General features: G+C 45.0%; 4 protein-coding genes across 6 annotated transcripts in view; 3 read left to right on the top strand and 1 right to left on the bottom strand.

Moving 5' to 3' along the window:
* Positions 1 to 12237: 12237 nt before the first annotated feature.
* On the top strand, positions 12238 to 39702 carry FOXJ2 (forkhead box J2). Of its 2 annotated transcripts, none has more exons than XM_066175531.1 (12): positions 12238 to 12631; positions 13580 to 13701; positions 28336 to 28688; positions 29206 to 29280; positions 31180 to 31248; positions 31597 to 31737; positions 32151 to 32349; positions 34223 to 34543; positions 34935 to 35036; positions 35504 to 35704; positions 36444 to 36542; positions 37105 to 39702. In XM_066175531.1, the coding sequence occupies exons 3-12, from the start codon at positions 28356 to 28358 to the stop codon at positions 37191 to 37193; spliced, it is 1629 nt and encodes a 542-aa protein (XP_066031628.1). In that variant the 5' UTR covers positions 12238 to 12631; positions 13580 to 13701; positions 28336 to 28355; the 3' UTR covers positions 37194 to 39702. The 2 variants fall into 2 exon arrangements, with proteins under 2 accessions (XP_066031628.1, XP_066031627.1); XM_066175530.1 differs by having other exon boundaries at positions 13577 to 13701.
* Positions 39703 to 40084: 382 nt separating this feature from the next.
* On the bottom strand, positions 40085 to 47131 carry C3AR1 (complement C3a receptor 1). Its single transcript, XM_066177377.1, has 2 exons — positions 47091 to 47131; positions 40085 to 42948 (listed from the first exon to the last, which is right to left on the bottom strand). The coding sequence occupies exon 2, from the start codon at positions 42939 to 42941 to the stop codon at positions 41823 to 41825; it is 1119 nt and encodes a 372-aa protein (XP_066033474.1). The 5' UTR covers positions 42942 to 42948; positions 47091 to 47131; the 3' UTR covers positions 40085 to 41822.
* A 2760-nt stretch (positions 47132 to 49891) lies between these two features.
* NECAP1 (NECAP endocytosis associated 1) lies at positions 49892 to 56637 on the top strand. Its single transcript, XM_066175529.1, has 8 exons — positions 49892 to 50070; positions 51373 to 51473; positions 51625 to 51729; positions 52132 to 52213; positions 52601 to 52709; positions 52815 to 52998; positions 54140 to 54233; positions 54350 to 56637. Exons 1-8 carry the CDS (start codon positions 49973 to 49975, stop codon positions 54396 to 54398), a joined length of 822 nt encoding a protein of 273 aa, XP_066031626.1. The 5' UTR covers positions 49892 to 49972; the 3' UTR covers positions 54399 to 56637.
* Positions 56638 to 67082: 10445 nt separating this feature from the next.
* Positions 67083 to 69948, top strand: part of LOC136285868 (C-type lectin domain family 4 member A-like) — a 7651-nt gene continuing 4785 nt past the window's right edge. For both annotated transcript variants that reach the window (XM_066177376.1, XM_066177375.1), the window contains exon 1: positions 67083 to 67379. In XM_066177376.1, coding sequence (XP_066033473.1) covers positions 67313 to 67379 — 67 coding nt within the window. In that variant the 5' untranslated portion in view covers positions 67083 to 67312. The remainder of the gene's footprint in view (positions 67380 to 69948) is intronic.

The following is a 69948-nucleotide window of genomic DNA, read 5'->3' as shown; positions in this document are numbered from 1 at the left end:
TTCACTAGCCACATCTCAGAGCTGAACCTTCCCTTGCCACACAAAACTTACGATAGCCACTGATGTTGTTTTGGTGCCGTTAGTCTTTCTCATAGGTTGGTTTTGATCCAGTCTCCTGTCTGTGCTCTTGCTTGCCAGACACAGGATGTGGGTGACGGCCCAAACAAGCCTTCCCCCGCAGAAGGTGAGGCATTGCTTTTAATCCTCTATTTAGATCCCAGAAAAGAGCAGTGAGCAGAAGCAGCACTTACAATATTAAACCAAAAGCAGAAGGACTCAGTGGTATCTGGCAGTACTGTGACCCTCACCATGATCCCAGAAAGGAATTCTGCAATGAAGCCACCCCACTTTCAACAGGGGCTGATTGGAAAAGCCCTGGTGCAGCTGTAAACATCCTTGTCTTTCGTTAGTTTATTTTTTTATTCTCTACATCAGTTCTGACATCCATTTTCAAGACAGGAAGGCTGAGTGTCTTTCTAGTGGTGATTTTCTCATCCAGTTCTCTACCAGCTTCATGTTTCATCTTCATGTTCAGTGCATTCACAACTGTCACCTCAGGCCACAGAGCAGAGACAGGCACTAGGGAGTCACACCACAGACACAGGCAGCCCAACCGACCTGTCAGTCCACCACTCTGCTCCAAAATGAGGAAACCTCATCCCACCACCATATGGTGGCAGTGAATCACATGGGTCTGAAAGTCAAATAAGCCTCTACAAACTTCATAGACACAGGATTTTATTGAGAATGTGAATGGTTTTTTACAATTTAGGCCAGGAAGAGATCCTCAGTCACTGTATGCTATTTTGTGAAAGAGATTAGTTGCTTACACAACAGCACTAGTAAATGAAAAGGTGGCTGGGAGTGTTCCCCACTAAAACTTGATGATTAAAGTTAGTTAGCAGCCCACTAGAAATTGTCCTTACAGTTCTGTACACAGTTTCGAAGTCAGTACATAGGAATGTTCCAGAAGGAAGTCTGCCTGCAGCCAGACTGTTATAGAAGGTAAGAGTTTAACACTATGGCCACTCCATGCCCAGTAGCCTTAAACCCAAAGAAATTTAATCTGTTGCCAGAGTGAGCCTTACTCTCTGAGTGGGCATTGAGTCAATTTCTCAACACTTCATTCACTTTTCATGTGGCCCAATTACTTTAGGCTCTCTGCATGGTACCAAAATAATTTGGGTCAAGAGACTAACGCAGTTTAGGTTCAAAGTCATCTTTCACTAACGTGTCTCTGCATGTAATGTTTGATTCACTATGATGACAGAGTCAAGTTGATTTATTCTTTTTTTTTTTTTTTTTTTTTTTTTTTTTTCCTTTAGAAAATTAGAGTTTGTTGCTGGTTTTGAGGATCTAAGTTACTGGAAACACTGGTTAAGAGGTCAAGTGTATTGCTCTACCACATTTGTGCTCTTCCCCACAATTCCCACTGCTTTGATCCCAGACATGAAGTCTCCCTAAAAGAACCAAAGCAAACGCTGATTTGAAACAAAAACAGGTTACTCTAAATGCTTAACATAGGGTTCCTTGTTCCCAGAGCTTCATCTACAGATATCCACATTCTTTCACAGCTAGAAAGGAGACCTTCCTTAAATCTTGTGCTGCCTACCAAGAACTGAAGAGGAAATACTGGAAAATACCTCTTGCATTGCATCCCTGACCTATTTGCTTGCATATGGCAAAAATCACTACAAAGCTGGAGTCAGGAAAGCATAGTTGTTCTAAATCCAGTAGGACACAAATAGTGAACAAGTCTTCCAGGCCAGAACTGGTCATTTTGGGTATATGGCTACTCATCTTGTTGACAGTAACTTTTCCAGAAACTGCAGACTAACTTACCTCTGAATATTTTGCATCATCCCCAACTGCATGCCACAACCTCAGCGATGCCATTTTAAGCAACCCAGAGCAAAACTATAGGCTCCTAACAATTTTTAAGAAGGACTAAGAATGATTCACACTAAGATTTCAAAGGAACACAGTTGTCCCAACTCCTAATTTCTTGGACAGAAGGACATCTGATCCTGGTTATTCCAAAAAACCAACAATTAGAACATAATTCACAATACTGCCAAAAAACCCTGCAACTAATTAGGATCACATCTGGCTAATGGTAAACACCACTTGAAGGAATATGTTATGCTTTCAAATGTGGACTGATCAGAAAGCTTGAATAGTTCAGACAAGAAACTAAATTAAGTTAGAGTTCAATGGCAGTTTCCTTTTCCTGTTTCCACCTCAGGCTGAGTGAAAGAATAGGACAGCAGATGACTGTCCATGAAAGGAAACATTTATCAGTCCCCTTCTTGAGCTCTGGATCTTCATTTTAAATTTGGTTATATTTCAGTGTGACTCACACATCCTTAGGACATTCTTTGCTATCATCTCTTCTCCTGGGCATCAGTCACCTAACAAATAATTTGGCATCTGTAGCCAGGATTTTGCCCCTCAGAACCTCTCAAGAGCTCATAGGGACACAACCCTAACAAATACTCCTGCCCCAATTCCATTGTCACTGATTACCGCACTAGACACCGATGAGAGCTATATTTCAGTCCTTTCTGAAAGCTAGTGAAGCATTTGGCTCAGCCACTTCCTTCAGTGATAAATTCTCCAGTGTAATCTCATGATGTGGAAAAGTGATCCCCAGTTTTCACCTACCAACTTCACTGAATGGTCCTTTTATTCTCATGTATAGGATACAGGCAGAACAGAAGCTAAGTCCACTTCTCCTATCCTAGCAATTATTTTATAAATTAGCTTGTCTGCTTTTATATCTTTCCTTTTCAAAGTAGCAATCTCAGTTTTTCCAAGGTCTCACATGCCTTAGCTGCCCATGTCACCATTTCCTGACATGAGCAACTAAGTCTCCTATTTGAAGGCAGACTTCTGTGTTGTCTCCAGAGCATTCATACAACATTGTCCACAATGGTAATGAAATCTCATGCCTATAGTTATTACAGAGCTAATTTAAACCCCACAAGGGTAACATCAGCCCTTGCAATTGCACTGTTGAGACTGAATTTCAAATTCTGTTGTGTTGTCCAATCACCTTCCCGGTAGAGGTCATTTTAGGGAAAGACATTTCAGAAAGTCCTTCATCAATACTGGAATTTTTTTCCTAGTGTTCACCCTCATTTTGGGATGTATTTGTTCTTAAATCTGTAGCATGCTCATGATTAAAAGCTCCTTTTCTTATCTGTTGATTACCATCAAGATTTCCATCTTGATGGAAAACCATCAGAGCCTTTCCCAGCCTTCACTTTACTAGGCAAAGTTTTTAAGCCAAAGTTCTGGGGGAAGAATCTTCATTCTCCAGAAGCCCCTAAAAGCTATTCTCACACCTGTTTTCATTTGCATGAATCTTTATTGAGAATCAATTATCAGAATTATTCACAATATTCTCTATGAGACTTCTTATATTCTCTTGATACTTTTCTGTATACCATCTACCTTTTAGCAGTTCATGGTGTGTGACCACCTAATACTCAAAGACCATTTTTTCTCCTTCTCTCTCATTTCCAGTTGGTGAGTTCTCAGGAACAAAAGTTATTAGTCCCTGTATTCATGGTAGTAGATTTTGCATACTCGAATCTCATCCAAGATTTCATTTCATCCATCTTTCAGTATTCATTTATAACATCCTGATCATTCTGTTCTTGTGCCATCAGCAAATTTCATCCAAATGCTCTTTTTATTTATGCCAAGGCCATGAATTCAAATATGAAACAAGATAAGGCCCCACAGTGACCTCCATTAGTAATCCCTTTTCCCTATCAAGATTCTGCCTTTGTGGAGCAGCCTCAAAGGCCTTTTAAAAATCTAAACATATCAGATTAAATGTTTCTCTTTTATTAACTTCTTTGTTGACGCATCCCCCAAAACTGAGCAGAGGATTTATGAGATATTCTTTGCTTAAAAAATTAATCTCAGTTATCAGAATCTTCCAGGTGTTTCGACATATTTTTAATTACCATTCCTACCAGCTTTCAAGAAACAGATAAAAGCTTCACTATTCTACTTCCCTGATTCATCCCTAGCACCTTTTTCAAAATTGTGGGTACAGTCTGTGTTGTGTTCCCTGAAGCTCTGGTAGCATGGCAGATTTCCATGACAGACCATATATTTTCCTAACCCAAGAAGCCAAGAAGCCCCACTACTACTCACCTGAAGTTCTCTGGAATTCTTGGAGGTATACCATATTATGTTTTAAAATTATCAGTCTGCTCCAACATTTCTCATTATGAACTCTCAGTCTTTGAAAGCTGCTTCATTGTAAAAAACAGAATGCATGCAGGACAGGAATACAAAAGTCTCAAAACTGAAAGAGTATGTGAAAACACAAGTTTTTTCTTGATTGTTCTCTTTAACTACACTTGATCCAACATATCCACTAATTGTTTCACAGGCTTCCTGGTTCTCACACCTAGGAAAATTCTCATTTATCCTTTCATTAATTTCATTGTTTGCTCTATAACTCCCTGTTCTATCTTCCCTCCTAATTATTAAATGCTGCAAATTCAAGCTTCTCCCCACTGTAAATTTTGAAGAACCTCTTGCATGACTCTCAAATTATAAGTTAAGTCACACAGGTATCCTATTTTCCTTTTGATCCACGGGAATGCTTGTCATCCAAGACTATTATTATTGCTGATATCATAGGTATCCGCCAGCACTTCTAAGGATTTTAATCTTTTACTATTAACTCTGATGTCTGCTTCTCAGTCAGAATGCAATGGCATGAACTGCTCATTAGTTTGAGTTATTGCGATCAAACTTTATATCCTGTCTGCATTTTCACACCATCTGCTTTTGAAGTGGCAGATAGGCTGTTAATCAGACACACTGTGCTTCAGTGCCTGTGAAGTGTACTGGCTCTTTGAAAAGTGACTTCAGGTGGTTCTTCATTTACTGTTTCAAGCAACTTCTGTCCACACTTACAGGCAGCCAGAGCTTTCCTAGCTGCCAGTCCTGGGAATGTGTCTACAGCTTTCCTTTCCTGGCAGTATTGCCCAATACGAAGACCCAAATACTGATGCACAAAACAGGGTTTTCCTTTAAGGACAGCTACCAGTTGATCTTTCCGTTTGTTCTATACGCATCTGAAACTTAAAATACAATTTTGTCAATTCAAAAGGAAGGAGCAGTATCCAGCTTCCTCTCTCAGAGCTATTTTTATTTGGCAGAGCTAACAAGCAAGAAAACCAGTAAAAATTACTTCAGTCTATGAAGTCAAATTAGCCAAAATGCACCTAAGCATCTTTACTGCTGTGTAAGAAGGTACCTTTTCATGTAGGCATTTCAGAGGAGAATCACTTTATAACTTCGCTGTACTTTGCCTTCATTAAGCCTGTGGAAATACCACATGTAACAGGACCTCTGTGAGCTTTGGGGCCCTAGAGTCTGACCTTCAGTATCAATTTATCTGTCTGACCCACAACTGAAATGTTTCCCTTGTGAGTTCTTCACAATCCTTATCGTAGTCACACTATGCAAATCTTTGAGTCAGGAAAGTGCAATTATCATGGAAATATTTTTTTCATGGAAAACTCTTTAGATGTTTGACACTGAAGGAAAAACAGCATGACTTGAAAATGTATGCAAAACAAATTCATTCACTGACACTCCTTTCTCTTCCTAAAAAAGTGCCTTTGTCTCACCCAAGTCTTCTAGAATAGAGCACAGCAGACCCTAAGCCACTGGAAACACTTGTGAAAACCTTGACACCCTTGGTCTGCTGGACCATGATGGCCAGGAGTGCCCTCCCCAGGGGTCCCCTGCTCTCTATCCTTATAAGCACTGAGATCACACAGGAGTTTGCATTTAAGTACTACTTAGAATTGTGTTGGCTCGTGCAGACTCTGACAGCTCCAACTTCACCCTCCAGGTTTTCCAGTTTGAACAGAAGTTCCAGAACAAGACTCCTGCATATGATCTTCCTCCACCAACCTTTCCAGATGATGTTGTTTGCAGCACAACTTGGCCACAGGGAACCTATAGGAAGGGCTGGGGCAGACCAGGAACATCATGGTTAAAATATTCTCCCCCGTTTGTGTTAGATCTGTATCCTGACTCCTGTCTCACTGCACTGCTTTCTGTCGGAGATATCACAATCTGAACACGCAGTTGAGCATAGTGAGGCAAATATTTGCCATTTTGTATCTCCCTGGTATCTCCCATGTACTGCCAGAATGTCCTAAAGATTGGGGTTTATAATCCAGCTATTTCTGTTTCCTTGAATATTTAATCGATCATTCACTCAAAGAGGATAAGCTTCAAGAGGGGAAAAAAAGGCATTAAAAAACAATTACCTCCAACTATCCAAAGCTGGATAACAAGAGCATTTCCCTAGGATATGCTGGCAACATCTCTCTTTCAAACAGGGCATTTAACCTGGGGACACAGAAAGCGTAGTCTCCCTCTGCTCATGATCCTTGGGAATGAGCCCTACTCTTTTCCCGTGCCTACCTACAGCCACTGTGCCTGTCTAAAAGATCAAGGCAAAAGCGGGTGAGCCAGGTTTAAACCTCTGTTAAAAAGCTATGAGAAGAATGAAGGTCCCTTGCAGAGATCTAAAAAACCAAGAACTCATGTAGGGTTCATGAAAATAAGAGACCAAATACAGGAGACAGACTTTATTTTTGTCCTTGCAGAGGGAAAGGTCACAGTACAAACTAAAGATTTAAAAGGCTTAAGAGAACCAGAATGAAAAGAGACATTACAAATGCACCAATTAGGGGAAAAGCTTCAGTTAGAACTTGTGCCTTGTCACTCATCAAAGAATCCAATTACGAGACCAAAACCAGGCTTTGTTAGTTCTGCAATTCACAGAACTACCTGCTTCAAAGCACATTAAAGTGCAGCTGCAGCCTGAAAAGTGACTGTCACAGCTACGTGGGATGGCATGGAGCCTGCAGTGAGTCTTGGAGGAAACAAAGACCCAACCTTCAGTCCCTAAGGAATGAACACAGGGACTTTCCTCGTTTCAACAAAGCCTCCTTGTATTGGAAGCACAGCCAATGTCCCCGTCTTGGACTTCTGAGGATTTCAGGGATAGTCTGTACTGTTGAAGGTCCTATTTGAAAGCAGAGGTGGGCCTGGAAGAGACAGGACAGTCCATGTGGAAACCAATTTTGTGGGTAGCGAGAGACACAGGGGCTTCTGTCCACCTAAAATATTCCACTGCCTTTCCCAGTGACTAAACCTCTGAAGCATGGCTGGTTTGGGTTTGGCTGGTTTGGGTTTGGCTGGCACTCCTCAGGCAGGGAATGTCAGAAAGACAAAACACACCCCACCGCTGGGAGCCCAAGGGCAGTGTGTGGTAAGGGGACATATTTCACCTTGGGAATTCTGTCCTACCCACTGTGCAAGTGATTTAAAGGCTTCCAGGATGAGAGGAAATAGTATCAAGACGTGCCAGGGGAAGTTCAAGTTGGGCGAATTTAGGTTGGAGGAATTACTTCACCAAAACAGTGATTAGACATTGGAATGGGCTGCCCTCGGAGGTGGTGGAGTCGCCATCCCTGGAGGCGTTTACAGAACACTGGACGTGGCACTTAGTTGGTGCTCATTGCTATGGTGGTGCTCGGTCACAGGACGGGCTCGGACATCTCGGAGGTCCTTTCCAGCACCACGGACTCCGTGCCTCGCCCCGCAGCCGCAGCGGCGCGGGGGCGCTGCCCTCACACACAACATGGACCCCCCGCTGCCATTTCGCGGGCGCCGCTGCCCACGTGCCCCGGACACGGGGACGGCCCCGCCCGCGCCCTGACGTCACGCAAGGCGCATGCGCGGAGCGGAGGCGGGAGGGGGCGCCTCAGCTCGAGGCCGCGGGGCGGGTCAGCCGGAAGGCGCCGAGCCCCGCGCAGGAAGTGGCCCCCGCGCGCACGCCGCGACCAGCGGCCCCCGGCTGCGGCCGCCCGCGCGCCCCTTTGTGACTCATGTGACTGACGCGCGCGGCGCTGACCAATGGCAGCGACTCCTCCCTCGCCCGCCTGGCCCCGCCTCCTCCCGGGCCTCACGGCCAATCGGGAGGGCAAGTTCCCCTCCGTCGCCATCTCCTCCTCGATGGATGGGTGCGAAAGCCAATGAGATCGCTAGCCCCGCCCCCGCCCCGCCAATGGGCGCCGGGCAATGCGGCGCTCGCGGGCAGGGGGCAGCCAGGGAGGGCCTGACCAGACGCCCCCGCCCCGGCGGAGTTGCTGTCGTCGCCGCCGCCAGCCGCGCTCGTGCGCCGGGGGTAGCCGTCCCGCACTCCCCGTCCTCCCCGCCGCCACCGTGAGGGGCTCCGGCCAGCCCCGGCCCCGGGCAGCCCCGCCGGCCGCCACACGTTCCCTGGCTGGATGCGACACGGGGCGGGGAGGAGCCGCCCGGCCGCTGCGTGCGGGGGCTCTGCGCGCTCTTAAGGTGGCCCGAGAGCCCGACGGGAGCGGGACTGGGATAGCCGGGGGTGTCCCCGGTGGGGGCGGAGGAGGGGCGCGGCAGCGGCGGGAGCTGCCTGGTGTGGGGGCGGCTGCTGGAGAATTCCCGCTTGGCCGCCAGGGTGAGGGAGCCGGGTGGGGATTTGTACCGGGAGATAAGAGCCTGTCACATGAGGATTCCTGCTGCAGAGACGGGGAGCGGCGGCTGGAGACAGTGTGTGCTTTCCTGTGTGTCCGAGGTTGGGCCAGCAAACACGTCCCTCGACGATTGTCCAACCTTTGAAACTTTGGAGCTCCCGGCAGGTGCGGTTGGCACTGGTGGAGATATCAGGTACACTGGTTTTCTTGTAGTTAGGATCCTAAACGTGTAGTTGAAGCGCTGAGTTTTAAACCACCAGTTTTGGTTTCTTGATTGTGTAAGATGCATCATTACACGCATGGGGTATGTCATTTACGTATGGTATAACAAGGAATTATTCAAGATACACAACGTGAGTAACCAGTAAATTTTTATGTACATATCTACAGAATCAGTGAATCTGTGAGGTGGCAAAAGACCTCTGAGAATATCGAGTCGAACCTTTGACTGAAAGCACCGTAGCAACTAGACCATGGCAGTGAGTGCCAAATCCCGTCTTTCCTTAAACACGTCCAGGGTCATTGGCTGCACCACCTCACTGGGCAGCCCATTGCAAAGTCTAATCACTGTTTCCTGTGAAGAAATTCCTCCTGAAGTCCAACCTACACCTCCCCTGACACAGCCTGAGGCTATGTCCTCCTGTCCTGTCACTTGTTACCTGGGAGAAGAGGCCGGCCCCCACCTGGCTGCCCCCTCCTTTCTGGTGGTTGTGGAGTGAGAGGGTTACCGCTGAGCCCCTTCAACAGGATAAAAAACCCCTGCTCCTTCAGTCGTTCTTGTACTTGTGTGCAAGTACATAAACAAAGATTTTCCTGGCTAAGAATAGTTTTTTTTTAAAAAAACCCAAGCCAAACACCAAACTCTGCCCAGGGAGAAAAACATGTTAGGATACCTGCATGGTACACAGGATTGTTGAGATGCCTGTTTATTACTGCGAAATTGAAGGAACAGTCCTTCAGCCAGGATGTGGAAGAGAATTCCTTCCCAAATACTGAGACTTTCAGTGTCCCAACTGCCAAAAACCAAAGCCACCTCCTACACCTTCCTGGATGTGAGAAGCCCCAATGCCCGCTACCCATCTGTCAAAATTTATAGATCTCCTTAGACAAATATTAACAATTCAGTCATGCACAAAGCCTGTGGCATATTGAAAAAATTGGGAGAAGGATAAAATACATTGAATGTAATGTAAAAATAAGCTACGTGGTGACTAGTTTACTCTTTTTCCCCGTGTCTCCATCTGCTCTCCTCAGTCTTCTACTTAGCTTTGAAAGGCTTTGGGATTTGTCTTTGTTCTCTGAATGCTGAATATGATGATGGATCACAATACATTTATCTCTGTGCATTTCTGCCACACTGATCCTTTGCCCTGCCTCCCCAGGGCACTTTTTGTGTTGGATGGTAATTTTTGCATTTACATTCTTACAAGCAGTCGAACAAGTTAGTTACATCATACCTTTTAATTGTCTATAAAAAGCAGGCAGTACTTCAGATATTCGTTCGGGGAGAGGATCCTGAAAACCAAAAAGAAGAATAAGTAGGGAACACACATCGGATGCCTGGCACACGTCGAGTCAAACCGCAGCTTTTTAACACCTCTGCAGTTGGCTACAGATCAAACAATTTGCAGATACCACCCATCTGCCTCCCAGCACAATGATGCTTCTGCCTTGTCTCTCAGTAAAGAGAAGTCTGAGCACTCTATGGACACAAGTCCTGGCTAGAGGGCGACTGGGGAACTTGGAGTAGTGGACACACCCAAAGACCACCTAGGCCAAACAGAAGTCAAAAGTGAGGCAGAAGAACAAGGGAACTGAAGCTAAGCTGTTCACACAGGACTTGAGTGAGGCTGGGAGAAAAGATACAATAGGACAGAACTCTGCTGTGGAGGTGGGAGGGAAAGAGGTGGTTGTTGGCCCTTGGTAATGATGAACACCACCATAATGGGGGTCTGTAGTGAGATAATGCGAATAGTATGGGGAAAAAGGCAGGAAACCCATCTTGACAGAACAGGTAGTAGCATAGAGAGGAAAGTTGTGTCTAGAGCTGCTGGCATAGGTGAAGAAGAAAGGGATAGTGTGGGAGAAGGAGGACACAGGGAATCATGAGAGGATGGAGGATGATGGCTGACTTCCTGAAATGAAGGCGTGGAACTATGGCACAGGTTTTGACCTGTTGAAGGAATGCGAGGAGTCATTGCAGGTGCAATGATAAACTCAGCCCTGCAAAAGCAGCAAGTCTTAAAACACCCCCTCTAGTATCTTAATTTCCATATTACAGTTTCCAGAAGGAAAAAAAAAAAAAAAAGGGTTTTCTCAGAAAATGCCATTTCCTCTCAGTATTTGTGCTGTCCTCTATTTGGAGCCTTACAGCAGTGCTGCCATTTGGAAAGATGCAGATGTGAAACCACACACAAAAAGATGAGATGATCATATGCAGGGCAACTTTCAGCTAACTGGGATAGGGGCCCCAGGGGGGCTGTTTCGGTCGTGCTTTTCACATTGACACATCGAAATGATCTGCCTACATCACTGGCCGCAGGTGTATGGGATGCCAGGCAGCACCTGCTCCTCCTCTCACATGCATTTCAGAGTATTAGCTCTTATTTAGCGTGCTTTACTGCACAGTCCCCTCTAATGTTATAATGTCCTTATGCCTTGGTCTGCATCCCTGAGACACACCAACCACAGACTCCTAGTTTTTGGCCAGCTGGTTGAAAGCAGGACAGCACTGTGAGAGTCACAGAATGAGTTAGGTTGAAAGGGACCACAGTGGGTCGTCTGGTCCAGCCTCTTTTTTTTTTTAGCAGGGTCATTCCAGAGCACATTTTACAGGATTGTGTCCAGATGGTTCTTGAGTATCTCCAATGAGGGAGACTCCACAACCTCTCTGGGCAGCCTGTTCCAGTTGACAGTCTATACAGTGCAGTTTACCTGCACAGTAAAGAAATTCTTCCCCATATTCAGATGGAACTTTCTGTACATAAGCTTCTGCCTCTTCATCCTAGACATTGGCACCATTGAAAAAAGCCTTGTTGCATCTTCTTGGGACCCCTTCTTTAGATGTTTATACACATTAAATTAATTAAATGGGGTTTCCTATATGGTTCTAGCTGGATGTAATACACAGGAGAGATAGCAATGAGACTTTTAACAGGGTTGTGATAGAAACACCTTTTAAGATCTGGTGATGGCTCTGCATCTGCCATAGGTTGTGGACACACACAAGGCTTGAGGGTAGAGTGTTAGGGACGGAGAGCTGCATTGTTTTGGGGTGGGAGTTGTCTCGGAGCACTCGGGGCTGAGGCAGGGCACCACCACTGCATGGCCGGTGTGAGCAACGCGGGTCACCCAGGGCGCAGACCCCGACCTGGGGTGGCCATTTGTGGCCCCCGTGCCGGGGCTGTGACTGGCTCTCGCACGTCCCCGCTTAGAGCGGCGAAAGGCGGCAGCGGCCTGGGGGCGAGGGCCCCACGGCCACCTCCGCGGTGAGCCGAGCCCCAGCGCCGGGGATGGCCGCGGCCGGTCTTGGCGGGCGGGCAGCTCCTCCCCTCCGCTTGGCAGAGCGGGCGGGCGGCCGTAGCTCCCCCGGCCCGGCGCCTCCTTAACCCGGGGAGGCGGGGGCGGCCGCGGCCGGGGGGAGCCGGGGGAGGCGGAGCGGCGGCCGGGGAGGAGCCGGGGCCTGCAGTGGAGCCGCAGCCCGGAGCAGCAGCCGCGGGGGCGGCGGGGCCTGGAGAGAGTCAGCGCCGCCCGAGTCGGGTCCCCCGCACCGGAGCCCGGGGAGCCCCCGGGGACGAAGTCGCGGCCCGGCGGAAGGCGGCGGAGGCGCCGCGCAGGCCCGCGAGCCGCCGCGGCCTCCCGTGGTAGCCGAGCCCGGGCAGGAGGAGCTGGGGCCTGGGGGGAAGCCGGGGACAGCGGCCGGGGTGGGGGGACACCCCCGTAGCCTGCCGGGGTGGGGGAGAGACCCTGCCCGCCGCCCCCCGCCCCGTCCGCAGCCCCGTTAGGCAGCCCCGCGCCCGGTGTCGGGACACCCCGGCGGCCCCCCCTGCCAGGCCCCTTCCCCGCAGCTGGTGAGGGAGCTTAACACTTGTCCCCTTCCCCACTAACGAGCCAAGGGTGTGCAGAGGCCCCCGGCACCCAGCCCTAGTAACTATCTAGAAGCAGGTCTGCTCTTCCTTGCTGTGGAACAGCCTTCTGGAGCTCCCTCGATACTTGTTACGGGGGGAGGTGTCCTCAGACCCCAGTTCCTGAGGACTGTGAAAATAACCTTTACTGCCTACTCCCTCCTGCTGCTCAGGAAAGTCTTCTCTCAAGCAGAGCAGACAGCCCTTTCCCAGACCAGGTAGTAGTGGGAGTCTTTACAGAAGAAAGCCTGTATGCCCAGGAGAGGCAGTTCCGGAGACAGAAATAAGCAGGAGCTCCAGATACTTACCTAGTAATTTTAAGTATTTACATCTGCTCAGCAGGCAATAGAGCAAAACAAGGGAAAGAAAGCAGAGAGAGATTTAGCTATTCTTTCCTTTACCAGTTGCTGTTAACTGGAGATAAAGGTAATTTCCAGTACTGATCTCATCCTGCTTCATCCCAAGGAAGATCCCTCATCCCCTAATCCCAAGAGGGTTTTCTTCAAATACCCCGTGCAAGGAGAGAAGACACACCTCCTAGTTACAAGGAGAGGAAAAGGCAGATTTCACTGATAATATCCACAGAGATAGCAAGAATTGTTTTAGAGAAAGAGATTTTTTCCTCCTTACGGGCAAGGTGTACCCAGAGAAAAGAGATTTCTAGGTAGGAGGATTGGGGAAATTGATTTCTGAAATAATCTGACCATCAGCGAAAAGGCTGTTTCCCCGGGGAACACCCCTTTAGTAGTTAGCTGCCAAAAGGGAGAGAGGATCTCCATCCTGGGATAAAACCAGCAATTTTAGGAGACTGACAGTTCCAACCAGATTGTTTTAATACTCAAGATCCTGATTTCATCCACAATCCTTTCGCCCTTGAAATATTTTTCGAAGAAGCTCTTGGAATAGCTGACAGCAACGATCTGAGTATGGGTCTCAGAGAAGGAGTGTGAAGGGCAGCACCCCAGCAACCGGCACTGAAGATAATCCACCTCCCTCCAGAAAATCTTCCAGACAGAGTGAGTGACCACATTATATCACCTCTCTATTCCTAGCTGTCCTCTCTCCCCTTCTGTCCTTGTTTTCTGTGTCTCTTCTCTCACTGTGTCTGCTTGCTTTTAATCTTTTAGCTCTTTCTGTTTCTGAAGCTCTTCCCACCTTCTTTCTCTGTGTGTGTTTCTCAGTCATTTAGCTCCCCTATATGCTATATGGAATTGACCTGATTCTTTTCCTCACTATTTAGCTTATGGGAGACCTTAGCTCTATTTAATTGTAAGAAGCCTTTCTGTCCTTTTCCTTCTACTTTCTTCCCTGGTTTATTTATCCTAGACTCAGCTTTAATCATCACTGGTGTGAAATAATTTCTGTCATTTAGGGGTCATTGAGAACGGTAATAGTGACCAAAAAAACAAACAAAAAAAAGCTTTGAGGAGACATGAGCAGTGATTTGTAGTGCCAGTGTCCAAGGATGCACCCGTGGGGTGAAGTGTCAATGTGGGTCCTACTATGCTTGCAACTGTGGGAATAAAATCATTGTGCGGTGCAGACCTCACTGTGCTTGGGGTCTGAATCTACAGATCCCCATGCAAATACTCTGAGATGTATGTCCTAATGTACCTGCGCTACTGTGGGATGTATTCTGGAAAGAGTGCCCTTGAGACTGAGTCCTGTGGTGCTCAGGGGCCTGGGAATGGAAGCTGTGGAAGTGCTGGTGGAACCTGCTTTAAAAGCCAAAAGGAGCCGTTTCGGTTGCCACCAGTGTTCATCTGTGTTTTATGCTGCGTTCAGGGTCTGGGAATGTGAATCCTAGTGCTTTTGCTGCATGAGCCAAGCTACTGCTTTTTGTAAATGAGGCAGTTAATTCCCAGCCACAAATGAGTATTCTGACACCAACATAGTGATTTCCTGAGAAATCAAGTCTGAGGGAGACTTAGTCTCAAATACAGCCAAAGCAGATTCCGGTAGCAGAAGAATCTTGAATATCTCACCTGAGATATTACAGTTTCTGGTGAGATAGCAGGGAGGAAATCCAAGATCAAAGGGCCAGGCCAGGGAGCCCTTTTGGAGAGCAATGGTTAAACAGGGAGTCCCTGAAGAAGGAACTCCTTAGTGTAATGTGCTTGCAAGATCAGACAAAAGATGCCTAAGTGATTCCCCATTTTGGTAGAGAATTTTGTCAGTTATCCATAGCTTCAGAAGGTGGCTCTGTCTAAGGGAAGGCTGAACCACCAAGCATACATATGTTCTGGGGGTACTGTGAGATGCCCTCCTACCTGTTGCCCTATAGTTATGCAATCAGCCTGTTTTGAGTAGAGCTGTGTTATCTAGCACAAGGGAAGAGATAACTGAGGCATTTTGGCCTTTGTACATTCAAGGGGATAAACTGACTTTTCATGCTCTTGAGGTTAATTTACCTCACGCTGCCCCCTTCCTCACAGTAATGACTTGACATTTTTCAAGTGTTTTTGCCTCTGATGGATGCCAGGGCACTTTACAGATTATATATGCCAGCCTTAACAAAATTCTGCTCTTCCACAACAATTACCTTTCTGCATATGAAACATTTTTTTTTCTTCCATTAATGATAAAGATTCTGTATTTGCTGCCTGAGCTTTAAATGTTCATTACAGACATAAAAGGCTGGAAGTGGTGTGCTATAGACTAATTGTTATTTATTTGTTAATTGCTGACAAGGCATTCAGTACTGACTTGGACACCAGATTAAGACAATCTCTGCCCTAAAGATCTCGTAATCTAAAACACAGCAATATGAAAGCTGGGACACACTCATAAATTTTAGGGGATAATTTTTCGAGAGCACAGCTCTTCAGTGTGATCATGGTGTTCACATCAAATGTTTATCACAGGTGAAAATGCAGCTTCCTCTGAGGTGGAATACTGCAGCTGCTCTGCACCATTTATTTTATACAAAAGTATCTATACAAGAAAAATAGAGAGTATTATTTATCTTCATGAAAGTGCAGGGTATTTTATAGACGTGTTTGAATGCAAGTGTTATGTCTATAAGAGTTTACATGAAGAATGTTAAACCTGACCACCTAAAATTAGACTTTAAAAACCACATTAATGTACCTAAGTAAAGAGCCTAATTCTTCTAAGTGCCCAGGAACATAGAGTTGGCTTCAACAGAAGCAATGAAGCCTTCTACATTTGAGGAAAAAGACACTTAGTTGTGCATATATGGGTTTGTAAATTTAAATTTGGACATTCATGCTTCCAAAACTCGGAAGCTGACTTTTTTAGTTGAGGTAGTCTGGTCCTGTCCTATGGGCACCGAGCTCCCATCTGAGAACTGACAGTGTGGCATTTCTCAGGTCAAGCCCTTAAGCAAAATGAAATGAGACGGTCTAAAGAGTTATGGGAAAAGGATTATGTTACTGAAAGATCATGAGGTTATAATACTGTTTAAGTATGTGTCCTGTAACTTTTTCAGTTTTATCTTGAAATGTGGTTTTGCAGGCAAGTTTCTAGGATGGAGTAAAGAGTCCAAAAAGTTGGAATGAAAGAACGAAACAGTTTGAGGAGTTAGGATCTAAGTTTTCAGTCTGAAGAGGGTTGTAACTGCTGTAGTCCTTTGGGTTTGGGGTTTTTTTGCTGGGTTTTTTTTTTTCCTCTAAAAATAGAACTGAATGTTGGTGTCTCTGAAAAAGTTTATTCTTATCACAGAGGTACCGGTTACAGGTTAGTGCCTCTAACCCTAAAATTCAGCTGACCTTCCTGTAGTGGGAGATTCAATCTGCATCCTGGTTTGGATCTTTGGCCCTTTACTTCAAGTGTCAGAAAGTAGGTGTGGTTAATGGCAACTGTGATATGGACAGCTGTCCCTCAAGAGCAGGACTGAGCTGATTATCTCATTTTACACAGCTGTCAGACAGGAATTGGATCTCGGTCATTAGCAACCAAAAGATGAAAAATGCTTCTGGACTAATTTTTCCATTTGCTTCTCCCAACCTTGGGTAGAGTAGTAACCAGTGATTTTCACACAGAATGTTCTATGTGTTGTACTCCATTTGCAGAATCTGTTTCCGAGTGATGTTCAGGACTGAAACTTTGAAGGATACTGGTTTTGGTCTGGGAGGCGTCTTAAAGAAGATGAGTGGTCCCTACATTAATGGGTAGCCTAATGTGATAGCTAACATGTTTGAGCTCTCCAGTTGTCTTAACTCTGAAGCCTAAAGAAAACCCTTACTTTGCTGTGTTGTTGGCAGTTGCACATGTTATTTTAGCACGAATATCCAGTTGATGTGTTCAACCTCCAAATGCTTACTGTCTTTGTAGCAGGCAGTATTGCTGCTTGCTATCTGTTCTGCTGGTTTTGTTTCCTTCTTTCTTCTAAGGGATATATGATGAACGTAAAAATCTATAACATATTTATGCCCTCTGCTCATGTTTTTCACTTCTAAAGGCCATCTGTGTATGTGTATTACTGAGAGAATGCAAGCATGCTGCAGTATGTTTTAACAATTAATTAATTGCAAATTTTCATCTGAAATCTGAAGTGCAAACGCGAAATACTGTGAATGTTTCAAAATTTGGAGATCTCAAAGCCAACTTTTAAGACCAATGTAATGTTTTCTGTAGTGCTTTGCCAAGATTTGGACTAGATTGTTGTTTTATCCATCTGTCTTTGACCTGTCCAGTCTTCCTATTATAAACTTGATACTTACTTAGGTAAGCTGCACAGATTTAAAGGTAGACAGCAGATATTTTGGTAGTACCTGGCCTTTCCTGAATCCCTGGGCTCCACAGCATCATGTGGCACTCCTGTTCCTCTCCTGCACCTTTAAGGCCCAGCATGTTTCCAGCCTGCCTACTTCTTGACTTGCATTTCCTCCTACACCCACTCCTCCTCTCAGTTGTTCCTGCTCTTTGCATCTCTTTTCTCTTGTGGTCCCCTTTGGCATTCTGTCCTGTGGTCCTGGAAGCCTAAAATGCTGGTTTTCTCTTCATCAAGCAAGCATCCCTCATCTCTTCACTAGGATTCTTCACTGGCAGGAGTCTTGCTGCATCTCACAGGCTCTGGTCTTACTTCCACACCTGCATTTTGACTTGTTCCTGGTTTGCCTTTCATTAGATTATATGCCTGAGGACACAGGATTTGTTTGTCTGAGTTTATCTCAAGAAACTTCTTTGTCACTGAAAATATCCAGTTCTGCTTGACTGAGGAATGGCACTTGGTCTCCATAGTCCAACTCAGTTTGTTCTCCCACTCTCTTCCTTCTCTCCTGGGCCCTCTCCTTCCTCGGGAATAGCTAGATTTTAGTTAGTCAGGGTGAAAAACCCTTCCATTACATCCTCCGGTTGCCTCTAGCACTTGAGGATCTTGGTTTTCAGAACTGGGCTGAGCATTTTGTGCAAGGCCCAGTACCTTGTTCCTCATCTTTATGAGCTGGTCAGTTTATTTGATGTAAAATCAAGAACTGAGGGAGTGTGTGTTCTTTTTTAGGCCTTTTTTATGTATAAGAGAGACTGAGTAATGAGGGGCAGGGTGAGATGATGAGTGAGAGCTTTTGTACCTCGAGGAAAAAATATTTGCTTTTTTGTTTTTTACCATTAGCAATTCAAATTTTGTTTATGCTCTCTGCTCTATAAAGACTGTGGCTGATTATAGAAGAAATATGTAATTACTGTTAAAAGTTCAAATCTGAATAATTGGGAAAGAATCTGAGCACTTTGTGGTCACAAATTAAAGGAGAAAAGTTTCTGAATTCTCAGTTTCCCCTAAAAAAACTATTGTTAAGTAAAACCGAGACAAATTCTCCCTCCCCATAAGAAAATTGCAGAGAAAAATAAACAAGCTGCTAAAATAATTATATCTTAAATTCTTTTTACCTCTACCTGAACAAAGCTTTACAAGGTTTAAATGTAGGGAACTGGTCTGGGTTTTGGGAGAGCAATGTTCTCTGCATGCTTCTGCTATTCCTTTGCTGGCTGACCTTGGACTGCATGGTTCTCCATGCATGGCTTCCCATTTATCCTGGAATAGGTTATTGATCCTTTATAAGGATTCCAAAGTATAAAGATGAAAACCACTTTTTAATGGCTGCCTGCTCTTGCTGCTGATTGCCTTAATTACAATGTGATACTAAACTCAGAATCTCTCTGTGCTGGTTTTTGTGGCGTTAGGAAACAGTGAAAGCCCCAAAGCACTTGTGTTTCATTGAAGGACCAGTCACTCCAAAATTGAAAGATTCTCTATGATTGTGTGCAATCTAGAACTGTTTTGTAAGTTGACTTCAGTATAGATATTCTCACTCCCTTGAAGCTTCTCCTGAGATCTCTAATGACCTTTTCTTGGCCAAGTCTCAGGGTCTCTATTCCATCTTCATCCTTCTTGGCTTCCCTGCTGTTTTTGACACTTGATCATGCCCACTCTTGAAATCTTGTCCTCCCTTGACTTTTGTGACAGTATTTTCCTGGTTTCCTCCGTAACCATTCTAGTCATTCATTCAGTAGCTTCTGCACTAAGCTATTTATCTCCCTCCTTTTTTTTAATAAGTTAGACACAATGACCCACTTCTAGTATCCTCTCTTTGCTTTTCTTTACCTCCTTCATGCCAGGGATATTAAATTACACAACTTTGCATACTACCTTAACATGGTTTTTTTTTAATTAATTGCTTCAAGTTTAAGACCCCTGAGGCCAATATGGAACTCGAGAAAGCTCCTTTGAGATTTGCCTTTGTTTCCTGCTTTCCTCTGCCTCAAGCTTCCATAGTTGGGCCTATAACACGTTCTTGCTCTGAACATAGAGTGTAGGACTCATCTTCCTGTTCATGGCCTGAATCTTTTGCTGCTTCTTTCTGAGTCTCTTTGGGTAACCCTTATGCTTCCTCCTTCATTTGCCACCTCTGTTACTGTTGTCCTCTGACAACCATGTTACCTTCTCCTCTTCTCAGTGACACTCTTGCTGAAGCTGTCCTCCTCCTGGCGTGTTTTCTCAACACCTTGCCATCTCCTCCTTGACAAGCCTATGCTTTGGCTAGCATCCACCACAGAAGGTTCCAGCTTGTTGTGCTCATTCTGTGTGAAGGGGCCTTCACATTTCTGTTTCTCCCCTGTCTGTCTCTGTCCCTGACTGCATTGTCCTTTGCTCTATCAGCAGCATAAGCGTGACATTGTGCTTTTCCATTTTTTGCATGGACGTCTCTTTGCATTCTTCCTCAGCTGACTCATACCTTGATACACACAGGAATATTGCCAGCCAATAGAGGACAGACATACTGGAGAGTACTTATTTCATAGAACCCTAGAATCATTAAGGTTGGAAAAGGCCTCTGAGATCATTGGGTCCCACTGTTAATTGCATATTTGCAATTAGCTATTTTCAAATATGCAAATAGCCATTATTTGCATTTTTGAAAATTATTCAAAGGTCTAACTGATACTCAAATGTAGTCATCTTGCTGTATGTATTCCACTCTCCCTGTATCCTTTTGTGAAGAGGGATGATTGCAAAAGATATAAAGATTGTCATAAGCAAAGACACGACGTCTTAGAGTCTGGAATGTTCAAGGTTAAAGAAGAATAATATTTACTTGCAGCTGCAAGGTGACAACTGGCAAGCGTGTGTGGAAGAAAGAGACTTCTTTCAGTGTCTGTAAGGAAATGAACAGAAGATTTAGTTTCAGGATGATACATGAAATGGAGCATTTTGTGAGTAGGATGCAGAAAGCCAAGCAGCAGCACTAGTGTTTTAAGCAAGGAGAAACCATTAATGGGCGTGTGTACTGTGGCAGTGTGGTTCTGAATCCACTTGACCTTCAAGCTTGGTACAAATCTTTTCAAGTTGTGAGCCAGGCCAAGGATTGTCAGGTGTTTTGTCTGCTGGAAGAGAGTTCTTCTGTCAGTTTGAGAATAACAGCTAACAGAATAGTAAAAAGGAATTATGTTAAAACAGTGGTTGAGACTTAATTTATGAACCTCACGCAGTATTATTTGATTCTTCTGATCATTCTCCAACTTCCGTTTCAGCTGTGCTTTGCTCTCAGACTCCTCTTGAACAGGCTTCTCTGCAGTGCTTTGGTAGTCTCAACCCTGGGAGCATGTGCTCTCTGTACATTTTGGCATGTGGTATACAACTAATCTGCACTTGATACTGATTTCCTTTTTTCCTATGAATTTGGTACAGAGTTCTTGCTACTGCTTGATACTCGTTTCCACAAATGGGTTGTGGTTTGTTTCAGCAACTATTGCAGAGTTCATATTGACTAATCTGTTTTCAGTGGTTCAGCCTTTGGTGAACAAGTTCTGACCACTTGCAGTCAGATTTTCATTTTCCCTGTACATGGCTGACATTCCTTTCTCTGCCATAAAAGCTTTTCATTATTGTTGTCATTAAAATGCAAGGCTAAGAGTAATTTTTCACCAAGGGACGCATTTTTTAATGTGAATAAGAGTATGGTTTTCATTTATAAGCATGTTACATTCTTTTTACCTGGGTTTCTGTATATGTCTTTGCAATGCTGTGCAGATCTCCTGAGCAAGATAGTCTGCATGCTGATCTACTTCTCATGTTGTCTCTAATTTCAGAGACAATCTGGGTATTAAATCAGTGTTTGCATATCTTGTGCTGGAGGTTTATAACTGGATGTGATTCTGATAGGCAGGTAAAATTGAAATCCTTCAGCTTAGGGGCTCTCATAGGTCTAGGGGAAATACCTGCTCTTACATATTGTTTCTCTACCACAGACTTCCCAGTTTCCAAGGGAAAATTTCATTTCAGATATGTGCTCATAAATTTGACTTATTCCAAAGCCAGTTCCCTATACCTTTCTCAGTGTAAGAGTAATTGTTCCGTTAATATTCTTAAAGCAAATGTCAAAGATTTCTCTCCTGCCTTGGCATATGCTTAGAATTACAGCTCCTACTTCCAACAGTGAAATATTGCGTAGTGGTAGTGAGGGTGGAGGGATGCTGCAGAGACACTTCTGCTGTGGTGATGTATTTTCATTGCATTTCTTCAAAGTGCTTGGTTTACTTTTTTCTTCAAATCTGTTATTGGGAGGGTTGTCATGGGACATTTGGCTTATTATTAGAATAAATCTTTTCTAGTAGTCTTATTACAAAGGAAATAATTTCCAGCTCAAAAGTATTTTATGTATACCAATATTCTCAGTATCATTTACTTTTTCTTTTGACAGGTGTTACATATTCCCCACTTTACCTTACACAGCATCATAAATAAACAAACTGGTCCTAACTTTGAACACATATTTTCAGACTGTCTAAGGGGTGTCTGCAATGTGTGTGTAGTATTTCTCAATGTGGTTTTTTCCCTGTATGTTTATATAGCAGACAACAAAAATATTTGATTAGTTGGTCTTATTAAAATCTGGCAAGGCCCTAGCCATGTTCAATCCTAGCCTGTTGTGCCCATAAAGATACTGCCTCCCTTGACATGAGCATATTTCAGACTTTGGCTATAATGCCATCTGTTGATAAGTTTAAATAAGCAGGTCAGGTTTTGTAAACTATACCATTTGTCAGTTTCAAACAAAGCTAGGACATAATTGCCTTTGGAATTGAATCCTGATGCACTTCCAGCATGAGGGTTTGGGTGACTTTATACTTCTCACAAGACTTCATGCTTCATTAGTACCAAAAATGCCTGCACAGTCAGTGCTGTTCATTTACTAAATTCAAAATACAAATTTATAGCCTGCTTGTGCACCTTTTCACAAAATGGAGGGAATCGAGAGGTCCTATGAGAAATGTGCTATCATGATATTTATCTAATCTCCAATGACAGTGAAAACGAATTTGTTTTCTTTTTATTTTTCTTTGAAATTTAATATGAACCTTTTTTTTGGTTGAGATTTCTATTTATTAAAGGAAAATCATATCCGTATGACATTTTAATTATAACAAAACAATTAGTCCAGTGATTTATATTAAGCTATACATGGTCTAAAAGTTTTCATCTTCCTGTAACTGGTAATTTTCAGTACCATCTCAGTGTTTTGTGTAACTTTGAGCAAATTTTCCATTCAGGATACTGTAATCACAGTATTCCATGAAATTCCTGGAGCATTCAGAGCCATGTCCAGTGTGTTCCATGAAATAGCACTGAGCATTCAGGGCCATGCTGTCTTGCACACGCAGTAGTTTTGAGCAGGGCTGTAGGGTCAGAACTTGACACGTGGACAGGTGCACACTGTGACAGCTCATGCTCACAGGCGATACCACCCCTGTGCTCTTAGGTGACAGCAGCTTCCTTTGGTTGGATCCCTTTTCCCTTTGTGACTCATGACTAGTGAGAACCATGTGCCTCCTGTTACCACATCTGCCAGCCTATAGTTAATTGGGAAGACATTTTTTGGCTTGTTCTGCTGCTCCCCAAAAAGGGAAGCATGCTTCTAGGGTATGAGAATTTCTCTTACCTCCTTGCCCCAGGGACGGGCTTTCTTCCTTTCATATGGCACTGCAGACAGAAGGGTGCTGTCAAACTGCAGTGCCTTTCTTTTGTCACTAGCATGACACCTGTTATTCCTTCCAGGTTAAGTTTCGTTTTATGAACAGCACCCAGCAACCTCTCTTCCTTCTTCATTTGATTCCAGAAATATAATCATTTCCTTAAGGCTTCTCACAAGCAGTTACCAAAGTGATGGATAGCAATTTCAGTCTGGGCAGATAATCAGCATCCTCTTTTCTTATTTCTTACATGAAACAAGTATTTCTGTGAGAATGTTTGCTTAGAGAAGATCAGATTTTTAAGTGTTTTATTCCTACCGTCTTAGTTCGCACCACCTTCTTTATGAGGGAAAGCACATACCTTAAAATGGCAAATTTCTCTTCCTTCTAGACTCAGCAAAATTGATTATTTTCCCCTTTTTGTATTGCATGAGGACATGAGGTTTTTTGAGTGTGTAATTGACATGAGTACATCAGAACTGCCTTTTTTTCACCGAAGTAGAGGCTCTCCATTTCTTCATGCATGTGGTATTCTTGTTTTACTTTTACTCCTTACATTGTAACACTGTTTCAGAAAGGTTGCAATCAAATAGTCCTTTTTTGCCAGGTTTTTTACTTGCTAAATACCTTCAAGACTAGGGGTGTCTCTGAGTATATTAGATGGATATTATTAGTTAGATCACTGGATCTGTGTTTAAGGCACCCAGATGGAAGTGGTTGTATATTCACAGGTGAGGTGTTTTACAGCAATGTCTGTCATTGCTTGGTAGTCTGTTTTGCTTTTTTTGTCTCAACGTTCTCTCAATGTTGAGAAACTTGAGTCCCCTTTAAATCTTTTTGTCGTAGTGCTTTGTTGGGTCAGAATACTAGCAGATAAAGCAACAGTGAAAGTAAACACAGAAAAATGTAAATGTAGAGATTTATTCTAGAATAGACATCTTCTGTAGGCAGTGCACAGCACGGTGCCGTTTGTTGTATGGCTTCAGTCCTAACTGATTCTGCCTGACCACCCTTTGAATCCAGCCTTAGAGAATGCTTCAGGCTATAAATGTTTATTAACTGCATTCAGTGTGACACTTAGAGTGTTGTTCCCTACATATCATATGTTTTTCTGTCCTGATGTACAAGTAGCAGTGATCCTGGATAAGATCTGAGTGGCTCAGAGTGAGCATTTGCAAAGTACAGATTTCTTCAGCACCACTAAGGGATGGCCCTTACTGTCCCATCGACAGAAGCCTGGCTTGCATTTGCAGCAGGAGCTTCCATTTGCTGCTTGCAAAGGTTCAAAGTAAGGCAGTAGTTTCCCTGGAAAGCTGTAGGGAAGTATTTATTACTAGTCCCAAGCAAATTAGTGGTTATTAGAAGGTATTCAATGCAGGGTTTTTCTTTAATACATTTTTTTTTTACAAATTGAACGGATTCTTGTCTAACTGTAGTTCGGGATCAGTGCTTGGCTGGACTTTTTGCATCTCTCTGACCTGTCTGACTTTGGATTGTACTGTAACTATTTAGTGCTTGAGAAATGAAGACTCTGCAGTCACCTTCCAGCTGTTGATGGTGGTTATGACATTGGGTACCCTACCCTTGCTTTTTAAATTCAGCCAAATACATAAACAGATAGCATTTACCTTGTAAAGTGGGAGATTATGAGTTCTGATCTTTGACTTTCTTTTTATTTCTTGAAAATTAATTCTGACTTACTAAGGTGGTAGGATTTTTAAAGCACCCTTGATTTCAGTTCAACGTGTTTATTAGTTATTACTGTTTTTTTTCTTTGTTTGAGTGGGATCATAAGAGAAGAGTTCAAAAGATTTGCCAGGCAATAAGCTGGGAAAAGAAAGTTGGAAGGATTATCAGCTGCTCTGGTTTGGCTACAGTCTTGTTTTATCCTACCATTAAGTAGTGTCTAGCTGATACACCAAACACTTGGGTCAGGTGAATGAGAAATGCAACATAAATTAACAGTAATATTTACTGTGTAGCAAGTATTCTTTTAAATAATTTAGTAGCCAATTACACTGAATTATTGTTGCCCTGAAAGTGTTCTGGAATTGCCACCTTACCTAATGTTTGACTATGCCTGATTATTATAGATCCCAAATTGCCATCAAATCCTGTAACATGATCAAGTGCAAACTTGGAAACAAAGATTTTCTTCCACAGCTTTGAAATTTCCCATGTGATTGCTATTTGGTCTGAGTCTTCACTTTCTGTTCTAAATTACTGTCTAGCGTATACGTTCTTAAAAAGCTGCTGTGCTTTAGTGAAAAGTTGTTGTTTCAGTACTGGGTGACAATTGCATATATAGACACAGGGCTTGGTTTGGTTTTTTTTAACAGATTTTTGGATTTTGTTTACTTGTCAAAGATTTTTATAAGCCAATGGATGAAAATATTAAATTTCTTAGTGTGGGTGTAATCTGACCCAATTCTAATTTTGCTTGTCTCCCTGACAAGTGCATTTTATACAAATGCACAAAAGCTTATATATTTGATGATGAGGATGTTGCATATCAGCCTTATATTTTACTGCATAGCCAGTCATCCCAGATGCTCCACTGACATAACCTGGGCAAATCTTAAGCTCTGTGAAAACAACAGTGCTTTCTTCTGTTTCTTGAATTTCTGCTGTTTCAGATTGGTATCTTAATCTGCCATAGGCTTTTATAACCTAATATCCTCCTTGATTTCTGTGCTTGTCTTTTAAAAAATACAAATGAAAAAGGGGGGAGGGGGAGGAACAGAGATAATTTTATTTATTTTACTTTGGAGTTACATTGTTAGTGCAACTGGTATTTCATAATGGTTTAACAAGAAGAAATATTTTTTTTATGCTTGCACCACAGAAATTAAAATTTATATGAGACACACTTATAAAATGGAGCATTCAACTTAACATTTAGTTCGTGTTTGTTTTCTTCCAAGTGCGATACAACTTTTAATGAGGGCTTTACCTGTGAAGTTGCCACTTCAGTGTGGCTGTGTTTGGATTACGAGGTGTTCTGTCCATCCCCAGTGGATAAAAATATACTGTTGCTTTTCCCTTGTATTATTCAGGAAGGAATAGTCCTGCTATTTTTTTTTTTTAATTTGTGTAAATTTCAAATGTTTGATACCAGATTAAATCAGTCAAAACAAGTTATTCAATAAAGCACAACTTGAGGGGGCTGGATAATGGAAAGCCTTTTGCAGCTTGGATCAATTAGCTGTGCAGCAAGGAGTCACGCTAAGTGATAGTGTGGCAGATGAGTAGATAGGTAAGTTGGTAGCTGATGGGCTTTTCCTTTCCTCCGCAGACTAAAAAATGTTTCCACTCTCCATAGGGGCTGTGGCGCTGCAATTGTACTTCTCAGTCTGTGGGTGCCCAAGAGTGTGAGTGAGGATGTTTGCTGTGCAATTAGGATGTGTTTCCTGAGGCCAGGGCTGTGCAGCCACTGCCTGTGGGGGCCGAGGGATGGATTTTGTTGGGGTATTGTGTAGGTGTTTGAGCCCTCAGAGGTGTGGTGAGCACATGCATGGAAATGAAAGGTTTAGTGCATATGAATGCGTTGGAGTGTGGACTTCATTGCTTTCTGCTGTGAGAGTACTGGAGTGCAGAAGTGAAAGGTGTAATGCATATGGGTGTGGGGGAAGAACGGGTAGCTTCAGTGTCAAAATGCTGGGTGCATCTGTCTCTGGATCTGTGCATCCACACTGTGTTATTGTCAAATGCCTATTTTTAGAACAAGTATCTAATTGGTATTCATGCAGATGGGTGTCTCCCTGTCTCATCTGATCCACTCATTTGAGTGATGCACTCAGTGGGAGGTGTCTGCTGATGAATCGTTCCTAAGCACTGTGTTCGTGTCAGTCTCTTCTCTCTTATATGTATGCAAGTGTTTAATTTGCTATACATACATAAGTGTGTTTGTGTGTTTGCTTTGTGTATGCTCCAGCATGCTCAAAGACAGTACCATTTAATCTTCTGGAAAGACTAATTTCAGAATTGAAAGGTGTAGAGCTCGCATGCCTTCAAGACACAATTCTTCTCTCTATGCAAAGAGCAGTGCAAGTCGTGGCCTTGGAAACTGAGCTACCTCAGTCCAGACTTCAAGGGATTGCTCCCAGTATAGTAATGCAGCCAGTTTTGAGTAGGAATGATGAACTTTCTGCTGCCTTGTCTACTGCAAAAGACTACAGAAAAGTTAGTGTGCTAATTTAATACAAGTTAATGCTGCTAAATGTTTTCTTCTTATAAAATAATCACTACATAGAAATCCCTGTATACAACTGCTCACCAGGTGTGTTTTATTTTTATGAAGGGAAGTATATAACATTTATGAGATTAAAGATCCCGAGTCTCTTCCTGCAGCAAACTTGTCTGATTTCAGACAAGTAAGTTTCTTCTGTGTCTCAGAATTGGATAAAGTACTTGCCTGCTATATTGTAAATTAGCAGGATTTAAATCAATCAATCAATCAATCAATAAATAAATAAATAAATAAATATGAAAAACTGGTTATGGTAGGCAAAGCTTTAACTATTACGAGCTTAATATAGTCTGTTCCAACTCGACATGGTAGATGTAATTATCTATATATAGTATTATGCATGATCTTGGTGTTTTAAAATGAGATATGTAATCCTAGCTCTAAGGAATAGGATTCATTATAATGTCACCTAATGCAAAAAGAGAGGCTAAGCCTCAGAGAGAAATTAATTTCCCCTCAAATTAAGATAGTCCTGACTTTTCAGATGATTTAATTAAATTGTGGTTTGTATATGGCATGAATGAGTATTCCTTTTTAGCTGTGATTTTCCTCTTACCTGGCACTGTAAACTTACTGGATTACAGGTAATCTTGGTGAGGAGTACCAAGGTTATATGGATTATGTAGTAAAGGAATGAATGTGATATACCTGCTGAAAGGGCTCCACTTCCCTTAAACAGATCTTGGTTTTTTTACTTGGGAACAGTGCCCTGGGTAAGACAGCCCTAGCAATGTAACCCCATCAGTGTTAAAAAGCACTGTCCCAGCTGCTCTCAGTATGGCTGGTGCTCCCTGGGGCAGTCATAGGCCTTTTGGAATGGTTCTGGCTAGTTGTGAATAAGATGCATGAAGTAGGATGATTTTCATACAGGTATTTGTGACAGCAGAAGAATGCAAATGGGTGTTTCCATTCTTAGGCTTTACCTTGTTTGTGTCTCAAGGGTTTCCTTTCCTCTCTTTTCTCCTCACAGATATTCCTGCTTCCAGCACCATGGCCTCTGACCTGGAAAGCAGCCTCACTTCCATAGACTGGCTCCCACAGCTTACTTTAAGGGCTACTATTGAAAAATTAGGGGGTTCCTCACAAGCAGGACCTCCAGGGTCTGCCCGAAAGTGTCCCCCAGGCTCACCAACAGATCCCAATGCCACGCTGAGTAAGGATGAGGCAGCAGTGCACCAAGATGGGAAGCCACGTTACAGCTATGCCACTCTGATCACATATGCCATCAACTCATCACCTGCCAAGAAGATGACGCTTAGTGAGATCTACCGTTGGATCTGTGACAACTTTCCTTACTACAAAAATGCTGGTATTGGTTGGAAGGTGAGGGCTTGCATCACTGAAGTACCCTTTTTTGCCTAATTATAAGGCTTACTTTCTTAATTCTATGCAAAATAGCCTCACTGATTAAAGTAAGACTGATGTAAAACTAAGTTGACCAACTGGAGAAAATGCAGAGCCAGAAGTCCCATTTTCTCTGAGAATTTTTTGAAGGTATGTGGTGGTGCATTAAGGAGTGTGCACAAAATCCACCACCACCACCACCAAGAAAAACAAACAAAAACCCCCCCCCCACAAAACCCACGTCACTATCATCCTCTGCATCACACTGACACTATTTTCATTGCACCTTCTATGGGTGTAGAGGTGGTTCAGCCCCATATTATGATCTTAATCTATCCCTTCCCACAGCTGCTGTTCTGCCCCATTTCAGCAATATGTAGTGAGCTTTGGCTTTTAAGTATGTACCATCCTCTTCTCCCTACTTGCTCCAGGGCATACTCAGAAGACTGTATGTTTTTGTTGTAGCACTTACCTGTATCTCTTACTCTTTCATCAGAACTCTATTCGTCATAACCTCTCTCTGAATAAATGTTTTCGAAAGGTGCCTCGACCAAGAGATGATCCTGGGAAGGTAAGAAATCTGCATGCTTCTGGGCAAGCAATTTAAAACTGCAGGGAAATAAGCTGGGGTTGCCCTTTCTAACTCATGGCTGGAATTTGAAACCTAAAGTGTAGGCAAAAATGGAAGCAGTAGTAAGATTTACTGCAGTCCTTTGGCTACAGAATCATTTACTTAAAGGGAACCTGTAAAGGAACTTGAAGCGTTTTAGTAATTATTTTTTTCTGTGATCTTCAGTTGACTTTAAAGATACTTATAGAAGTCAAAAGTGTGATTGAATGTACTTTATTAATATTGTTTCTTTTTCTTCCTTATCTTTGTGTGTAAAATGTGGGTATAGTCCTTTATGTTCTGAGAGAGCATAGTGGCTGCTGATGAACAGTTGGACTGTGATGTGATATCATGGATTTTACGGAGGCAAGATCCATGGAAATGAGAGCAGAATTGCCACCTATATAGATTGCAAAGTATTTGGTGTTGGGAAAAAATGTCATCATCACTTAGTTTAAATCTGTAGAAATTATTTATGAGTAAACTCAAGAATTTAGGAATATGCTGGCTAACTGGGGACTGGTAAAGCTCTGATAGTATGTACAGATTGTAAAGGGGAATTGCTAGCAAAACCAAGACTTGGCATCTTGGCATGCAGATATTATTGTCTAAAAAAATCGGAAACCAGACAAGCAGGAGGATTTGGTAGGGGCAAGAAGCTATGTATTTAGACAGAAAGATTGTCTCCTTCCCCTCATCTTGAAGTTACAAGAAAGGACTGTTTCTTAACTTTATTCAGGTTATATTTAAAGGACTGTGTGGTGCTCAGTTGGCATCTCTAAATGGAAACAGTAGATCTTTGAGGATCACAGTTCAAAAATACCATTAATTATGTGGCTTATTCCAGGAAACCCTAACTGACTTAAGGGTATATGTTTGCAGGTACTCATTGGCATGTTGGGCTGGGTTTATAATGAAACCTGTGCTTGTTACTTATTCAGATCTCAATGGGAGGTTAAAACAAGCTAAATCCACTTTAGCGTTCTTTTTATACTTAGAAGAGAAAATGCATAATTATAGGCCATTTTATGTTGAAAGGGAGCTCTGGGAGTGAAGATGTACCCCTGTCCTCTCCCGGACAGGAACAGTCATGTTAAGCTGATGACATCTGTCAAATTTTGAATATCTCCAGGGATGGAGGTAGCAAAACTGGGCACTTGTTCTAGTGCTGCACCACCATCATTGTGAAGAAGTTTTTGTTTATATCTGACTGTACTGTCCCTTGCTGTAACTTGTATTTGTTGCCTCTTCTTGTGCTGTACATTTTTGAGAAGAATTTGATTCTGTTGTCTTTTATAATATCCTTATGGAGTTGATGACAGTGATTTGATCCCCTTAGCTTTTTCTTGTCCAAACTAAACAGGCCTCTCTGAACATCATTTGTTTTAGTTCATAACCATGGTTTATTTCTTAGCCATCATGAGGCCTCTGTGAATGCTTGGAGTCTCCCAGCCATGAAAAAAAGAGCAATCCTCTGGCTGTCTCTGCCAAATACCAACGTTGAGTTGGTTCTCATCAGTTAATAATAAATTCAAGTTGTGAGGAAGCCGCTGAAAGGAGTATGCAGGCCCAAAAGAGTTCTTAGCTTGGATCAAACCACCCTTTTGTGTCCTGTCTCAAGAGTGATAGAAAGTAGAGGATTCTGCCATCCACCAGTAGCATTGTACCTCATAGTTCAATGCAGCCCAGCGCAAGAGAGGAATCTCTTGGCAACACCCGAGTCTTGGTTGTCTAAGGTTCTAGAGGATGGTCCTTGTGATCCTAATGTTTAGTTGATGTTGCATTCCTTGAGTCAGCAGCCCCCTACTTCAGGAAGCTCTGTGATTTCATCATTCATTCACCAGTGGATCTTCTTTCCAGGGCTCATATTGGACAATAGATACATGTCCAGATATATCTCGCAAGAGGCGGCATCCTCCAGATGATGACGTGAGTGTTTTTCTTTCCACACGACATGGGGTGGGCTGGGAATTCCCTTCCAGCACCAGATCATGATAATGTTCTGGGTTCAGAGTGTATAGTGGGCAGACAAAGGCCAGGACTGAACGAACTAGTGTGTATGTCCTGCTGATTGCCTGTTGTGGCTGCTATTCAGTAGCAAAGTTAATCTTGTTTGAAGTCCTTTATCCTGACTTTTCAGTGACTAAGGCCCAGTCCTCCTCTTTTTTAAGCCATGAACTTCTACAGCGGGGGAGCTGGCTTCCCATCTGCAGTTTCACTTCTCCATCTGTTTTTGATTTTTGCTTCTTTCTTTTTCTCTTTCTTCCCCATCCACAGATACCACAAGACTCCCCAGAGCAAGAGGCAAGTAAAAGCCCCCGAGGGGCTGTTCCAGTCAGCACAGAAGCCTCTTTGCCACCTGAGGCCACCCCTCAGATGTCAATCCAGAGCACCACCCCCATTGCTAACTACAGTCAGGTGAGCCGCAGGGAAAGGGATAGAAGTGGGAGGAAAAGGAGAGTGGGAGGAGTGCATGAATGGAAAAGCGAAGTGGTGAGGAGAGGGAATTGTGAAAATTGTGATATGGAGGCAAAAATAAAAAGAAGGGAAGGAGCTGAAATTGCAGAGATAGAAAATAAGGAGGAAGTGATTTTAGCAAAGGGTTGGATGGGGATAAGGGTAAACGCATAATGGTGTTAGCTGAAGAAAAGGCTGGAGCCATTGTGCTGTGGTAGGTGTTCCTCAAGAAAAATGGCACTTGGGAGGATTTGTTGGAAGATGGGTTAAGTGATATGGGATATCAGTGCGTGTTATATGTGTATCTAGTCTGATCTCTGTCTCAAGCTGCAAATCCTAGTACAGGCTAAAGGCCTTACTTCTCTGTCCCTTAGCAGGGAGCAGGGCCTGTGGATGTTGCCTCTACTGTAGCGGGAGGGCAGGGCCGTGAAGGGGCCGATGTGCCACCCCCACTGTACAGTGCCAACCATGACTTCAAGTTCTCCTACTCCGAGATCAACTTCCAGGATCTTAGCTGGTCCTTCCGAAATCTCTACAAATCCATGCTGGAGAAATCATCTTCCTCTCAGCACGGTGAGTAACTCCATGCGTCATGTGGGGTGGGCAGGTATCTGCCCACACAGTCTTGTCCATTTGGCATCTCTCAGATCTTCCCTCGTTTAGGAGCCTGTGCAAACAGACTTTCCTTCTTTGGCATGCTGTAATTACTTCTGCCAGGAGCTGATAAGAAATCTGCACGTCCTTTATGCATTGCTCCCCCTAGTTCTCTCAGAATAAAAAAGCACAATGATTTGGAAATGCCTTGTTTTGATACAAATGCAAATACTAAAATGGCAGAAGCTGAGAAAAATGAAGTCCTGAAGAAAAGCATGTCGGAGAAACATTCACAGTCTGTCAGGCTAGGAACCATAAGAGGGAGGGGGTTGTTGCATCTGGAATTTTTCAGAAGGAGAGTGCAAAATCATCATTGCTCAGATCTGTTAAAAGTAGGATTGTACAAGGCCTTGGAGAATTGAGCTTTGTGGATTGAGAGCCGAGAAGAGAGGGCCTCTAACTCCACTCATATCTTGCATTTCTGGGATTGAATAAGCAGCCAGAAGAGGGCAGAATCACTTCAGGGATGAGATGTCCATGGAAAACACTTCAGAAAAACTTAAAGCTCTTTCTGCCTTTAAACACTCTTCTAAATATTAATCTGGTGTGGAAAGGAATATGTTGTTACATGAGCTTCTTGCCTGTGCTGTCAGCCATCACACAGTGCAGGCAAAGTTTGCTACACCAGAAAGGGCCTCCTGAACTTGAAGCTCCAGTGAAATAAAAATGTATATACTTTTACTACTTTCATCATGCTGGCACTCCTAGTAGAAGCCTGTTGTGTGAGATGTTGTAGTATGAGCAAGCCAGAAAAATGCAGAGAAGAGCCTTGACTTGGTGTGTTCCTCTGATTTTACAAACTTAGCAGCTGTCTCTTGGGGTTTTTTTTCCCTCCAAGTTGTAGGCTGCAAGGCAGTGTAGGAAAACGTGCAGTTTTTTTAAAAAAAATTTGTTGGCAACTTTTGAGTCAGGATGGCAGTATTCATCCTTTTGCCTCAGGACAGTAGTAGGATACTTGAAGGGTTGATGTTGAATCTAATGAAAATGTGAGACTTGTTTGCAGATGGTCAAGTAAGGGTACTCAAAGGAAGAAGTGAGTAGCTCAGGTTAATAGCATGCAGTGGCCCTGACTGTGGTTTTCTACAGTGGTTCCCCAGTGTGTGGGGAGAATGAAGAGGGAGAGCAGACATAGGGATATGCTGAACTCCTGGTGCTGGGAAAGTATGGAAAATACCTGATGCTCTCACGTGTAGGGGGTGCTTGAAATATAGGAGGATAGAAATGACACACCCAGTGAGTCAGGAGGAATGAAAGTAATAAAGGAGCCCTGATGTGTGCAGTGTGCTCTTTGTACAAAAGCAGAGTCTTTTATGACCTCTTATGATCAGTGTGAGAAAAACCTGAAGATTCCTGACCAAACCCAAACTGCTTGTAAGAAGGGAACTGAAAGGAGTCTTTGGAAACAGCAAGTCAGGTGTATTGAGTTACCTATTTTCTAAATGTTCTACCGTTTAAGTATGCTTAATGGTCATTTATAGGAAAACAACACACGCTTGACATTTCAGGAGAGGTTGGGTTACTTTTGGTAAGTCTAGGAAAAAATCCAGGGAGGAACTTAAGTGCCTAACGCTGTACTAAAATCCTTCTGGGTCTTTGTTGTAGAGCCTTTTGTTTTTAACAGTTTGGAGCACAGCAAGGGCATAACTGCACAGGTGATGGTTGTTGGCAGCCTATAGAGGGCACTCCAAAAATTTCATAAATAGCGGGATGAACACTGTGAAATTAGAGCTGGATAATGTGAGGTCTGATCCAGGCTCTCTTAAAGCTCCCTCCCCTTTCATTTACTTGGCAGGTTTCTCTTCACTCCTTGGTGACATGCAGCCCTCCAACCACAATTACTACATGTACCAGCAGCAGCAGCAGCAAGGCCCCTCCTCAGTGGGTGCTGCTCCCCCACTCCACACTCCAACCCCAGAGGGTTGCCCATCCCAAGGAGGAAAGCAGCAGGGTGGTGAAGGTTATGGCCCTCCACCAGTGATGTCCATGCACCCACCCCCGATGCAGCATGGAGGTTACCACCAGCATCAACAGCATCACCCGCACTCCCACCCACAGCAGCAGCCACACCAGCAGCAGCAGCAGTCACAGGCTTCAATCAACAATGCTGGCTTTGGTGAGTCTGGGGTGATGGAAAGCACGGCTGGGGAGCAGTGAGGAGCCCCCAGACAGAAATCCCACAAGTGAGCTTTCCCTAAGTAGTGCCTACTTGTGTGTAGAAAATGGGAAGAAAGCCAGATACGGTTGAAATCTGAGAAGGAAATTGCTTTCTTACTGGAGAATGGAGGATATATCCACCCTGGGTTTGAGATGCTGTTAAGGGATGCAGCATAAAGTCAGGGCCTAAGTGAAAAAGGAGATACCACCCCTGGTTTTCCAAGGGAGAAAGGATTTCTAGCTGCTGTAGTGTCAGGCTCTTTGGTGAAGAGGGGCCAATCTTTTTATATTAAGGGGTGGAGGAAAAGGCTGGTCTGTATTGTATTAATTTTGTCCCTGTTTTGTTCCAGCGTTTCCCCCTGATTGGTGCTCCAACATTGATTCCCTGAAGGAAAGCTTCAAGATGGTAAACCGGCTGAACTGGTCTAGTATTGAGCACTCCCAATTCTCAGGTCAGTGTTGGCCTAGTGACTGAGGCGACTGACTCAATGGCTAGGGCTGTAGTCTGGAACATGAGAGTGCAAGTGCAAGATTTTTTTTTCAATGTAACAGTGGCAAGTGCATGGATCTCTCAGTGATTCACCTCATTTTTAAAAAGAGATGTCCTACTTCATGGGTTCTGTTAAAGATCCTGAAGTACTTGAATGAACACTGCAGGATTTGGGGCAGGGAGAATTAAATCATAAAAGTGTGTCAGAAAGCTACCTGAGATTTTTCCTTCCAACTCTTCCTTGCCCTACCTGAGTCAGTGTGACAGTATCCTAGATGTGGAGCTCTTCAGGAATCTGGTGGCAGATTTGAAATGATAAAGTTTGGTTTGTGAGGAGGGGGTAGGATTTAGGAACAGAAGACAGAAATTCTTTGCAGCAAAGATCACAGTGTGACTACAGTCTTCGACACTCTCCTCTGTCCCTTGCAGAGCTCATGGAGAGTTTGCGCCAGGCTGAGCGGAAGAACTGGACGCTGGATCAACACCATATTGCCAACCTCTGTGACTCCCTTAATCACTTCCTTACCCAGACTGGTCAGCTCCCTCATCTGGTTGGCCCACAGCAGCCCCCTCGAATTTCTGATTCTTGTGCCCTGAACAGTGGCAAACAGGAGCAATCCATGAACCAAGGTAATTAGGAGGAGACTAAAATGACATGTAAATGAAGGCCCAATTCTGTGAGTATCCGACATTACTTGCAGCCTTACCAGGCAATGCAGCACTGAGCAACTCAGAGCTAGGCTGTCAGAGCTCTTCATAGCAACTCAGCTTTCTCTGGCTTTAAAGAACTGGGCTGTCCTATACCTGTGGTCGGGACAGACTGCTGTTATGTGATGCATACTGTTGACAGGCGGCCTCCAGGCAGGAATATATTTAAAAGGCAAACCTGGAAGAGGAGAAGGGGATGGTGTTTTTTAGGTGACCGAGAGAAGAATGGCAAGGTAGAGAGATTGCGATTCCAGATGGCAGGAACAGTAAAGGAGAAAGATCTTGCACCCTTGTTGGAGGAATACTGTACAAGGAGTAGGGGGTGCACTCTGAGGAGGGGACATGGTGGTCTTGATAGAACTGTAATGGTGTGTGTCATCTAGTACTGAACTAAATAGATGATATTGAGCCAGCTTGTGGTGTTTCTGGATGAAAATTTTCTTCTTTTACAACAATAGAGAAACTCCTGCTGGTTTCAAGAACAAGATCCCTGACCAAGCTATAGCTTGGAGTTAGGACCCAACAGCTGAACATCTCCTCAGTATCCTGTGGGTCTGAGTGAGTTGCTCTGTGTCTGAGCTGATACCCAGTCAGGGGCAAAAATTCTGACCTGAACATTAACAATTGTTTTTTTGTTTTCTTAATTCATTTCCTTTCACAGTGAACTCCTATGGTCAGCCCCAGCCTCCCCATCTCTTCTCCGGGCCATCTCCTATGTACCAGATTTCCACCCAGGAGTCTCCGGGATATAATCGCCCAGGTAAGGAGTGATGTTAAGGCATATTACACCAAGCAACATTAAAGAACTGGTTCCCAACCCCTTTGTGCATTTCTCCCAAAGCACTTAGTAGTCAATGGAGCACTGTTGGTAGAGAGGGACTGCAAGGGACCCTCCATGTAGGAATCTGTTACAGCTCTGGGAAGGTTTAGGATTTCAAAGGCCTGATTTCTTCACTTCACATGAACAGTCTTCTGGCTTAGCCTCACCCTCAGTTAGTTGTTTGAACACAGCTGCACATGAGAAGCTTCTGCTGATGAAGTTGCTTGTGCTCTATCAGCAGTCAGCTATGAGGTAAGTAAAGGAGGCTGAAACTTCTGGAGAAGCTGCTGTGGAGAATTTCACAGCAGAACATTGCCAGTCACTGGTAGATGCTGACAGAGATTAATGCCAGTAGTGTTCTTGCTTGTTAGACTCTTGGAAAGGAGAAGGCCCAATTCACTTTTGGTTTCTTTTGCCCAAGGGTGCACTGTGGAAAAGCATGTAGTTTTAGATTCTAACTGTTCTCTTTCCTTTTTCTTCTTTTTTCTTGTTTTTGGCTCAGCTCATCATCTGGTCCCTCGGCCTCCCGGGCCTCCTCCAGGCGCCAATGAGGAAATCCCCGATGATTTCGACTGGGACTTGATCACCTAGCGAGTTACAGACTTGATAGCCCGTCCTTTATGAAGGACGTGGGAGGGGAGGGGGACATGGGGTCAATGGTGTCAGCACCACCCTCCCCAGCCTCCCTGCCTTGCCTGTATATAGATATATATTCTCTATCTCTGCCAGAGAAGCCACCGCAAGATGCTGCCGAAGATAATCCTTCCTTGCGTCCTGTTTTATCTTCTTTTCTTCTTTTGTTTATTATTATTATTATTGTTATTATTATTACCAATAATTGAGCACAGCCCTCCCCCTCCTCCGGTGGCCTCGGACGCATCGGATCGGCTCTTTCGTGTTGCGCAGTGCCCTGTGGAGGGCGGGAAGATGGGTCCTTGGTGCCATGAAAAGACCTTGGAAGGCTGAATCCTCGAGTGCATCTTTCTCTGCCTCCGTTATTTTGCGTTTAACAATCCCTCTTTCCCTTCAAGGTGGCCGGTGAATCTGTCGTATTGGCTACTGGAGTGAGAGAGCCTAGTGGACCCTGGGAGCCTGTAGTTATGTTGTTTCGTAAATGTTGTAAAGGTCAGGGGGCTGAAGGGACACTGGAGGGGTGATCTTAGCTCTGTGAACTTTGTCGCACCAGCAGGAACAGCAAGAAAAGAAGTGGTATTCCCAAGTACAAAGAGAGGGTAATCCCTGAGGTAGGGAGAGCTGAGCTGAGCTGGGAGGGCAGACCTGAGTTTGGAGAAAGGAGAATGTAACAGAGATGGTATTTCAGCAGAGAAGTTTGGTTTCAGAATGTGGTGCCATCTGTGAAGACTGAGAGATTTTGAGGGAATCCTGACCCATTTCCTACACTGCCTTTTGCAGTCTCTAGGTGAAGCCTACATACCCATCAGGTAAAAGAAGCAGTCAGGGGTGTCACATGTGATTCAGCAAATTCTGTTCCCCAGAGCTTTACATTTCGCCCCACACCCCTTCAAGCCCTGTTTCAAAATATGTAGTGAGGCTTTCCCTTTTATATGCAAATTTGAAGTTTTTTCCCATCAGTATTTGTCCAATTGTTATTTGGTCCTCCACCCCTCATATTTCTTTGGAGGCTGTCCTTGCCTGTGGTTGAGAGTGCCAGCAACAGGAGTCTGGCTGTGTAGGTGCACATCCTCTGTCAGTGGTTCCCACTTGGTGAACAGGCTCATGGTGGGCAGAGGAAGCTGCTGTGCAGAGTGGGGCTGAACTGGGGGGCTGCCTGCTGGTCAAGGGCTGGACCCTCTGGTCAGGGACTGGGAGGCCCTCGCAAGCAGTTGTTTTAAGAGGGACAGTAGGGGAGAGAGGGTGAAGTGGGGCAAGGTTTTGAACCGACCAGCCAAAGAGTGTAGTATGAAAGGGAGGAGGGTGTCTCAGACCTCTTGCAGTGCAGCTGGGAAGATGATGTAATCTAGTGTAAATCCTGAAGGATGAGCTTTGTCAGCACGTGCAGATCAGGAAGGTGGAAAAGGTGCAGGAACAGGAGTGACATTGAGATGCTTCCTCCCCAAAGTTGTGTCCTGTGTTCCCCTTCTTTTCTCTTATGGCTCCGTTCTGTCAAACCTCGTTTCCTCTTAATATTTTGTAAAGCCTCCCCCCAGCCTTTATTCCCTATTTACCAGTGAAGGGAACAAATGTGGAAATAGACTATCATGGCTGCTTGACAGACCTGGAGCACAGGAGTGAAGTAATAACCTCTATACTGACTGCAGGAAGGTGGGGAATTAGCACTGCTTTTTAAATTTGCTGTAGGGATAAACCAGTTGGAAACTGGATTGTTGTCAAAGAAGTGGACAGAGTCTCATTGCATTGGAAGGGGGGAACAGCACTTTTTTTCCTTTTTTTTTTTCCTTTTTTCCTTTTTTTTCAGATTTTGTTTTTTTGTTTTAAGTGTGTGTTTGGGGGGGAGTTCGTCATTGAGCATTTCCAAGAGAAATGAGGAATCCCAGACAGCTTCAACATGGAGTCAGCTGTTATCTCTGCTGCCTCAGGGTGGGAATGATACAGCTTGGAAGTATATGTGGAAAGTGGCACTGGAGACAATGAGAGACAATTTATGGCAGGTGCCAGTTAGTGTTTTGCAGTGGACATTACTGAGAGCCGGCCCTGTGGAAGTCTGAAAACACCACCGGAAGAAAAACAAACCAATATGGCTCCTTCTGCGTATCCAAGTGCTCCTCATTTGCATATTTGCCTCATTTGCGTATTAAGTTGTGCCTCATTTGCATATGTAAATACATGCCGGTCAGTGTGCAAATTAGCCTCGTTCCTCTGCCCCTGAAATCAATGTGTGTTGTTAGTGCGTGGTAAGACATCGAGGGGTGGGCGTGGAGCTCTGCGGGTGCGCTGGCACCGGCCTGCAGGGAGGGCAGGGGGGCAGCCTGGCCCACAGAGGGGTCCTGCAGGCCCCCCCAGCCCGCTGTGGCCCCCAATGCTTCGTGTCAGTGGTCAGGGAGAGAGGGGCGTGGTCTCACGAGTTTATTTTTGTGCATGCTTTCTTAATAAAAAGAAAAAGTGAATGTTTATGGTTTAACTGTTTTGGTGCCAGTATTGATTTTTTTTTTTCTTTCAGCGGCGCCTGTCAGGATGGCTTGATTCCCACCTTAGAATTTGGGTGTGGACATGGCTAAATGGACAGCCCACACCTGGATGTTATTTAGATGGAGACACTTTAAGAGCTGAAGGTTGTCCCAGCTGGCTGTTCTCAGGGCAGTGAGATCTGGTAGTCTTTCAATTCATGCTCACCAGAAAGGCAGTGTCTTGGTTTGGAAAGACAGGTGTCTGCCAGGGAAAGCTGGAGCTTCCCTTGGAATGGAGAATATAAACCCCCTCCCTTCAAATTACTATGATTTTGCATTTAAGGGGACTTTCAGGAAAAGATACGGGAATAGAAATAACATTTCTTTACTAGGAATATTAAAAATACAAATGTAGTACAAAAAAACCAAGCAAGCCAAAAAATCCTAGAAACCCTGACAGAGTCAGAATAGGACCTGACACCCTGTTGGTCGGGGTGCTGGGAGCAGTCCAAACCCTCCTGGAGTGACACGTGGTTCTGTTGGAGTAGAGATGATCCTGTGAAGGTTCAGTGGTGGTGAGATGGGTCCAGTCTTCCTCTGGGAATCCAGTGGAAACGGGCTGTCCTGGTGTTCTGACTCTCAGGTTTTATCCAGGTAGGAATGCTTGGCTCCTTCCGCTGGCTGGAGCATCCCACAATGGGATGATGTAATTTTATCAGTCACGTGGTGAGCCTTAATGGCCCATTAACAGAACATATTCCCCTGGAGGGAGGATAGGTCGTGGAAGAGATAAGGGACATGGCTCCACCTGGTTTTAACAGCTGGCCCATTAACAGAAGACACCAACCCCCTCCCCCCCAGAGTTATAAGGAATGGCTTATACAAGAGATAAACACCTCCCCAGCTGGTTTCAACAGATGGCAAATAGAATCCACGTTTTTGGTTACATATTGCAACCCAAGACAGGCAGAGTGAAAACTCTACCAAAGCTTTGTGTCTATTTGTCGTACTATTTGCTGGCTTTCTCTTTTACAGAAAAACTAACTCAAAAAGCAGATTTTAAACTGCTTCCGTAGAGTACCTAGTAAATATATTTCTGCTTTTCAGGACCAGGAAACATTCAACCTTGGGAACACCCCAAATAGCCTGTCTGGATAAAACTTTTTCTCCACTGGAAGGACATAAGCACATCTCTCATGTAAAGAGAGCCTGATGTGACTGAGCCACATGGTCATTCCCCACCTCCTTGGGGTCAGATTGGAGGTTATCACTTCTCAGTTCCAGGGTTTTGCCAAATGGCTGATGGTCCAGCAGTGACCCAGTCTGGGTCATCAGTGATTTCAGCTGCTCAAATTCTGCTCATGTGCCATCTCAAAATGCTGTAGGTACATTTGCATATCTCAAACTGCTTCCTAAAAGGAAGATTTTGGACTCTGGTAGTGGAGGGAGTGTTGGGGAGACAGTGAGTGTGCACATGCTAATGAACATAGGTACAGCATGTGCCTTGACCAGTTACTACCATACAGTGATGTATTTGCCAGGACAAAGAAATAGATTAGGCATCTACCAGGGCACAAAAAGTTCAATGCAGCTGACTTGGGTAAGTGCTGTTCTAGTGCATGGCTGTAAAGAAATGTAGCAGTTACTCTCTAGGGAAATTTTCAGATATTCTTAAGATACTTCAGAGCCCTAGTAGAGTCAGAGAAAAGATGTGATTACCTTCTAAGGAGCAATACCCAAGTTAGTTTTATCTGCACTTTATCAGAGACAGGACTTGTAGAATACAGATGTATGCAAATAAAATTCTTATCTCAGTTGAGAGGTTCAGCTACATGATTCCCACCACAAATCTGTAGCCAGCCCTGCTTTCTTAAAATAGTCTGTGTAGGTTAAAATACTGTCTTCTGCTTTTCCAGTCATCCCTCAGATTATTACTCTTGGTACTTCCAACTTCCCATCTCTCTAGTGTAGGATTTAAAGGAGGTTATCTGTCATGAGCTGAATGATGGCAGTGTCCTGGGTCGGACCTGCAGATTAATCAAACACATTGGAGCAAAACCACCTGCTAAGCAGAGAGAGACGGATGTGCAGCGCTATAGCTTGATCTTCCTGCAGTGGTGATAGAAGTCCTGCATTACAAGGTGCTGCTAATGTTTTTCTCTGCTGAAGTCTGGCTTCTGTGAAGGGTTGAAGATGTGAGTTCTTCACTAAAGGCACCTTCCAAGATTCTTTGCACTGACTGCCGCACCTTTGCCCTGAAGTTCTGTCCCACGAAAACATAAAGCAGGGGGTTGATGCAGCTGTTGGCATATGCAAGTGCTGTAGAGAGGTGATCCCACAGGATCAGTGACTCACTCAGTCCTGTTCCAAGACTAGGTACAATGTGGAGAATCCCAACTACATGGTATGGAGCCCAGCAGATGAAGAACGCGGCGACCACGAGCACAACTGTTCGCAGTGTCCTGTTGCGTGGCTTGTGAAACTGATTTGCATGTGTTCTGAAAACAATGAGGGCGTAGCAAACTGCCATTATGCCAAAGGGGAGCACAAAGCCAAAGACAGCCCTAGTCATGTTTATTGCCACCGAGGCAAGGGGTACAGAATAATTACCTTCATTGATATCTTCCCCCAGGTCACTACCATTGTAGGTTGAGTATTCTTCCCATAACTCACCTACAGACACATTTACAGATTCATATACAGGATCATCTCTGTAATCATCAACTCCAAAATTGTACCCACACTCTGTTTTGCCATCGTAAGTGCTTGTCTCACGGTAGTAGAAGACAGGGCAGCAGAAAATGAAGGCCAGCATCCAAATGCCACTGCATATTAGTGATATAAATTTCACTCTTCGGTGGTTCTGACACCAGACAGGTTTCATCACCAGGAGGCACCGATCGATGCTGATGGCCACAAGTAGGAAGACACTAGCAAACATGGTGAAGATTATGACTGATGGAATAGCTTTACAGAGGAACCAGCCGTAGGGCCAGTGTTCATGAAGGGCCAGGTGAACAATGAAAAATGGTAAGGCCAAGCAGCACATGATGTCAGCCACAGCAAGGTTTAGGAACCAGACAGTGTTCACAGACCTTTTCATTTTCAGACCAGCTACCCAGATCACCAACCCATTGCCTGGGATACCTATGATGAAAACGATGGTGAAGACGGCAATGGAGACAATTGATTCTGATGCATAATGCACAGCAGCCTGCTCCTGTGAACTGCTATTGCCCAGGATTTGAGGCATTCTGCAGCTACAAAACAGAAAACAAATTAGTAGCAATTCACATCCTTGGTTCTTGTTAGCCACACAGGTGCAGGGCAGGGCAGGGCTTTCCTCCGACCAGTGGAGGGATGATTAAAAGAGGGGAGGGGTGATTAAAAGAGGGCTCTAGGGAGCGCAGTGCACAGGGACATGACACAACAGTTTGTGCAGGCAGGGCAAGCAGGCAGGGTTCCTCCTGCTAGTGGGGTTTTTAGTTTGTTGTGTTTTGGTTGGTTGGTTGGTTGGGGGGTTGGTGGGGTTTTTTTGTTTGTTTTTTGCTGTTGTTAGTAATGGTTTTTACACGATCAAAAACTGCAGTTAGTAAAAGTGTATGTAGCCAAACAGAACCCTCCAAAAAGGATGTGTCTATCCAGACCCCTTCCTGTGTGGAGTGCTTGGGGTTATCAGTGGTACCAGCAGGCACTGGAGAAGAAGCCTGCCTGCAGTGTGGACGCGTGAACAATCTCCTTTCCCTGGTCGCTGAGTTTAGGGAAGAAATTGAAAGACTAAAGAGTATTAGGGAAAGTGAAAGGAAGATAGATTGGTGGAGTTCCCCCTTCCATCCTCAAGGGAGGCCCACCAGGAGTCACAGGACTCCCATGCCTCCCACTGTCAAGTAATAGGAGGACACCTCGTGGATAAAGGAGAGTGGAAATGGTCCCTATTTGGGGAGGTAATAAAAATTCCTCCCAACTCCTATTACCTACCCAGGTGCCACTTCAGAATAGGTATGAGGCCTTGGATCTAGAGGGTCAGCCAGATGCCGTAGAAGAAAATTATCTGCCCAGTGAGCCTCCCAATTACACTTCACCTGTCAGATGGATCACCACCTCTGACGTTAAAAGAAAAGAAGGGTAATCGTAGTAGGTGACTCCCTTCTGAGGGGAACAGAGGTCCCCATATGCTGACCAGACCCATCCCACAGGGAGGTCTGCTGCCTCCCTGGGGCCCAGGTATGGGATATCACTGAGAGACTTCATGGGCTGATTTGGCCCTCTGGTTATTACCCACTGCTGATAATCCAAGCTGGCAGTGATGAGATTGAGAAGAAGAGCACCAGGGCAATTAAAAGGGACTTTAGGGCATTGGGTCAAGTGGTTGATAGGGCAGGAGCATGGGTGTTCTGCTCACTCCCTTTGGTGGCAGAGAAAAATGATGAAAGGAATAGGATAGCCCACATTATCAACAAGTGGCTCAAGGGTTGGTGTCATCAGCAAAAATTTGAGTTCTTTGATGATGGGGCAACTTTTCTGGCACCTGGTCTGCTGGAACTGGATGGGCTTCATCTCTGTTAAGCGCAGAAGGATTTTAGCTCATGCACTGGCAGAACTCATTGAGAGGGCTTTAAATTAGGTTTGAAGGGGGATGGGGATGCAGCTGGCCCAGAGAGTGGTGGTGAACAGTGCTGCATCCAGCTGGTGGCCAGCCACCAGTGGTGTCCCTCAGGGATGTGTGCTGGGGCCAGTTCTGTTCAATATTTTCACTGACGACATGGATGAGGGTATTGAATCTTTCATTACTAAATTTGCAGATGACACTAAGCTGGGAGTGTGTGTGTTGATCTGCTGGAAGGTAGGAGGGCTCTGCAAAGAGACCTGGAACTGCTGGATGGATGGGCAGGGTCCAATAGGATGAAGTTTAATAAGTCCAAGTGTTGAGTCCTGCACTTTGGCCACAATAACTCCCTGCAGTGTTATAGGCTGGGGACGGTGTGGCTAGATAGTGTTCGACAGCCGGCTGAACATGAGCCAGCAGTGTGCCCTGGAAGCCAAGAGGGCCAATGGCATCCTGGCCAGTATTAGGAATAGTGTGGCCAGCAGGAGAAGGGAGGTCATTCTTTCCCTGTACTAGGCACTGCTGAGGCCACACCTCGAGTGCTGTGTTCAGTTCTGGCCCCTCAGTTTAGGAAGGACATTGAATCACTTGAGCATGTCCAGAAGAGGCAACGAGGCTGGTGAGGGGCTTAAAACACAAGCCCTGTGAGGAACAACTGAGGAAGCTGGGGGTGTTTAGCCTGGAGAAAAGGAGACTCAGGGGTGACCTCATCACTCTCTACAACTGAAAGGTGGTTGTAGCCACGTGGGGGTTGGTCTCTTTCTGCAGGCAGCAACTGACAGAATGAGAGGACACAGTCTTAAGCTGCACCAAGTGAAATATGTGTTGGATATTAGGAAAAAGTTTTTTACAGAAAGAGTGATAAAGTACTGGAATGGTCTGCCTGGGGAGGTGGTGGAGTCACCATCCCTGGATGTGTTTAAAAAAAGATTGGATGTTGCACTCAGTGCCATGGTCTAGTTGAGGTGTTAGGGCTGGGTTGGACTCAATCTTGAGGGTCTCTTCCAACCTAGTGATTCTGTGATCCTCCTCCCCAGATTCTTCTCTTAATCTTTCCTGAAGCATCCCTGAGTCAGGTGACAGTACAGAGCTGTCAGGGTACAAAGGCGTTGGTCTACACAAATATGTTACTAGTGTGCCGGTTGTAGACCTTCCTCATTCTCGTGGTGGCGAAGTTACATAAGCCTGCTATTCAGACAGGGAGCTCTTCTACAGTTATGTTCTATCTCTATCATCCTTTTGATTTCCATCTGGTTCTTCTTAGTCTCCAAAGTGGAGCTCTCTATTCACATGGCCATGCTGTCCCCAGGTGTGTTTCCTGGTTGACTTCCTGCTTCAGAAAGGCAAATCAGTATTTTTAGTTCCTGTTTCCTTTAAAATGAGTGATTTCTTCTGGCATAACTGGTGAAGTACATTTAAGTTAAGAAAGCAATGCCCATCTTTCTGAAATAACCCTGCTTCACTTTCTGAACATTACAAATAGAATAGACAGGACATCAATTCTGTCAGCTAAGGGATATTTTAGGGAAGTGCCAGTGACCACTTCCTTTTCCTCTGCATGTGTTCTGAGCTGTCTGCTGGTCTCTTGGAAAGCTTATCTTGAGCAGGAGAAAGGCAAGACAATAATGGTTTCAGATTCTATGAAAGATAAGAAATGAATATTTAAGAACAACAGACAGGTATTTACTTGTAGAAATAAAATGAAAATACAGAGTAATGTTCTTGAACCATTTTAGATTTGAGGTGTCTTACTGCAAGACAATGAAGCTGACCTACAGCACACTTAAGTGATATTTTAAAACTATGACCATAGTAGAGGAACAATGTTAATTGCTCAATTATTCTTGGACTTAGTAAATTTTGAAAGGAAAAGAAAACCAGCAAAGCCAAGATAGAATTGAGAAAAAACTCCTGATCTTCATCCTTTAGGCATTAATAGAATTGTTTATAAAATTCCGGTTAACTAAACCCTTGCTGAATTGATGAAGGCAGTTGTGTTACTGAAAGGTCTCAAAAAATGTTACCGAAATGCAAGGAAACTGAACAGGGAAGAGCTGAATACAGCCGGCAGAAGCAACTGAGAAGACATAAAGAAGACAACTGGCCCTCTTTTAGCTCTATTATGCCAGTACTTAAATACCAGTCTGAGACTGTTGAATGCAGGACTAAATAGAAATATTACTTTAAAAAAAAGTCAAATCATCAATCTCATTCTTGCATAACATGCAGTCTGAAAGTGGAGCAATACATAAGTGTTCGAACCGCTTTATGAAGAAGAAAATGAGATAAACAATAGTAGCAAACATTTACCAGTTTTTAGTAATATCTGCTAAGAGACTTGTAAGTGAGGGTGACCTGCAAGGAAAGCTAGGAAAGAAGTTGCTGGAAGGTTTAACTTAAAAGTTGGAGGCTTAATTTAAAATTCTCCCAAGTTTGTTCCATTTCCTGTGGTCTTCCTGATTCATGTAGAAGCGACTTTTAGAGGGACAACTGGCGAACAGTGCTGCAAGAGTTGAACCCTGCTGCCTCTCATATAGCTACAGAAAATGGTATAAAGAGGATAGGGAAACAAGGAAGGCTATAAAATAGTAATGCAATTCCTACTCCAAAGTAAACTGAGGAATGAACCAATTAGAAGATACTGCCCACACTATGTTTTCCAGAGTGCTAAAAGGGCTGCAATGTGGTCTGAAAATGGAAGGGGGAACTGGAGGAGGGAGAGAGGTTTTCAGGAGTGAAGAATAATAAATGGCAAATAGATGAGAAAAGCAAAATTCTCCAGCTTATGATACCTACCTGAGTGAAGCAGTTATTTCAGTGTGTTGGAGCAAGTACCATCAATCCTGTCTCTGGAGTGACTAAAAAAACTTTCACATTACATTTTAGGAACTGCATTTTTTTCCCCTGCATGCGCATGTGTGTGCCAAGTGTGTTCTTTCACCCTGATAAAATGACTCATTTGAATATCATTTCAAGATTTAGATATCATCTGCTTGTAAAATAAAGAGTCAAACCACAGGAAGTTTCTCAAAACTGTCAAAATAAAATAGTGCTCTAAATAAAACACTAATAGAAAGCACAGGAATGATAATCACAGACATATACTTTACTATATTCTGTAACACAACTGAATGACATCTTGCCTGTTTTCACAGCGTGATCTTTGCTGGAAGTCCAAACCCTGCCATGTTGCTGTGAAATGTCTGATCTGTTACTGTCTTGTAGCCACTTCTATGTCTTACCAGGTCAGCACGTTCACCTAGGATTTTTACCAATCCAGATGGGCTTCTGTCCCAGCTTGAGATGGTTTACTTCATCAAATACAGAACACTGTACTCAGCAAACCATGACTGGTGATAACGAAAGAATTTTAATCTGCCTTTTACTTCTCAGGGTATCAAAAGTCTATTTTTTAAAAAGGAACTTGACTGACAAAAAAGTTAGAAGTGGTTAACTGAAATGCTGATTTGCACAAAATGTGGCAAGACAATAAAATAGGAAGACTTCCAGGGCAAGGCATTTCTAATGTTTAACAAGGGGCTTCCCCTTCGCCCCTCACAATTTGGGAAATCAAGACTGCTAGCAGAAATGACAAAGCTCAGACATACAAGAATCAGCCTCAGTATTTTGGTTTTGGTCTGAAAAGTGAACCGTGACAGAGCAGACTCCTGCTCCTGAGTGTGTCTGTGAAAGACACAGATGCCGCCTCCAACACAAAACCAGAAAAAGGAAGACAGGCTAGGGCTGAGCCATACCCACACAGATAGACAGGCTGTCAGTAGCCTGTCAGGAAAATTCCTGTAGCTTCATCTTATTCTCGGCTGCCATTCTGCCAGGGAGACTCCTCGGCACCAGACAGGCAGTGCTGATAGGATCTTACTCCTATGGGGGCTCCTCTTGGCTGAGGGACACGTAGCCTGGTCACCACCATGGGACCTGCCAGTCCAGCCCTACTTTGCAGGAAGGTCCTTAACCAGTTCTATCCTCTAGGTTAAATATTTTCTATTTCAAAATTTCAACCTCTCTGCTGAATCCTTAAAAAAAAAAAAAAAAAAAAAAAAAAAAAAAGTAATAAATAAATAAGTAAGTATTTAAACTTCAATGATTATTGGCAGTGCTTTGCAATTTTTGGTCCAGAGATGCTTGTTTGAACCAAGCAGAAGAATGTTATGTTCTCTACTGGTTTAAGTCTCAATGGAATTGAACGGAAGATGTATTCCTAGCGTTCTGGTGCTGCTTGTGAGTCTTTCCTCACATGCCTTAAATTGGTTGGCCCTTTGCCACTCCCTCATCCGAGATACTCTCCTTCTAGAGGGACTGTAGGAGGACTGTGGCACGCTGAATGACAGCACTGTAAAGAGGGAGGTGAAATTTAATACTGATAATTGTGAATCACTGAACTTGGGAAGGCAACTATAACTACACACATGGAGAGGTGTTCATTGAGCACTAATAACTTAACCGTGGTAAGTTCCTAGTGATAATGAAAAAGCTTAGCAGTCACGGCAGGAAGTTCTAATGAAAAATTAGGTCAACAAGCAACTCTATCCAAAAGGTAAATAGAAGTTTCTTCTTGAATTCTGAATGCTGTAGTGCCCCTCGATCTTAAAAAGTTATAGAACAAGAAAAAATACAGAAAAATATGACTAGACAGCAATGGCTGGGAATGGCTCTGTCTGCATTAACTAATGCTATTCCCTACTGGGAAAACAAGCAAAGAAAACCCCACCAACAAAAAAACAAACAAAGGAAAAACCCACCACCACCACCACAAACGCAAAAAAACCAAAACCTTGAACTCAGTGATGTTTTGGTGATTATATTGATTATTTTTGCCTCAACATCTTCAGGGATGGTGACTCCACCACCCCCCTAGGCAGTCCATTCCAATGCTTGACATAGAATGCTCAGACATGGCTCTGTGTAATTTTTAATCTTTTCTTATGCCTTTTCTTCCACTTTTCAGAGTAAACATCGGTACTTTTTGAGACTCAGTCACAGGACGCTGCACAGGACTAAACTTCAACACTAGTCTCCACTGAGAAGCCATCATTAAAAGAATGGTTTAAATGCTGCCAGCCTTATCATTATTGATAAATAAGCTAGTATCTAAACCTCACTTTGGCCACATTTTGAGGGAAGACCCACTCCTGAAACTAAGCTTTGCACAGCTGGGCATTTCCATCGCTTCCAGCGGCAAAACCTGTCGTGCTTTGTACGGCATTTCCTTTTTAGCTTGCTGATCCCCGCGCCACGGAACGAACACTAACACTGAACCCCCCGGGTCGGCAGGGGAGCACCCTGGAAGGATGCGGACGAGCAGCTCGATACCGTGCGGCTGCACAAGCAGTCACCCCAGCGCCCCTCCCGCCATCCCGCCCGGCGCGGGGATGGCGCCCCAAACAAAGATGGCCGCGCCAGCCCCGCCGCGCCACCTGCCAGACCCCAAGATGGCGCCGGCCGGCGCTGCTGTGTCAGGGGCGGCTCCAAGATGGCGCCCTCCCGCCCCCGCTGCCCGCATCCAAGATGGCTCCCTCCGCTTCTACGACGTGGCTCGCGTCCGGCCCGGCCGCGCCGGCGCCCCCCGGCGGTGTCTGCCCTCATCAAAGATGGCGGTGGGCAGCGCCGCTGGTCAGTAGGCTCCCGCCGCTCGCTCCTCGCCGGGCTTCGCGGCCGACATGGCGGCGGCCGAGCTGGAGTACGAGTCCGTTCTCTGCGTGAAGCCCGATGTCAACGTCTACCGCATCCCGCCGCGCACCTCCAACCGCGGGTACAGGTGAGGGAGCGTGCGGCGCCCGCGATCGCCCCGGCGCGGCCCGTTCTGCCCCGCAGGGCACACCGCGTCCCGGCCTCGCCCCGCGGCAAAGCCGCGTCCTGTGGTCGCCGGCAGGTCTGGCCATGCCCTGAGCCGCCTCCAGCCGAGCTCTGGAGGAGCCGCCGGCTGGAGCTGCCTCTCGTGGGCAGCGCCTGGAGGCAGCGGCGCCTCCGCTCCGTGCTGCCGAGGAGCTGGGGCTGCTCTGGTAATCAGGGGCAGGAGGTGAGGGCGCAGCTGGCTCTCCCAGGCAGAGCTGACGTCTGCTCCCGGTGTGCTGGGTTCCCTGCTATGTGACGCTGATGTGCTATATCGGCGCGTTGCATTTGGCCTGGTGGCTCCCGCAGTGGCGGGGAGGAAAGCAGGAGGAATTTGGGGTGATTTTTAAGTAGAGGCTGCAGGACCAGCAGTTAGGAATGCCCTCTGGTCAGCCAAAAGCAGCAGAGTGTGACTTTGTAAGATGTGCCCATAGGCCTGCTGGAGAAGCGGGTTTGTGTACTCCCTGAACCTGACAGACTGTAGGCGGATGTTGTGCCTGGCCAGGGATGTTTGCTTCCAGTTATAAAATCCTGTAGATTTTACAGCACCAAGCCTGCCAGAGTTCAGGAAGCGTTTGGACAATGCTCTCAGGCTCGTGTTGTCATTTTTGGGGTGTCCTGTGCAGGGCCAGGAGTTGGATTCAGTGATCCTTGTGGGTCCCTTCCAACTTGAAATATTGTGTGATGCTGCAGGTTGGGTTTTTTCTCTCTCTTTTTTTTTTTTTCATTCACAAGAATCTGTGGCAAAGAGTGTGATGGGTCGGTCAAAATGTCTGTGTGTGTATTTTGCCTGGTGTAAGTCAGCTGCCTCCAGGCTCAGAATTAGTCAGTGTTATTTTTCAACAACAGGATAGAATAATGGAGTGTGTTTTCAGCATGATGCTAATTAATTTTTGGGGTCTTCTCAATGCTCACAAATCACTTTTGTGGATTTTCTGTTCAAGTGAGTTTCTGGGCTTCTGTCTCCCCTCTTTTGCAAGCTTATAGAGGTGAGGAGTTGATGCTCTCTGGGCTGTGTCTCTTTCACTTTGCCCAGAGATGCCGGTCAGAGTCGTGTATCAATTGGCAGCAACAAGAGAGAAGCTGAGACCCCCTGTCTTATGTGGGGAGGGAAGGGGAGTGAGGCAGCTGCAGGGGTTGAGGGTTTGGAGCAGAGACTTCTGCTGAGGTGGCTGGGCAGAATTGGAGAGGTTGACTATGGTCAGTGATCAGCTGCTCTTCCTTTCAGGGCGTCTGACTGGAAACTGGACCATCCAGACTGGACGGGGCGGCTTCGTGTCACCTCCAAAGGCAAAACTGCTTACATAAAACTGGAGGATAAGGTTTCAGGTAAGGGAGAGGCTGTGCCTTGGCCAGGCTGTGACTGTGATTTCTGCCTGTGGGGCTGTGTTTCTAACCCTGCCCAGAGCTGTGCATGGCAGCCCTGGCCACGCTTTAGGAAGGGGTCTCTCTTCCTTAACACCCGATTCTTTGTCTGCAGGAGAACTTTTTGCCCAGGCTCCCATAGATCAATACCCTGGCATTGCAGTGGAGACTGTGGCAGATTCCAGCCGCTACTTTGTCATTCGAATTCAGGATGGGACGGGTGAGTTCGGGGCCAATGTACGTGCCAAGTGCTAGGGATGGAAGAGACGCCGGTGGAGCTGGGAGTGTGCCAGGAGGATGAAAATGGTGTTGGGAATGCTGAAAAGGCCAGGTGGTGTACCTGGAGGGGTCTGAGGGCAAGGTAAACAGAGGAGGTTCTCTGCATTGCACAGGGTCCAGGGGCTGGGCTGGGAAGGAACATTTGGTTTCCAAGCACGCCCTGTGGGAGGAAGGGTGCATCCTGAAGGCTAGGGACAGTGAACTGCTGTGAACTGCTGTGAGCTGCTGGCATCCAGCTGCAGGTGTGCCAAAGAGAGGTAGCACAGAGTAGTTTAGGACAAGCAGAGGGATTTGTGGCCCAGTTGCAGGGCACCTCCAGTGACTCCTCCTGTCTCCTTGCTAGGACGAAGTGCTTTTATAGGCATTGGCTTCACGGATCGGGGTGATGCCTTTGACTTCAACGTCTCTTTGCAGGATCACTTCAAGTGAGTTTTGCTTTTCTGGAATGCTATTTTTCTTCTGGCCTGTAGAACACAGTGGGTGGTGGTGCATGTTCATTTAGCACAGCTTTCCTTGGGGTGGCCCTGAAGCCCTGCTCAGGCAAGGGATACCTGTGTGTGCTGACAGCTGTCGTGCAAGCTGAGAGCTCCTGTGGGGTCAGCTCTGTAAGTCTTAAGCTTAGGTCCTATGATGCTCCAGCCTCTTGGGTTTATGGTGGTCCCAACTTTCTGCTGTGTGACACCAGGAGTAGGGCAGGTAGCTGGTTTGACAAGGCAAGTTAGTTTGATGGGATGGAGAGAGAAACCACACATTTTTCTAAAACACTGTTCCTTTTTGCCACAGGGTCTCATGTTTTCCTCTCTTCTCTTTAGGTGGGTGAAGCAGGAGACTGAAATCTCCAAGGAGTCCCAGGAAGCTGACACACGTCCCAAATTAGACTTAGGGTTTAAGGAAGGGCAGACCATCAAACTAAACATTGGTGTAAGCAGACCAGTTTACCCTGCTTCTTTCTCTGGATATGCCAATAGAGACTCTTCTTTACACCTTTTTTTTTTGTTTTGTTGTTGTTGGTTTTTTTTAATACAGAACATGACCTCAAAGAAAGGAGCAGCCAAGCCCCGTGTGTCTGGATCAGGGGGCCTAAGCCTGCTGCCACCCCCACCAGGAGGCAAAACTGCGGTCCCTCCTATACCTCCCCCTTCTTCCACAGCCATTGCCAACCATGTCACACCACCCCCTGTGCAGAAATCCAGTAATGCCAGCAGTGCAGGTAAACCTTAGCACTGAGCCAATAGTTCGTAAGGCACTGGCAAGTGCTGCTTCGGCAAACCTTTGTTCAACCTAGTGCCAGCAGTGCCCTCTGAGACATGGTGTGTCCCAAGGGTTTGGGTCTCTGGCAGTTCCGGTGTCCCCAGTGCAAGAACTGGGCCTGTTATACTTAGTCCAGAGGAGGGCCATGGGAATGGCCAGAAGGCTGGAACACCTCTCCTGTAAAGAAAGACTGAGAGGGTTGGGGTTGTTTAGCCGGGAGAGGACAAGGCTTGGGGAGATCTTTCCCTATGTAAAGAGAGCTTGTAAGAAAGATAGAGAAAGACTTTTTACCAGGGTAAAGGCTTCAACTGAAAGAGCATAGATTTAGATTTGATATAAAGAAGGAATTTTTACCATGAGGGTGGTGAAACTCTGGAACAGGTTGCCTAGAGAAGCAGTGGATACCCCTTCATTGGAAGTGTTCAAGACCAGATTGGACGGGGCTTTGAGTAACCTGATTTAGTGCAAGATGTCCCTGCTCATATAGCATGGCAGTGGGATTATATGAGATCATCTTTGGAGCTCCCTTCCAACTTACATCATCCTGGGATTCTGTAACAAAGATGTTGCTGCAGTCTTCTGGATACTGTGCTAAAAGTGTGGCCATGCGGAGGTATCTGGAGAGCTGATGATCCCTTTGTGAAGGCAGAGACTTCAGCAGTGCTGTCCACAGGTCTGAGTGAGAAGAAGCCACAAACTTCTGAGCAGGGCTCATGTGGTCCCAGTGTGTGGTTTGTGCTGTTCAGGTGGTGCCTGTTTGGCAGCTGTTAGGATTGCTGAGCTTGGGTTGAGTCTGAGCCTTGTGTCTGCTGGGAGAGGTAATAAGTGACAAATGTGTCAGGTGGTGTGCTGAGTGAAGACTGAAAAGTTCCTGAAGACAATGTACCCTTGCAGTGTCAGCTGGAGGTAGGCACATTCAGCAAAAGGAGATGCTGTTATAACAAAGCCCTCAAAAAGTCTGACTTCTGCAGGGAAAGCTGGAGTCCCTTCAAAGATTTTCTGCCTCTGCATCCAGGAGTTTGTTTAAGGTGACACTTAAAATGCCTGTAGAGTTTTCTGGATAAGTTGATGTATTTTTTTCTCTCTGTCTTCTGCCTTAGATATTCTTTTAGACTTAGATGCTCCTGCAGCTGCATCCAAGGCACCAGTATCAGCTACCACAGACCTCTGGGGAGACTTCAGCACTGCATCCAGGTAAACTGGGATGAATGGAACACAAGGAAGGGTAGTGTCCTGATAAGTGTGGGAAGAACCAGAAGTTAAGAAGTCTTACTGGATCTGCTCATCTGATTTTCCTTTTTTTGTTTCAGTGCTGTTCCCAATCAGGCTCCTCAGCAGTCCAACTGGGTCCAGTTCTGAATGATCAAAGCAGTGGAATGGGACAAATCGATGACCTAGAGGCACCAAAATGGGATCAGAGGGGGTACAAACCTCTCTAGTCTTCAATCAAATTGGGACAATCCTTGATTTTTAGATCAGACCTTCACTTAAACTTCCTATTTTTGATCCCACTGAAGCTAAAGAGAACATACGGACTCCTCCCAAGATGGGCAAGGAGGAAAGAGGTAGCCTTATCTCCTCCATCAACTTGGCCATTACATGGTACATCCTAGCTCTTTTTCCTTGTCTTTCCCTACAGAGAAAGCAAGAATTTTGAAGAAAGTTGGTATAGGAGGAGGCTAGGAAGGTGCCTCTGGGTTCCTTGTCCTTCAGATTTTCTCTGGCTAGGCTGTTGCTTTATGTGGCTGCTTTCAGTAGTGACTTCAGCCCCTACAGCTTGCGGTGCTGAGGACAGCTGCATTTGGCTACACCTGCTAAATGGAACCTCTAAGGATATAGGTCTTGTCTCAACACAAAATCCTCTTGGATTAATGACACCTGTGGTGAGGACTGACCCTCCCCATGCACACACTACTCTCCTGTCTTTGGTGCAATTCTTGGTAGTGCTGCATGTCCTCATGCTCCTGTGGGAGGAGTCATGCAAGTCCTTGAGTAGACCTGCTGCCAGTGCGCTGTAGTTCAGGTGGGCACCCCATCTCAAGGCTCCTGATTTGGCTTGCAGGTTCACTGGAGGAACTTCTTTCATTTTAACTCCTTTCTCCCCAGGCAAAAGCCTCACTGTCACTGAGCTGTTTTAACTGGAAATAGCTTTAAGAAAAAAACTCCCTGTTTTTACAATTTGGTAGTTACTTGCACTAGATGACAACCAGGTGATTTTTCACCACTCAGCATTTCATGTTCCTGCATCACTATCCTGAGCCCTGGCCTTGTGTTGTGACTTGGCACTGTGTTACAAGTATTGCATATCTACAGTAAGAATTATGGTGGGACAATAGATTATTCTGTGATGAAGGGACAGTCTCCTTCTCCTTTTCAACTCACTCATTTGAGCAAGAAATGTATAGTAGGCTCAATCCTGAGATCTGTGGGAGCAAAATTCTCCCACCTGTGTTCCTTATTACGACTTTTCTTCTGAGTCCAACTTTCAGGGATGTGAGCTGGTTATTGGAACTTAGATTTTTTTAAAAAATTTTTTTTAATGTGTCCAAGCCCCCTCTATTTCCTGCGTGGTTAAGGGAGTTAGAAAGAGGTAAAAAGCCATGACTTTCTACTTTTTTTCTTTGGGAGAGCTTCCTGAGGCCCTTCGTTGTGGACACTACATCTTCAGCAGCTGTGGATGTGATCTGGAGTGTAAGTCTGTTGATTAGTCTTGGCAAACTCACAGGGCAGGCTGGAAGCCTCACAATGCTGAATTGCTACCCTTCATGCTGGTGCAGAAGCCAAAACACTAGCTGGGGACTCAGTGACTCTTGGACAGCTGTACGCAGTTGCTGGAACACTAGGGCTTTGGTGCTTTGCTGGAAGGCTTCTTCATGTTTTGAACACTCAACACAGCCACACTTTTGTGTCTCTAGCACACCTTCACAAGGAAATGTTTTCTCTTTGGGCAAAAATTTTCTGGTGAGGTTTTTAAAAGAGTAGTTAGACATATGCACCTTGTATTGGCAAAGGTCTTTTGTCATTTTTGTCTGGCTAAAGTGAGGGCATTTTGGCGACAGTTTCACTTAGACCATCCCTCTGGGGAGCAACATTCTTGAAATAGCTCTAAAGCTGCTGCAGTTCCACTTGTGGAAGTGGGGACCAGACTGCTCTTGGATGTATTTTAAGTAGTCCTTTAACCCTGATTCCCTGGCTGTCTTGGTGTCTCCTCCTGCCAACCCTCCCCTGCCTTCATAGTCACTCCTGCAGTCTCACTGTACTTCAACTCCCTGCCTCCTGAACTTGTGGGTGGCTGTAGTCTGCAAGCAACATCATAGACTCTGCTGGGTTGGCATTTTGTTTTCTTTGTCTTCTTTTTGTTCGCTCACATCCTTGTGAGGTCCTGTCATTTCAACTGTGTATCAATTCCCCAACCAAGGAAGTTCATGGCACCAATTAACAATTAAATAGGAGCCTCTTCTGTATTGTCTTAGTATTCTGGAGATAATATATTATGTATTTGAAAAGCTGAAGAAACAAAAATTAAAGATATATGTATATAAAGCATAAAATGTACTGGTGCAAATGGTAATTAAACATGTAATACTGGGGAAAAGAATGTCATGAGTCTTCTAAGTTGTCAAATTGTTTTTGCTTTGGAAGTGTCTAGGTTTAAGGTCTTCATGTCTCCAGCAAGATCCTCACAGCTTACTTATCCTTCTGCATATCTGTTGTGGCCTGCAGACTGGACAGGAGCAACTTCAGGAGTGATGGGTTCAGGCTCTGTCTGGGAAAGAGGCAGGAGTGTAGAAGGAGGACACAAAAATGACATGGCTGTTCCAAATGTAAAAAACTCACACAATACCAAACACGAATCAACAACATAGAAACAGGCCTGAGTGTAGGTTCCTGTGGGACTTGGTAAGAGTGTGGATAAAAGGAGCAGGTGAGAAGACTTGGTTGCCCTGATATTTAGCATCTCAGATATTAAAGGCTTCTACAGCCTGCGATATTTTCAGAAATTATTCTTTCCATGCTAGATGGGAAACAGTCTCTGCCTACTACAGAGAGGGGCAAGGTGAGCCAAGTGGGCCCTTTGTTAGGGGCAGCAAGGACAGGCTGCCTGGAAAAAGAGAGGAAGCAGGAAGATGAGTCACAGCAGGGCAGGCAGAGGCAGTGGCCTCACCAGCAGAGGAGCAGTCCTGAACTACCTAAGAACAAAGATCAAAGCAGGTCAGGATGGCGATTTAGATAGCAGGGTACATGGCCAGACAGGGATAGGGCCAGGCATGGCTGCGCTAGCTCAGGCAGGGACCAAGGGTGAGACCCTTAGCTATGATAAGGCCAATGTTGCTGAGGTTTCTCAAAGTCAAACACCTCTATTACGTAAGCTGGACCTAAGTCCAGCCAATCCCTCAGGAGGTGAAGAATATGTTCAGGACCCTGACATAGTTCTATCAAGCTTGCACATCCTTTTTTATCCAGTGTTTCGGTACAATAAATATGGTCATTTACAGTGGACACCCCTTGACTGTTTTTTTACAAGTAAACAAGTTAGAAAAACACCACTTTCCAATGATTGTTTTTAATTCCTCCTCACAATCACAGGCCAGTGTGGGAAAGTAAGCATTCCCACAGGCTCTGCTGCTGCTGCCTGAAGCCTGGAAATTCCTCTTTGACCACTGTCAGTTCCCACATGCTTGTAGCCGTCTTGCACAGCATGCTTGCTCCATGTTCCTCTGCCAGACAGCAAAGATGTGTATATGGCTGTGTTGAAAGTACAAGTCTTGTGGCCTGGGTAAAGATAAGTCTTTTAAGTCGGCTATTTGAATTGTCAATTACTCTAGTATCTATAGTGGCTGGGAAAAAAATAATAATAAAAAAAGACATTTTTTCAGCTCTAGGACCAAAGCTTTTACCCTGTTTTGGTAAATAGGATGGGTATGTTGTATAGGTCCTGGCAGGGAGAAGATGAAACATTTTGCCCATAAGCTACAGTGGAGCTTTTCAGTAGGTACTTGCAGCAGAAAGAGTTGAAAAGCCTAAAGGGTCTCTCTCCAGAGCAGGAGAATTTTCAGATGAAGTTCACCTAAGGGAAGTGCTGGGATATACTCCTGTTTGTGCATAAAGAAGCACAAAAGACTGGGAAACAGTACGTGAGGGACAGCTTAGTCCTGTGTGAAGATCTTCCCAGGCCCCATGCCTTTCCTCACAGCAAGACCTGCTAGAATGCACAGCTTGGTGAGTCTTGTCCAAGTTTTCGCTTTCTTCCAGTTGGGAGATAGACTGTAGCACATGGAAAGAATTAGGAAACAAGTGTCAAAGGGAAGATCTCAGTTTTGTTTGGTTTTTGGTTGTCAATTCTTCTGTGGAAGCTGTAGTTAAGGTGAGATATGAGTATTACCCTGCCTCTTCCTCCATTAATTCTATTCTGTGTTCTGACTTCTGTGTCAGAGCCATGCAGCATCTGTTCTTAGCACGGCCACACAATATGGATTGCAGACACAAACCTGCCAGATTTCACAAAGCTTTGGTGCTGTGTTTGGACTCCTAAAGAAATGGAGAAGGGCTGTACATTGGAGGAAATCAAACAAAAACCAAACAGGAAACCAAAACCCCCAAAGCCTTCCTGAGCTTTGATAATGAGGTAAAAGGATCTGAATCTGAACTCATCCTGCTAAATCAGCATAAACCTACAGGGTTCTAGGGGAAGAATAACGGGGCTGTTAATGTCTGTAAGCAGAGCAGTGGCCCAAGTGGTTAACACACATTGTAATGCCTCCAGGTCTAGGTAGTCTGATGAGTGCTCATTACCTTATGTGAACAATAGACTCTCACTCTGGAAACTGTTAATGGTCTCTTTCTTCCAAGAAAATAGCTCTGTCCATGCTAACAGTCAGGGAAAGCACTTTGCAGGATGACAGCTTAATTTTGCCACCTGCCATTACCTATACCTGTAATAGAGCTGGGGTATGGGGATGTACATTCCTTGAAGCTGAGCATAGAAAGATCAGCCTTCAACAGCTGGACCGTGTAGTGGCTCCTGACCAGAGCTGTTTTCCATTCACTGCTGGGATCCTGCAGTGGACTTCTTGCTTTACTTGTGTTTGGGGCAGGCCAGGCAGGTAACTTGCCGTGAATGGCCTGCTCTTCCTTTTCTTTCCCAGGCATTGTAGGATGGCAGCTCCTGCCTGTTGAGGCAGAGGCAGCTGCCTTGCTTAGTCGACTGGCTTCTCAAGCCTGGAAGCAGTCTGAAGAGACCTTCCCGAAAGGAGGGAGCCGCCGGTAACTTGCAGCCTTTCTGCTGAGCCTTGCGTGTCAGGCATATACAGAGGTGTGGCGCTCCCTACCCTCCCAAGCCTGGTCTGCGAGCCTGGCAGGGATGGTGACACTCGCGACCAGGCGTTGAGTTCAGTCTGACCCGTGAGCGTGTGCTGCCATCTGCTGCCGAATCCCTTTGTTGCGGGCTTCCCTGCAATCCCTGGGCTCAGCCACCGTCTCCACGGAACGGCTGGGTGCCCAGCAATCGAGAGGGTGACGAGGAGGATGCAAGCAGACATCACCTGAGACCTGGTTAGCATTGGTGGGGTGCTCTCTGAAAAGAAATCGCAGCTGGTGATTTGTAGTTTGATGGTTTAGCGGTGATGGAACTGATGCTTCCAAATGCAGCCGTGTCCTGCTATTCTACCGCCCCCTGTGCTTCAGTGCCCTCATACACAAACACCGTAATGTAGGGCTTGGAGCTGAGCTGTCCCAGGGCAAGGCACACATCCCCTCTTGTGGTCGGTGTGCATACAGGTATGGATGTCTGTTGTCTTTAAAGTTTGCCCCAAAGGAATGGAACTCCTCCTAGTCTTTTTTAAAGTGGTGGCTAAGCACTCGTTCTTGAGTCCATGTTTACGGTGTTAAGCAAACTGTTGAAAGATGTGTGAGATGCTATGTTTGTAGTGCTACACAAACCTTCCTTTTGGTTAGCTGGCAGGGACAAGGAGCTGGATTCCAGTGAGAGGTAAGGGGTAGGAGAGCGTTTTCTTTGGAGAATATATGCTAAGTGGCTATAGATACAGCTGGATGTTTAGCCCAGAGTTAGGGGCTGCTGTCACCAGTATGTAAAGCTGAAGTCAATACCATGGGTACATGTACAAAGAGTGCTTGGAAATCACTCTTTTTGGCTGGAAAACCAGGAAAAGCTCTTAAGTGATACATCCCATACAGACACAGGGTTACTGTAAGCAGATAACCTGCCCTGGGTAGCCTGGCCTAGCTCCAAAAGTGGTCCTGATTTGAGCAAGGTTTGAACAAGATACCTTGAGTCTGAAGTATTTCCTGGCACAACTTTTGTGCTCAGCTGTGCTGAGGTGGGTCCCACGCTGGGCCAGCAGTGTGGTGAGATGTCTGATGTGGGGATTGGTCAGTGAAGAGGAACTCTGAGATCTGACAGTCATCCTTTGCCTCAGAAAGGGCAGAGGCTCTGCAAAGACCAGGATGGTGTGCTGAGCCTGTCCTGTCCAGTCTTAAAATGCTAAACATGCAAATAACTCTGATCTGGAGGCAGAGTCTAATAGATGTGGGCCATGGTGCTACAGGCCAGTGTGAGTCATTGAGGAGCACTTTGCCCTTTTAGTCAGTCCCATCGAGCAGGGAGTCAGCAGCAGGGGCTCTTTGCCCTCTGGGTCAGTCCCAGCTCTGTGCTGGAGGCTGGCACCCTGGAGTGCCATTTGCCCACCCTTTGCTTCCCTGTGCTGACTTCAGCGTCCCAGCATGGTAAAAGTGGGTGATACAGGCACCTGGAGAGTGTGCTCTTAAAAAAAAAAAAAAAATTACCTTTCCCCATCTGACAGTGTTGACATCTGTGTCATGAGGAGGTTCCTGCATACGGCTGAACCCCAAAGCTTGGGGCCTCCCTGCCTGGCATTAAAACTTTCCCATCATGTTTCACTGATGAGATGCCAAGGAGTGTTTGGGTGAGCTGACTGTACTCCCTGGATTTAGTTCAGCTTTCTATGGCTGTTTCCAGATGGCTTTTTCTTTGTCCCATCCTGGCTGGACACATGGGCTGGCTGCTCTGGAGGCAGGTGGTGTCCCCCCACCTCACTGCTGGCTGTCACAAGTTGGGCTGGGAGGCTGCAAGTGGCCTGCGGGGTCACCTTTGGTGCAGGGTAAGGGGCAGCACAGGCCACTTGCAGTCTTCCTGATACATCCACCCTTGAGGATAGGAGGGGGTGAGGGAGCTCTGCAGGACTGGGGAGGTTTGTGTTGCTATTCCAATAGCACCTGCTGGAGCAGCCTAACCAGTACAGCTCTCCCCAGAACCTCCCTATGAGAATGTTTTCTACTGCTTTCCACATACATGAATGAAGAGCATGTGGAGGGAAACAGTTTATGTTCCAATAAGAGTGGCCCTAAGGTTACAGCATGAGTCTGGGTGACCTTATGTGACAGCCCCATACTTGCTTGGTGCCAGTGGTTGTTTTCCATTTTTTTGCTTTTCTTTCCATTTTCCTCATTCCCCCTTTAAGAGAGGGAGATCATGTGCATTCACCTCACTGGACAGAGAGTAGCCAAACTGAATTCAAGGCTGTGGAGATGTGTATGATCCTTAGAACTGGAAATGAAGCATGAAGAATTGCTTCTGTGGAGAGGTGTTACATGGCCACAACTTGTGCATGTGAGTACCACATGCCCACCCTAAGAAGATAAACTCCACAGCCCCACCTCTGAAAACAGGCCACTGGGATCTGACCAGGACTTGGATGTGGTCCAGGTTTGAAGTCAGATGTGGTGCGGTGGCAAGCAACTGCAGTGTTTAGTTCTCATCTCCAACAATTTATAGCCTTGAGGCTTGTGATTCACATCCAAAAGAGGAAGGAGACAAAGGTGTGATATTCCCAGTAATGGCATAAAACAATGCTCTGAGGTAACTGCATCTGAATGTGCCCTCTGTTGGCTTTGATTTGGTAATCTGTTAATTGGGGGGAAATAAATAAAACATATCTTTGCTCTTCTGAAGAAAATCCTCTGTTAATGCTACATTTAAAGAGGCAGGCTGGGGCTTCTTGTCTCTTTGAAGATTCTCTGGATCATGTTCTTCCTTCTCTTATTCCTTCCCTTACACCTGAGGGATTTTGGTAACTTACCATCACACTAGAGTGAGCACACGACTTTCCCAGTTCTCACTGAGTTTGAGCTCCCTCAGCTCAGGTAACTTTGAGACATGATCTCTTCTGCTTGAAACCCTCAGCACCTACCAGAACTTGGCAGAGATGTGGCCAGGAGAGAAATACACAAGCTGTTTTGGGAGGAATGTTTCTTTTCATCACTCCTACTTTTCTTTTGTTCTCCTGTGTTCTGCATAGTACAGTAACCGTAGCATTTTCGGGAGCTGTTGATCTCTGGCAATGTATTCGTGTCACACTGGACAAGATTTCGTGTCTTTCTGCCGACTCAGGCCTGCCTGTGGTGAAGTGCTGCCACCTGCTAGAAACTTGTGTGGCTTCACAGTGCTACCTTCTGTTTAATCCATCCCACTCATTGCTCTCACTCCCCTTTCCCACTGTCTGTTCAGTACTTCCCTGTCTACCTCTTCACCCCTGGATGCTCACATGTCTTTTTCCTGTGCTTTCACAGCTCCATATAAGCCATATTTTTCCTTGGTCTCCTAGCAACCTGTACAGAACCCCGGTTCACCTTCTATCATTAGAGGGGTTGACTGCCTTCCACAGGAGGTCTCTTCTCCCTGTGGCTTTGGGCAGTGTCAGTCTTGGCTGAGAAGGGCACAGGGCACCTTTCTCTCAGATCCCAGGAGGCTGCTGTGCTCCCACGCTGCCCCCTGGAGCAGTACGAACTGCAGCATCCTACCTGTCCCTTCCCTAATCAGTTCCATGCAGCGGGGTACACAATGGGATCACTTCTTGCTGAACTCTCTTTAACCACCACTGAAATCCCTTAGGAGCTCTCAAGGAGCTCGTGCTGCCTGAATCCCTTTGATTTGTCATCTGACATCCCTTATTAACTCCTCAATGTCAGGCCTTGAGTCCCCATTCTCCATGTTCCAGTGCCTTTTTATGCTCTTCCCTTGGCTGGTCTGCTCCAGAGCCTTAATCCCTGAAAAGGAGTAAGGTGGTGTGAAGAGGGAAGACCAAGAAGGTGGCATAGATTCACTTCTGATGCTCTTCTCACCGAGGTGCAGGGATACAAAGCCTGGATTTGGTTTAGGCTTTTATCTAAGTCACCTGGAAGTCTGTGCTGGCTACAAGTACCATAAAAGCAGGTGATGCCAGGACTGTAGGCAAAGACCCACAAGAGGCAGGATTTCCCTACAAGAGTTATACTGACTCTCCCCAAAGTACATCATACTTATACACATGTCCATCAATTAATTATTTTTTTTATATTAACCTGATCACTAGAGATGTCAAATCTATAACTTCCTAAATCTCCCTGAGACTTCTCCCCTTCCCCTTCTTTGATATGTTCCCTGACAGCCTGGGATTTGCTGATTAAAAGATAGTTTAAGGCAAAAGGCAACTGACTGCTATTAGCAACTGTTTCACCTTTGAATTTCCTGAGAATCCCTGGGACCATCTTGCCCAGACCTGCTAATTCCATACATTTTGCACAATCACTTTCCTTTTGGACACATCTTTTGGTTTAGTCGCCCACAAACCAGAGTTCTTGTGTGTGAATTTCACCAATTTATTCCATTGTGACAAATAATTAATTTAGCTTTGTTTTGATGTCCTTGTTCTCTCTGACTGCTTATTTTATGCCCTGCTCTTCAGTTGCCCTCAAGGCAAAATATCAAGTTTAAAGAGTTCAAGGAAGTTTTGACACCTTTGCTTTGTAATGGTTTTGCACTTCCTGGAGGTCATGGTCATTTCAATTTTCCTCATTTGGCTGCAAGGTCAGCTTGTTGAAAAATGCATATTGATAGTCCCTTTGGGAAATAATTTTAGTCACGTCAGCTTCATTTTGCCTTTTGTCAAATCTTCTAAAGAGGTTTCAGATATTTGGGTGGCCAATGTGATGTCCCTGTGTAACCTCCATGTCACTTGTGATGACTCACAAGCCGTCCGCTCAATTCCCTCAGCTGCCCCTCTCTATTCAAACTGGCTTGTAAGAAGTGTGTCGCTTCCCTGCAGCTTCCACCACAGCTGTGGTCATTTTGAAAGTGGGATTTCTTTTGGCATGTGTGGGGTCACAGCTTTAGGATTTGAGTCCTAATCTTTGCCTATAAATTTGAATTTAACTCCTCAGGTTCAGCTGGATTTTCAAAAGGAGTAAGGCATGTGCAATGGCACTGTTTCATCTGCTCACACGGACCTACTTGCTAAATTGGGTGATGCTGGCTGTGGGGTGAAAGGCTTGCAGATACCACCTTGTTCAAACCTCTCTGACAGGTAGGGGAGAAAGAGCATTAGTGCCTCTGCTGTATTCTCTTTGGGTCAGGGACAAATGGTGCCCATGGAGCTTGCAGAGCAACCAGCAGCTGGAGCATGAGTAAGGAGGGAAAGCAGAACTGTGAGAGTCCCAGAAAGGAGCTGGGATTTGTGAGCCACATGGGAGCTGAGAGCATGGGAGGCACCTGGCAGTGTGGGGTAGGGTGAAAGATATCTGTGGGGGAACACAGGTATTGTTGGAGGACAAGGGAGTGAGCAGAACACAGGAGAAGGGAGAAGGGAGAAGGGAGCCACTGAGGAACAGCAGTGAGAATGCAGGGAAGCAAAGCATGAGTTTTGGGGGTTTTTAAGCAAGATTTTTTTTTAAAATTACTTTTTCAGCACCACAACTAACTGCAGGGTCCAATTGTTCCTATCTCCCACTCATTTACATGCCATCGGTGCATATGAAATTCAAAGGACAAATTTTCCCCTCAGGAATATCACGTCATTGTTACACATTGGCTTGGTACTGCATCCTCTGGAAGTATGATTCAGTGTTGAATTTTGATAGCAAGCAACAAGTCTGATGTCTGACAAAGAAGAATTGAGGTGTCTACTGATGTTTGAGTGCAGTCTAATGTAATCTAATAAACAGAGCAGCTAGAGCCTGAATTTGCATTTGAAATGCCTTGGCTGTGTTTGGAGATGTGTTTCAATGGAAAAAGCTCATTAAGCTGCTCTGTAACTTCCTTCTCTGTCTGATGATTGTGTTTCCTGTTTCTTTATAGTGGAAATCTTGAAACCCTGCCAGGAAATAAGCCTCTTCCCCCACAAGACTGTGTCTGCTGAGGCTTGGTTGGGTGGGGACAGGGGGAAGCACGGAGAGGATTGCTCTGAATTCTCAACAAGAAATTTGAGGGCTTAACTAGACTTCAGCAGACACTTAGGGAGACTTAATTACAGTGAGAGGACCAAGACTGAAGACAAAGGATAGTGCTGGAAGGATGTTGGAAAGAGAAGCAGGCAGCATGCTTGCTTGAGGGACCAGGCTTCTCTCCTGCAGCTGTTCCTATTCTTGTGTAAAAGTCACCCTCTTTGCATGCAATACATAAAGGAGAAGTAAAGTTAGCTCAGGACATGCAAGACACAAGGAGGGTCCTTGGGAAAGACATCCAGTTACATATGCCCCACTCTGTTTAGGGACAGTTCTCCATAATTTGAGTTCAGATTCCCTTTACCTTCTGCCATATTGTTCTCCTCTGTTCTTTCTTCTACAGCCCTATCTCAGCTCCAGCTCTGCTCTGGTTACCCTCTGTGCTCTCTGGATGTCCTTTGAGTATCTCCTTCTGCTCTGCCTTAAGGGAATTCCAGCTAGCCAAACTAACCAGCTTCTTCCTTCTGGTTGTTTTGAAGACCTTGTTGTGTCTTTTCAGCACTTAGAGGGGGCTTATAAGAAAGATGGACAGAGTCCTTTTAACAGGTCCTGTAGTGGCAGGATAAGGGGTGATTGGTTTAACCTGAAAAAGCCAGATCTACATTAGATATTAGGAAGAAATTCTTTACAATGAGGGTAAATATGAGATGCTGGAATAGGTTGCCCAGAGAAGTTGCAGATTCCCCTTAATTGAAAATGTTTAGGGCCAGGTTGGAAGGGGCTTTGAGCAGCCTGATGTAGTGAAAGATGTCCTTCCCCATGGCAGGTAGGCTGGAGAAGATAGTCTTTGAAGGTCCCTTCCAACCCAAACCTTAGTCTTATCCGCTGACTGGAGCCTCCTCACCCTGCCTGACTTATTGACACCTGTTCTCAGAAGTCTTTCTGATTTAGAATGTATCTCGGAAGCCATTTCCTCTCTCTCTTTTTAAGATCTTTTCCAGCTTGAAATTAGACTAAGCACTGACACTTTGCCCAAGATAATTTCAGAGGTCTTTACCAGAAAGCAGATAAGGGAGATAAATGACAGTGTTGGAGAAGTAGCAGAAAAATGTAAACCATCCCCTTTCAGCCTCTGAAATGGAGCCTGAAGCAAGCACTTCTCTGGCACTTCCACAGGCTGTGAATCAGGTTTTAATAGAAAAGTTTCTGTGTGTACTTTTCCCAGTAATCTCTCAGACCATCAACATATTTTTTTAAAATTTCACTTTGCTTATTCTCCTCCCTGACCCCAGCCTGATCCTTCTGTTTCTTCATGGAATCATAAACATCATCTATCAACTTCTGATTATTTTTATTGCTCTGTCTAAGGCTGCAACTCCTCAGTCTCTTCTACAGGAACATCTAGTCTGAGATTTGTTCCAGTGCTAGCTTCCAACTGGGACTGGCTTTGAAGAATGAGACATAGTTGCAATATTTGATGTAGTAAATGCAGCTTAACTACATCGGACAAGTAGGGCAGAATGCATTTTGTACTGGACTGCAGGTTAAACTGGGCTAGGACCTGTGATAGCTGCAAATGTGAAAGCAATGGTAGATTTACCAATAGACAAGGAAAGGCATGAAAATATGGGGAGATAATTTAGTAAGAAAGTTAAAAAGACGAAAAAAAAACCCAAACCCTATAGATGTCTCAAAAAGGAAGCCTATCAGCTGAAAATCTGGTATGGGGAAGGAGTGCAACTTCCTTTTCAATTGTTAGGTTCTCGTTTTCCTTTTATGTCTCAAAATCTTTCATGGTGCCAGGGCTGATTTCCTGGGCTAAGAAACTGAAGATCTCTGTGGAGCATTTCTGAGCTCCCAGGAATTCTCAGGTTATCGCCAGTGCTTCCAGTGTTCACCACAGCCTTCTTTGATGGGTGGAGGGTGAATGAAGAGATGGGAAAGGCTCAGTAACCTATTAGTGTCACCCTCAGGATACAGGGAGGTAAAAAGACCAATTTTTATGTGGCAAAACTAAGGCAGGGTCACAGTGTGATTAAATGGCATCGGAAATCACCTATGCTGAGGTGAAGTTCAAAAATGAACCGCTGGCTCCAGTGGTCAGAGGTAAGAAATGAATGGGTTATTCGGGAGAAAGGGAGCTGGAGGGAGCGGGGTTGAAAAAGAGGGAATGGAGATTTTTCTTTCTGTGATTCTGGTTCATATTTGATCTTAATGGAGTGGTGTGAAAAAGGAGCTAAATGATCAGGAGGCTGAAGGAATTTTGAAATATGTCTTGAGGAATGTCTCCAAGAGGAAAGGTGAATAGGAGTTGCAATATGAACAAGAATGACTACTGGGACCACAAACAGTAGCTTTCAAATGAGCATTCATTAAGAATCTGTTTGGGCTCCCTTAGTACCCTACATGTTTTATAGTCTTGAAAGAGTAATTTTTGGACCATGTTGGTCTCTACCAACAGTAGAGACTGTGGTTTATTACAAACAATCTGATATGTCACAAAGGTGGAGGGGGTCCCAAAGCAGCAAATAAGCCCAAGTCCTGGCTGCCTTTGCCTCTGAGTGAGACTACAGATTGCTGCTTGTGGAGAGGGTAGGAGAATCAATGTGCCTGCTTATAGTAGAGCAGTCAGTTGTACTCTGCAGCTTCATGACAAGTGGCACTGCCTGCAGAAACGTAACCCCACTGTCCATGGCTGATTGAGAAATAGTCCTTAGAGAAGGACTTGAACACCCTAAAATACACAGAAGAAGAATTATTTGACATCTGGAGGGAGATTCAAATCTTTTATTGATGTCTTCCACTCCTGAAAAACATTTAACACACCAAACATTTTTTTCCTATTAAAAATTACAGTGGTAAAATGGTTCTTTTACTAGACTTCATGCAAATTTAAGGCATATTCTGGTTAGTATGTACTCTGTAGTCAGTACTCCACAAGTAGAAACCCATAGAGATGTTCTATGTAAGACTCACTGCTTCTACCTGACATACAGGACCCTACACAACAGCAGGTTCCAGGGCAGTAAAAGTATGTGTGCGTAAATCAATGAATAATATTTTTTAAAAATGAAATAAATAATTGCTGCTGCCTAAGGATATTAGGTTGTCCATTTACAGCTTTCCCTCAGTTTTACAATCCCAAACAGAGAAGGCATCCGTTCCAGGTTATTCCTTGCTGCTCTGAGGCATGAGTCATGGAAATAAAGAGTGTACATAGCCCTGTCTGACTTGAAAGCTCACTGTTTTCAGTGCACCAAGATTAGTTGGTTCTGGATGTAGTTAGCATTTCCACTGTGGTGAGGTGGGGGTGGTGGAAGTTCCCCATTGTGTTCCATATGATTATAAGACAAAGTGTGTTGTGATCATGCTGGACGTGTTACAGAGCACAGACCAGCTGTGGAAAGCATTTTGCAGGGAGCTCAACCCACCGAGTGTGCACAAGATTACTGCACTTCAGTTGTGTTGCTGAGGTGCACAGCATGCAGTGCTCCCTGTGCTCCCTGTGCTCCCTGTGTGTGAGCATGGGATACTCTGACTGGGCACAGGTTGAACGATCTCTGGATGTGCTCCATATCAATAAAATCAGTTGGACTGGTTAGAGCTATTTCTGAAGTAGGTGGCTGGACCCCAGATCATGAGGGGGATCCTTGTTTTCACTAAGGCTAAAGCTCAGGCTGGAAAAACATGATTTGACCAGGGAAACCTGGACCTTGTATGTCCACACATATTTTCTCTCCTGATAATGAAAGATGATGCCTTTTGCCCTGCTGTAACAGTCTCTCCCAAGCTTTTGGGAAGTAGTCAGAACGCTTCCACAAAGAGCAGGTTTCTGACAGTCTTGCTTACTAGGCATGTCTGGCAGGCACACTTGGCTGCTGACAGACCTGGGAGTTGATGCTGAACAATGAATGAAGGCTCTCTAAATCTTATCTTTAACAGCAGTCTCTTCTTGACTCCTGTCCTGCAGTGAGTGCTGCTGTCACTTTACCCTCCTATTTTCCCTGGCTTGTGTACCTGCCACAAGCCAGAACAATCCCCTAACACGTGTTTGCTTCTCCTTCCCCGTGACCCACTCTCCTGCCTTCTCCCAAACCTCCTCAGGACTGGCAACACCCCTCTAGACAAAAGTGAGGTCCTGACAAATCTTAATCTGAGAACCTTACTCAGGTGCTGGACACAGCCCTCTGTTCTCTCCTAATATCCAGCCTATCACAACCTAGTTTTATTACAGCAAATCTTTGAATCCTGGAAAGCAGTGATGGAAGGAAAAAATATATCTTTTAATCTCCCTGTGATGGTGTGCCATCATAGCCCTGTGCATTTTTTGTCTCTTATCCTCACTCAGATTACACCACCCTTCTGCACAGGAAGTCCAAAAAGCTAAGAAGGAACTGAAGCAGGCAGAAAAAGTTTTCTGGGAAGAAGTCAACATTAAATCTTCCCTTGAATATCTCAGCTATCACGGTTTGAGCGATGTTGCATTTGGCAGCTTTGGTCTCAATCTAAAAAGACATTGTTTCACTGCAGATTTTGAGGCTCTGTGAAGGGCTCCCTCCCAAACACCAACAATTATAATTGTTGGCTCACTGGTTGGGCTGGGAACACACTCACTGAATTTGACTTTTCTCCAGAAACCACAGACATTCCCTGCTCTGTCCCAGTCTGCCCTTCT

The sequence above is a fragment of the Chamaea fasciata genome, unplaced genomic scaffold (genome assembly GCF_029207755.1).
Source record: "Chamaea fasciata isolate MVZ Bird 193981 ecotype frontalis unplaced genomic scaffold, bChaFas1.0.hap1 SCAF_2, whole genome shotgun sequence".
In the NCBI taxonomy this organism is placed as follows: domain Eukaryota; kingdom Metazoa; phylum Chordata; class Aves; order Passeriformes; family Sylviidae; genus Chamaea; species Chamaea fasciata.
Note: the sequence above shows the minus strand (reverse complement) of the source record. Positions and strands in the feature narration are given on the sequence as shown.

Coding starts and splice junctions, on each gene's coding strand:
- FOXJ2 (XM_066175531.1), top strand. CDS start 28,356: ATGGCCTCTGACCTGGAAAGCAGCCTCACTTCCATAGACTGGCTCCCA. Junction 32,350..34,222: donor ATCATCTTCCTCTCAGCACG/GTGAGTAACTCC, acceptor TTTACTTGGCAG/GTTTCTCTTCACTCCTTGGT. Junction 34,544..34,934: donor AATCAACAATGCTGGCTTTG/GTGAGTCTGGGG, acceptor GTTTTGTTCCAG/CGTTTCCCCCTGATTGGTGC.
- C3AR1 (XM_066177377.1), bottom strand. CDS start 42,941: ATGCCTCAAATCCTGGGCAATAGCAGTTCACAGGAGCAGGCTGCTGTG.
- NECAP1 (XM_066175529.1), top strand. CDS start 49,973: ATGGCGGCGGCCGAGCTGGAGTACGAGTCCGTTCTCTGCGTGAAGCCC. Junction 51,730..52,131: donor TCGAATTCAGGATGGGACGG/GTGAGTTCGGGG, acceptor TCTCCTTGCTAG/GACGAAGTGCTTTTATAGGC. Junction 52,999..54,139: donor CAGTAATGCCAGCAGTGCAG/GTAAACCTTAGC, acceptor CTTCTGCCTTAG/ATATTCTTTTAGACTTAGAT.